The 72089-nt window shown below is 41.2% G+C and overlaps 1 protein-coding gene across 2 annotated transcripts; it reads right to left on the bottom strand.

Moving 5' to 3' along the window:
* Nucleotides 1–12807: 12807 nt before the first annotated feature.
* On the bottom strand, nt 12808–43526 carry LOC147625894 (uncharacterized). Of its 2 annotated transcripts, none has more exons than XM_086817438.1 (9): nt 43328–43526; nt 42857–42925; nt 42037–42162; nt 41875–41951; nt 18840–18915; nt 14128–14319; nt 13912–14040; nt 13445–13683; nt 12808–13195 (listed from the first exon to the last, which is right to left on the bottom strand). In XM_086817438.1, the coding sequence occupies exons 1-8, from the start codon at nt 43403–43405 to the stop codon at nt 13507–13509; spliced, it is 924 nt and encodes a 307-aa protein (XP_086673564.1). In that variant the 5' UTR covers nt 43406–43526; the 3' UTR covers nt 12808–13195; nt 13445–13506. The 2 variants fall into 2 exon arrangements, with proteins under 2 accessions (XP_086673564.1, XP_086673566.1); XM_086817440.1 differs by having other exon boundaries at nt 12808–13192.
* Between the last annotated feature and the right edge of the window lie 28563 nt (nt 43527–72089).

Raw genomic sequence — 72089 nt, 5'->3', positions numbered from 1 at the left:
GATTACAAAGAATTAAGTCAGTTAATAATAAAAATAGATCTCAAATCTGGGTACTACCAGATCAAAATCAAGGAACAAGATATCCCAAAGACAGCTTTCAATACTCGCTATGGGCATTATAAATTCACAGTCATGCCATTTGGATTAACTAATGCCCTAGAAGCGACATTTAATCGCCTCATGCAGGACATTCTCAGAGAATACTTGGATGAATTTATCCTTGTCTTCTTTGATGACATCTTGGTATACTCTAAAAATATAGCAAATCATGAAGATCATGTACGTAAGGTCTTGGAGATCTTAAGAAAGCACCAACTCTTTACAAAGAAGAGCAAGTGCACATTCTCTGCTGATGACCATGTAGAATACTTGGGATTCATAGTATCTAAAGACAGGATTCATAGTATCTAAAGACGGGATTTCTCCTGACCCCACTAAAATCCAAGCAATTGTGGAGTGGTCAGAGCCAAAAACAGTGAAAAAAGTTAGAGGATTCTTGGGACTAACCGGATGGTATAGAATCTTTATACCCAAGTACCAAGTATGCCAAATAGCATCCCCTTTGACTAACCTTCTCAAGAAGAGCACCCTATTTCAGTGGACTGCTATGTGTCAGAGTGCTTTTGACAAGCTAAAGATAGCCTTAGTAACCAACCCTGTCCTAAAATTACCAGATTTTTCCTTACTCTTAGAGGTAGTGTGGATAGATGCTAGTGGTTTTGCCCTAGGAGGTGCTCTTATATGCAGGAACGTCATGCATTAGCCTATGAATCTAGAAAGCTCAGAACACATGAGAGAAATTATGATGTCCATGACTTGGAGTTACTCTCAGTAGTTTATGCTCTGAATGTGGAGACATTATCTCTTGGGATAGAGATTCACCTTGATGAGTGACAGATCGTCAAAGTCTGAAGTGGATCTTCACCCAAAGGGATCTCAACATGTGTCAAACAAGATGGATGCAGACCCTGCAGGAATTTGACTTTGAGATAAAGTACCGAACAAGGAAAGAGAATGTGGTAGCTGATGCACTCAGTAGGAAAGCCTCCTTCCTTGTAATTACATTGGTGTCAAATCCATTGATCAGTGAAGCAAGAGAGAAAATCATGCAGGACAAATTCTTTTTCCACTGCTACCCTAGAGGTGCAGGAAAGCAAGACTCCTCAAGAAATGAGTCGAGTTTTGGGAACAAAATGGACAAAGAATGCATGTATTACAACAATCGGCTATGCATTCCTAATGATGAGGAAACAAAGGGAAAAATTTTGGAGGGAAGCCCATGATAGCCCGATAGCTGGACATCCAGGGTTCACAAAGACCTACATGTCTGTAAAGTTTTAAAAGCTTCTTCTAGCCAGGACTCAAAAGGGATGTACTCAATCATGTACGTCAGTGCATTTAACATGTCAAAAGGTAGAAAGGGTTAAAATGCCAGGTAAGCTGCATCCCTTAGACATTCCACAGATGAAGTGAAAATGTATCAGTATAGATTTTGTTACTGGATTACCGTCAATGCAATCAGGTTACATTTCCATTTTTGTGGTAGTTGAAAGATTAACCAAGGTTGCCCATCTGATTCCAGTAAAAGAAACCTACTCTGTAGTGGATGTTGCCAGAGCTTCCTCAAGGAGATTTTCAGACTACATGGCTTACCCAGAAGAATAGTGAGCGACAGAGATTCTAAGTTCACATCAAGGTTCTGGACTGCATTCTTCAAAGAAGCAGTAAGAACTTCCTTAGATCTCAGTACAGCTTATCATCCAGAGATAGATGGTCAGACTAAAAGAGTAAACCAAGTAATTGAAGATATTTCTCCGACTCAAGGCCAGATGGTTTTTTCCTTACGGTTGAAAGTCACCGTTAATTTTTTAGTTAATTAGAGGAAAAATCCTTAGGAATCAAAGTTAGGATTAAACGGAGTAATTTATGGTTAGACCACGACCATGAGTATAATGGGCTAGTAAGATACTTGCCCATCTCTTGAATCTGAATCAAGAAAAACCTCATGACCAATTCCAAATCTTCGATACGAAGAATAGACTACCGGCTAAATTAGAGAAGTTTTCCTTAGACCGAATTCATCGAGAAATGAGTTGGAACTTCATTGAATTTGATGGGTAGATTATCCTGGTACGAGATAGGGTTTTGAGGAATCAAACTCAACAAAAAATTCTCTCTTGCATATAAACTCTATTTTTTAAAAGGAATATTTTATGCCAGAATGCTGGAGGAATTATTTGGCTTATGATTTAACTAAGGAGAGATTCGTTGCAACAGCTGGCAGGGGAGTCATCAAAGGGCGTCGCTCTTTGCGTGGCAAAGCGTGTCGAGGTCTTGACCAGCCTCGATATGGTTAAAATGGTGCGCTTCCGATACGATGGGCGAGGACCGACGAAGCGGTCCCTGAGTGAAGTGCTAGAACACCTAAGTAGGATCCTAGAGGGTTCTGACTAGGCACGGGCTCGCGGTTGCTAGGATACCCATGCGTATGTCGAGGAAGATATGGATGGACTGGAAAGGAATTATCTATGTGAAGTAGAATTCAAGATTGGATCTCGTTGGTTGACTAGCTGATCTTCAACGGAGAGTCCGGATGATATTTTTGTAAAACAATGGACTAGATATTTTTGGAGGATTATGATCAGTAATACTATGGTTTCATTAAAAGATTGCTTTAAAGATAGCTGAATCTGTGAAAAAGGCAATTGCATATTGGGTGTGTAAGTGGTTTGACTACCTTGAAGTGGTGTGTAAGTGGTGTGACTACCTTGAATTTTGCTTGAAGCACCGGCTAGGGGGCCTGGGAACTCTTTTCCTTAGTATCCGGGACAAAACATAACCAAATTTTTATATAAAGGGATCCCACCAATACAGTGGTTGGGCGATTGGCTAACCCATGGGCCGGTTGGGGTTAGGCTGGATGGGTGGATTCGTGCAATACAATCAGATACGTCAAGTTACGCTAGTTATAATAAGTCCCTAGAAGATTATTGTTCTATGGGGGAAAGAATCAGCGGCACGGCTACTGTTGGCTGTGCCTCGCTTAAGGGGGGGAAAAGCAGTGATTTCTATGAACCAAGTGCAAGTCTCTTCCTTGATCTGGCCATGCGACCTACGGGTTCGGTCGGATCAGATTGGATAGTTAAGGCTTTGACCCGTTAGATGATTTTCCTGGTGGAATCGCCCGTGCCTTCCGGGTGAGGGAAGTTTTTTCGGGCTCGGTTTCGGAGGAACCGCCGGGCTAGTCTCTTGTCCAGATATTTGTGGGCGCGGCCCCGAGTGGGAATCCCTGCCGCCCTGCGCGAGAGGCTGTTGCTTCCAAAGAAGAAGTCTTGGAGAATTTGGAGGAGGCAGACATATTGCCACCACAAAAGAGATCTTGGTAGGTATGAAGTCAGAGAAGAAGAAGGGCACCATAATGAAGAAGACCCCACTCAAGCCTATCCCTCGAGAAACCAAGTCCAGCCAAGCAGATATAGGGGAAGAACAAATGGATTTTCCTCCCTCCCCAATTGTGGTCCCTGAACTAGAGTATGGTACAAAAATTGAGTTTGTTACTCTCATCGGAGTCACAATCCACACCATTTATTTTCAAGCCATATCACAATTTGTGTTGGAATAAGAACCACTCTTGTTTCATGTCGAACATGTGCACAAGTCGATAGATGTGCCAAAGAAGATACAAGAGGAGCCAGCAAAGCCCAAAGAATAAGTAGAGGAATAAGTAGCTATAAGACTCATTTGTGGAATTACAAGGAAGAAAGGAAGAGGAGAAGAACGTTGAAGTTGAAGTACCACAAGAGGGAATCCCACAAGCAGAAACCACAATACTAGTACCTATTCACTTGCAAAAAGAGGTCACAGCTTTGACCCCAATCGTAGTAGACAAAGTTGGTCCTTCCAGAAAGCATGATAGAATTGAGGGTGAAGAGGAAACAAGACTGAGCAAAATACAAAGAAGGTTCCAGCTAAAGGATCCCACCTTGCAAATGCCTGCCCTAGGGAGCTTCACAAGTTTATAGATGTTATCTCCACACATCAAACAAATTTGAGCCTGCTAAGCTACGTGTCTGCCTTAGAGCATTGTTTAGGGGAAAGATACAAGGATGTAGACTCATACAAAGGTAAGATTTAGGAAGATGAAGATAGTGAGAAACTAGTCTCAGAATGTCACATACTAACTAGTTACATTCTCATTTGCAACTAGACGGTGCAAAGGCAAAGGTTAGCAGCATATCAGGAAGATATCCATAAGTCTAAAGAGGGATTTCTTGAGGAAGTCATAAGGAGAAGGACAGTAGAACAAGATCTACAAGTAGGATTAATTGCTTGCGGAAGTCACAAGGAGAAGCGTAGTAGAATATCATCTATAAGTACAACAACAAGTATATTAGACCACTTTAGAGGAGATCAATTTAGCTATATCGATAGTACGAAGGTAGACTTTGATAAAAAGGTTGGAGAGTTTATGGCTCATGAAGAGGAATCTCAAAGGCTAGAGCACATCAAAGAGCCATAGGGTGAGAAGAAAGAATGAGAACAAAGACTACAATGAGAGCTGGCAAGAGAATAAAATATATAGGACAAGCTATACGACAGGTACAAAGAGCCTCTAAGGCAAGTAAGAAATTAGCAAAGGAAAGGATCACAAAATTACACAAGGATGAAGAGGTAAAGAAACAAAGAAATGAATATCTTTTGAGAAGGATCATGAGGAACTGAACAAGCAACATGCATAGGTAATAAGAGCATTCAATGTAGGGATCAAAGCAAGCAAAGAGGAGCTAGGAATTCCCATCAGTAGCCACCAACAAAAAGTGGTGTCGAGCCTCACATCCTCTATCCAGAATCAAAGATAGAACTACAAACAAACGATGAGGTTCTCAAGCAGCCAACACTAGTGTAGCCATATAAGAACAGGTCAAAGTAGCGTAGGAAGCTACTACAAAATGTGGTGAGCTTTTGCACGCATGAGCCACAAGGGAAGTGGCTATCACAACAATATTAACACATAAATATCAAACAATAGCCCAGTTGGAGCAGCAACTAAGCTAGTAGCTTAAGCTACAAGCCGAAGAGCCAATGCACAACAGAAGCACCTCGTGGAGCACGCTTCATAGTTGGCTTCGCTACTATCGGTGGTTCCTCAAGCCCGTCCTTAGACTTTCATATTTTTCTTCGCTACACTAACCCTCTCTTTCTTACAATATGATATAAGCATTAGTGAGGATTTAACTTGGGGGACCTTGCCTTAATTTAACAAAATTATGATAGGGATTCTAGCCCTACCATAATAATGGCCATTTTTCATAATGATATATGTCTTACCTACTATACGGCCATGTATACCTATGCATTACACCCTATCATACTCAACTTTAGGTCACGGTGTAGAGTACTGATGATGAACTCTAAAAATTTTGGATGATAGCGAAGAAATTATGGAGCTCTTCATGCCTCCTAACCCTCCCTCCACCGATTCTTATTTTGAGACTCTCACTAACTCCTTTGTTTGGTTCTAAACCCATGGGCGGATAGAGTCCTATGATACCTACAACTACTTAAGCCTTCATGAGAGCACCCTATACCTACAACTACTTAAGCCTTCATGAGAGCACCCTATACCACCCTTATGGTATCTTAAAGCTTTATCATAAAATCTATAAGCATCTGGAGTAAATTTTGATATATGTGGTATATGGTTTCTCACTTGAACATATTAAATTTCTGTGGCACATGATTTCTCACTTGAACATATTGAAGATCCTACAATTATAACTCATGAAGAGAAATTAAATCTTAACACCTTCATAAATACCACTAAACCCCCTCCACCCCCAACTCTTGATGATGAACCTATACATATCCCCTTAATAAACCTCTCAACTCTAAGCTTCTCCCATCTCATGAGCGAGCTCTGCAGCCCACTAACAATGAAGACCCCACTAACTTAGAATCCTCTTCTCTACATCATGATTTTCCCAATGATACAGTAGTCCCCCGAGGAACCAACCCTGAAGCTGACAACAGCAAGCTACACAAAGGTAAGCCAACCACTTATTCAAATGTCTACTAATTATTCTAATGAATCTGTCACCATAGCATAGACCTAATCGGAGGGGGCTATCCAATGCTCAAACCAAAGTTATTTTTAATCTAACAACGCGGCTCTTTCCAAAAGCCTACAGTATCACTCCCCCACAGCTTGCCATGTGTTGTATCTGATTAGAGCACCCATGCCAAAATGGGAAGAATTGATGCCAATGGCAAGGAAGGGAACTCTCTATAGAAAAACGGGGCGGTGTCCACAAGGCTAGCGAATTTGTAGATGTAGGATCTGTTGAGATCCACCTCGTCACAATGATTACATACAGTTATCAAAGATGGAAAAGGGAGCACCCTGTTGAAACAAGAGGTGGATATTCCAAGATAGACACATATTAGATAAAGACAAGAATTGAAAATTTTGGAATCCATCTAGAATAGTAGAAGAAACCATATACATGTGGTCTATAATGACGCCAGTAGGTGGACCCACTTTACATGCCAATCAAGAGGCGATTCACCTCAGTTGCATTTACAACAGAATAAAGGAAGGACTCCCATGCATGTTTAACTTTCCAGTCTTTGAGCCACAAGGTCTGACAACATAGAAAGTCAGAGAAAAGGAATCCTATTATAGATCAGAGCATGGAGAACGATCCCTCACCCAACTATATTAGTTGTGTTTTCGCATCTTGAAACTCATTATAGTCTTATTGGATCAGAAACAAGTAGCGATAAAGAACTTTAATAAAGAGATGATGTGCTTTGATATGAACAAGGTTCCCAAGGAGCAAGTCATTCTATATTATTATCATACATGTAATTTTTTAGAACGTGATAGACACATCCTTCTAGACACCTCCTCCCTATTACAGACACACTCTATGTAAGCTACAATCACAAAGAAATCACTCTTGGCAATAGGGTCTTTTGGCCTTAACAAACGGAACATACATCAAAGGTAAGGAAGATGGTTATCCCATTTTGGGCTTAACAATGCACTCCTCATTATAAATAGGAGTAATCATATAAGTGTTATGTAACGGCACTCTAAAAGTTTTATATATATATACATATACATATATATATATATACATATACATATACATATACATATATATACATATACATATACATATACATATATACATATACCTATACATATACACATACATATACATATATATATATACATATATATATATATATATATATATAACAAGAAAATATGGCAAATGACTAAGCGTAATAGATTAGGATTAAGTTTCAACGCCCAAGTATAAGGAGCAATTGTATACAAGCCCTTTTCTCATAATGAAAAGACATAAGGTACAATTGTATACAAGCACTTTTCTCATATAATGAAAAGACACAATCCCCCTTATGCTAAATAAGTCTTACTCGTCTACTTGCTCTTATCTTATGGAGAAAAAGAGAGAGTTGAGAGTAGAGTGTATGAATCTTGGTGCATGTGTCTCTTATTCATTGTGTGAGAGTGAGTGAGAGTGAGAGTGAGAGAGTTAAGTCCTTACACAGGGAGGTGAAGCATCTTCTTGTTGGTGGTGACAATAAGAAGGAGAACATGGAAGCTTGGAGTGAGCAACTGGTAGTGCTTGGAGGCTAAGAATCCCGAGTCACAAGCAAGGTAAGTACCCCATGCTTATTTCATGAATTACTAGAATGGTAGAGTTCTTGTAAGGCTGAGAATACGCCATAATAAATGGATCACTTTCAATTAAATGACTTCAAGAGTTTGCCCACAATTGTTGTCTCTAGTATATGTGCCTAAGAAAAGCCATAACTTACTATATTAATTTTTGCTTGACAATCTTCTTGTAAGATTTCAAACTTATTTAAAGGTTCTCTAATTTAATAAAATAACCACCACCAAGCATGTCAAGAGTAGAAAGACTCCAAATCATTCACAAATACATTATGTCCTTTTATTGCCCCACAAACATAGAATATTACTCATGCATTAAATTTTAGTGCTTTTGTTTTAAGAGATTGACACAATAAATCTCAATAATTGAGAAATTACTATCTAAATGTCTCCACAATCTTTGATTAAAGGAACATTCTATCCAGCACGGGATTTGAAACTAATGAAGGTCCAAGCCTTCTCAATTAGCAGGTAAAGAAAAAAATTAACTTTGACTCCATTGGCATCTGAACGCAGAGTGACTCCGAAAATCAGCCCACGTGAGTAGTTTGGTTACACAAACATACATTGGCATCTATGAGCACTCCAAAAAATCAACCGTGTGAGGAGTTTGATTCCACAAACTTACCATCACCACAACATTGACAAACAAGTAATCAATTAGAGCCATGATTAAAAAATCCAAACTACCAATGGCCTTTGTTTTAAGCAATAGGGAATTATTAGAATCCCTCATTCTTACAAGTCACTTAACATGGTATTCTAGATAATTTTTCATGTTCGCAAACTATCAATTCTTTGTGAACAATATCAAAGCATAGAATTTCACCATTCATGAACACACAACCTTGGTTATTGATCTCTATAGGATTGCTTAAGGTGTCCACCAAATTACAAATGATTACACACATCCATGATGTTCTAATGCTAATGTCATTAGGATTAATCTCTTTCTTGCAACTCTAGCATGTTAAGATGTTGTTCTAATCCATTTCTACACACCCTAATCTTCTCTAGACACAACTCTCAAGTTGGTATTAGAGCCATCCATCATCCCTTGAGTAACTATACACCCTAGGATAGTTTAGATTAGTAAGATAATTAGTTAGAAACCTATTTTCTTAATTAGTTAGAAACCTATTTTTCCCTCTTTTCCCAAGATTCAAAATCATCAAGAATCAAGAATTTTTGGTTCATATACTGGAAGAAGGGACAACTTGTATATACTCCAACTCAAGAAGCTATACAATATCAAAGGAGGTCAAATCAAATGGGTCTAGCCCAGCAAGTGGTGGCGATTTCAAGCCAAGAGGGGATAAAACTCTCATTTTTCTCATCATACTCTCAAGCATTTGGTTCATAGATTCATCATATATGCTATACAGGTTGTATACATATCAATTTATTGATTATAAACAAATCTAATATTGGAGCTTTAATTGTTAGGTCATTCTTTGCTCTGTTAGCAAAATATTATATCTATTAATAAGATAATTAACACTAATTATATTTAGTTTTCTAGACCATTAGGCTTCTACTTTACCATTGGGGTGCTGCTAAATACTTGTGTATCATCAAAATCAAATTTTCCCTTGGTTTAGCACTCCAATTTACTCTCCCAAATCAGGGTATTTCTGGCTTTTAAAATTGGAAAGTATTAATCATATGAAAAGAACATCTCCACCTTTATAAGGGGACATTGGGTGACCCCACCACAAAGACTTTGCCATCCCATAAGGAAACCATGGCAAATGCACACATAGTTAATAAACTTAATGGTGATAGTTTCTAATGGCAAGTAAAACTTAAGTTTGTTCTCATGAAAGATGGGCTTTGGTAAGTAGTTAGTGGAAGGGAGCCCAGATTAGAAGGGAAAGAAAAAAGGTTTTGACTAAGAAGAGATAGGAGAGCTCTAACCATCATTGCATTGCGACTAGGAGATAGTTTCATCCATCACATAGTTTTATCTATCACATTGTATTAGAAGATAACTCTGAAGGAGCATGGGAATGAACTAGAGAAGCTATTTGGTGCCAAATAAAAGAACTTTAAAATTGGTCTTAAAAAAGTAAATTTTTTTATTGGACATTCAGGAGAGTGAGTCACTTCAAGCACATCTAAATAAATGAAAAAGTTCTATGCAACAACACATGTGTTGGGTCTCCACTGGAGGGTGACATAGCAATCCTTCTCAAGAGCATGATCTTAGAAGCATTCAGCCCATTGGTGGCTACCTTGAAGAATCTACCTGAACCAACCTTCACCAGTATTGAAGTAACCTTGATCAAAGAAGAAAGAACACTCAAAGTCAAAGTAGGTGGATACTCATAACACACTGAGAAAAAAGCATTCATCACCAATGGACTAATAGCCAAAGTGAAGTGCAACTTTTGTGGCAAGCTAGGCCACATAGAGAGAGATTGTTGGAAGACTCCAAACAACACTCAAGCAAACATCATCACCAAAGAAGAGCCAAATGAAGGGGCCTCCCAAGCAAGAGACCAATCGTAGGAAGAAAGACTCTTCTAGCTAATGGAAGAGGACATCCCTCTCACCTTGTGTATAAACCCACTCATTATATTCCTACCCTTGTGTAAAAATAGAAGCTCTAAGCCAACGTTGTAGCCTATAAGGCACCTGTGATAGACCACTCTAACAAGTGACTAAGAGTGTAGATCCAATGTATGTATGGTGGTAGTAGTTCATCACCACTTCAAGGAAGTATTGAAATAGCAAGTGATGTTGGGTAAATATTACAATCAAGTAACCCTTAAACATTCCTATGAGTTGCATAAGTCATAGACTATGGTTCAAAGGTTCAAGGGGAGCCCAAATATGAAGGAATATTAGAATGGTTAGCCCATGTGGAGGCCAAAAGTAGGTAAAGAAGGTGGGAAAGAAGCCAAGTGGGTACTAACTTCAAGGAAGATGATGCTCAAATCTAGGAAAGATTAGGGAGAACTTAATCAATCCTATGGACATGATTAATGGCTAATGGATATATACGCAAGCCTATAAAAAGGTACTTTGTCTAATGGATTAAACACAAGCTTTAATGATAAACCTCTTGCCTTCTTGTCATTGGCATTAACATTATGATCAATCTCTTTCTTGCATCTCTAGCATGTTAAGATGTTGATTCTAATCCATTTCTACACACCCTAATCTCCTCGACACAAACTCAAGTACATCAACACAACCTCTAGAACTCACATGCAGAGATGTGTCCCAATGCGCGTTCCCCTTAAAGGTAGAGACATGTAGCTTTGCATTAATCAAAAAATGTCCATCTAAACATGCCATTCCAGATTATGAAGTCATGCATAGAGTCCATCCTCAAGAAGGATTTACCATATGAAGTGATATGGCATGTGTCCTTGGATGTCCTATCTATTAATGGGTCTAACTCAATTATGATGATTGGTTGCATCAAAGCCATACATGAACCTATTGGTTGCATGTATAAGCACCAGTCACCTAAAAGAATCTCTTGCTAGGAGAACTCAACTATGTTTTAAAAAGGGGGGGCACAGTTATACCATCCTACAATAACCCCTTAACATAGATGGATGTCTCTGACGGGAAGTAGCAAACCGCACTATGTATCAATCGATTATCTAACAAGCTGAGGGGAACCCACATGAACCTGGCCTCCGTGTCCCTCCTGACCATTGAAGGATGCTAAGTAGGTAGGGTTTGAATAATACTAAACCCTTGAAACACACACACACACAACACCTCCCCCCCCACCCCTCCCCCCTCCTCTTTGCCCTTCCCTTCCCCACCTAGATTATGGTTACTCCACTTTACGATGACTCCCAAAATGTAATGGAACACCTTCGGTAGCCCTCTCTTTGGACTTTGATGTGTCTCCCCCTATGTAAGCGAACAAGATTTGACAACATAATGTCATTGCTATTTCAAGTGACTATGCTTTGCAACTGTGATTTGATAGACCCAACACCCCAATGCAAGCATTGTAGTCTGCAATGATCACCCATCCGTCTCTATACAACACCCACTTGCCTTGCTCTCGAGCTTCATTGACCTTAATCCTGCCATTTCTTTGCTACTGGAATGAGAATCGTTTTCTTCCTAATAAGGAACTCCAAACAAGTCGTCACCCTATGTTTAAGTGCTCTACTTTGTCTCTTCTCTTCACCCATATGTTTAAGTGCTCTACTTTGTCTCTTCTCTTCACCCAAAGCACCTACCATAATCAAATTTTTGCAAGTGTTTCTGCCTCGTGACAACCTTCAGCCAATCAGAGACCTCACCTTTGGTGTTAACCTCCTGAATATTTTGCATTTCCTAATGGAGAGCTGTACTCCTATCCCAGAGCTTCTCCAATTCCTGCACCCTCCTCCGCATCTTTGTCTTAGATATTAGTAGCTTAAAGGCTTGAATAGTGTGTTAGCCGTTTCAATCCCTTGTTTCTGCAACTTCCCATCCTCTTCTCACAAGGCTACGATCTGCCTCTACTTTGTCAACACGTATGAATAACGCATCTTGCAAATCACATGAGAAGCCATTGCTTTCAGCTTTTTGATCTCGTGGCATGGTGGCACAAAGAGAGCAAGAAAAACTCAACCTGTTGAGATGGCACTGCATTGTTCATATGAAAAAATCAAAGAAAAAGATAAAAAACTCTAAAAATACAAAAACCCCTACTCACAAAAAACATAGATACACAAAAAGCAGAAAGAGAGACTGTGTTGACTGCCCACATATTCTGACCCTCTCAAATTCTCTTGCAGCATATCTACACACAGTAAACAAGATAGGCTCATAAGAGTACTTTTTGGTGGTAGAGACGAACAGGGAAGGGAGTATAGTACAAGTGCACAAATGAATGAAGGAAAATTTCAAATTGCTTACTTGTTATGCTACAGTGGCAAAGTTGTTGGAGCTAGCATAACACTAGACTGCAACAAATAAAAAAGATGAAAATTTTCATATATTACTATATCTTGTATATGAACATAGTTGTTGGAGAGCTAAGTGCAAGCTCTTTAAAAGGGAGGATGCCCCCTCTAATCCTTTACCTCTTTTTACACAAGAATAAATCAAAACTTTGAAGGTAAAAATGCATGGCTACATAAAAAAGGTACTGTTTTTTAAATTCTATGAAACGCTTGTATTACACAATTCATCCATGGGTACAAATGATAACAGGCACTCTCCACATCCGTTGTCAACCATGTTGCCATTTATCCATACATTAGAACTACAAAAAACTACTCGTACCATAATGCACTGTGCAAAACTAGCAGTTGCTCTAAAGATGATTGCAGGACAGCATTATCCTAACTACAAATGTTACAAATTTGTGGCCATTCCTATTACTACTATCAACCGACACTGGAGAATGCTCAATTTCTTATAATCCAATGGAAGAATTAAAAGCCTCAAAAGAAGACCCAGCAATGGCCTTCAATGCCTGTTGAAACCAGCTGAAAATCATCTATCGCAATATCCAGTGACCTACTGTGAAATGAAACATTAAAGATCAGTAGGTGTACAAGTTGAGCAGCCAACCACAGCATTTATGGCATTTCAGGCAAGCAAGCCTGCAAGTTTTAATGAGTACAAACTAGCGCCTAACACCTTGCAAAATACAGATAATTCTCCCTGCTTTGATGTACTAATACCTTTCGACTTCCCGACCTTCACTTGTACAAGCACCCCTTAAGTGCACATAAAAGTACATTGCCTTGTCCTGAAGGCCCAACATACCTTCAAGCAAGAAGCATTATATGCTGCAGTCTTGTCATCTGTAGATGCTGTGTTCTTGATTTCTAAGGTAGTATTGCCTCCCCTTCACCATCTTCATTGCCCACTTTCAGGTGCAGATGCTTCTCCCGTTTCTGAAATTCAGTGATACCTTTTCCACTGCCAGTGACGCCCACCTTGCCTTTCGGATCATCTGGAGACTTGAATATACTCTCATGCTTGCCGCCAGTAAAATACCCGACCTGTAGTCACCACAGTAAGGCTGGATCATTTCCAATCAAGCACTCACGCAAAATTGCCAAGTGCTAACAGAGAGTTCCATCATCCTGTTTCATTTGTGTGTGGGGATGGGCGGGTCGAGGGGGTGTGGGGGGCATAAACACACGTGCACACATGCACACGCGCGCGCACACACACCACATCCATGTATGCATGTATGTATGAATGGAAAGATATATTTCTTTGCTCACCTTTCTAGACTTGCCCTTGGAGGATTGGAACTGTTGCCACGCATTCTGCCGCTTATTTTGCGCAAACTCCATCTTCTCCAACCTCATCCGTGACTTGAATGCATGGATTTTCTTCCTCTTTGCAGCTTTCTGAAGGAGCCCATAAAATGACAGCACAGCATTAATCAAACGACCTTAACTTAAAAAGGCTTATGAAAAAATTGTTTGCTTCCATACCACATCTTCCGGATCATCTGGCTTTATCTGCAATTTAAGCGGTAAACCTTTTGGCACAATGTCCCCATCGGCACTCTCAGCAATTTTACGCTTCAGTGCCAATCGAGTGGCCTCAGCTTCCTTCTCAGCATTGAAAAAAGCATTCACCTCTTCATGGCCTAGATCCCTCTCTCTCACATTGTCAACATGTATCTGCTTGATCCCAACGGAAAAAAAAAAAAGCATTGAGCTTCCTTCTCAGCATTGAAAAAAGGATTCACCTCTTCATGGCCCAGATCCCCCTCTCTCACATTGTCAACATCTATCTCTTCACTGTCTTGCTTGGTAACACACACAGCTTAAACAATCAATGGGAAATCTCACAACGACTCCTCTTAAAGAGGAAGACGAGGTTATTAGCTATATGCATGTGCTCAACCAGCTACCCTCTCTGTGAGTGTGCTCACCTGTGTGCTTCACCTGCATGGTTGTATGCATAAAGATAAATCTCTATTTAGGTGGACATATCCTACCATATCGACATGCACACTTTTTATCATAGTCGCATGCAATGGAAACAGCAATGGAAACGAGAACCTGGAAACGGCTAGGAAATGGCACGTCTTTAACATTATTGTGAATACAAATGATAAAGAAATAGAGAAGAAACTTGAGATAGATCATGATCTAATAGAGATAACAAGGAAAATTGGGGAAAATCAAATCTTACAAGGGGAAAGTTGTAGGAAAATTCTCAGGTGAGATAAAGAAACCAGGAAACGGAAACAGCTCCTCCCCAGATACAGAGTTTCCGCAACTTTTGGCTAGAAACGGCCGTTTCTTGTGACTACGCTTATTATAAGCAGATGGCAATTAATTTCCACTTCAATAGTTGCACAACCACTTGAATGCTCTTCAGGCAGTTTGCAATCAGAAAATTCCCCACCTTGGTAAGACCAAAGTCCTTATCTTGAAGGAGAAACTGTGGAATTAGTTGACTCTACTTACTTGGGTGTAGTTTCCTTTAGCCCAAGCTTTTATCACATGCATCCGTTGCACTAGGGTGGTTGCACATGGCCATACTTGTACAAAGTGTGCACAGTTACAACATCTTTTGGTATTTTGTGAGCCCTAGTCCATGAATGAATTACCAGTACCCACCACATTAGGTATTAGAATAAACAATCAGTGCATTGTCCCGCACACTGATGTAACCCAATTGGATTGTTATTTTTTCAAGTGTCCCAGCAGCTTATCATCCCACTCGGGCAGAGAAACTGTTGGACATGTCATCTCCAGCTCTCTTTTACTCCATTTATCCCCTTCTTATCCAAATATTTATCTAATATTTTTAGGGATTTCTCCCATATTTTTCCACTATTTGTAAAGCTTATTTTAGGCATTTTTATCGGTCGTGGACATTTGTCCTCCAGTGCTACTGGCTGACTGCTCTATATGAGATGTATATAAGCATGGCCATTGTGCCTTCATATTTCATTCAACATTCATTTAATACATTCAATATTTCAGTCTTAGCTCAAGCGTTGGATCTCTCTGTGGTTATCTACCCTCTCTTGTGTCCAGGTGTAAGAGATTAGTAGTCAAGTCAGTCAACATTCTACTCCGACAAACTTTTGTTTGGGTAACTTTTCTTCATACTTGCATTGCATTCGATTATCTCGCAAGCAAGCCCTTGGAACAACACTGTACAGATTTAAATACTCCGATAATATACTTCAGTATTGAGGGGGGGAGGGGTCAGCCTGTTCAAGGGCACGGTGATGGTGTATTGTGCAGTGCTTGTCTCTTTTGCAGATTATCTTGTGCAATGATGTATCATTCAATTGTTATGTGCAATGTGGCTTTTACATAGTAAGTGTGACGTGTGTATTGTTCATGAGACGGTGCCCAAGGACATTCACAAGTGTAGTTTCAGATGAAAGTTTGGAACTTCTCAATTTTAGACTGTATGTCTAGACTAGTTGACCATTTGATACTCCAAGGTGGACGCAGTTCCACGGGGTTATTTTGATTCTAGGACTTTGGAGTCATATGGATTTTCTACTTGTTCGATGGGGTGTAACACATGGACATGTTAGAGGTGGAATATGTTAGAACCATTGTCCTTTAGGATCTCTAGTAATGGGATTGCGTGGACTTTTGGTAACCTTTAGTGCATCCCAATTTGGTGGGGTGAAATTGGCTGATAGCCGTATGATGTGTCCAGGCGTTCGAGGACATGCGACATACACAGAAGTTGACAGGGAGTTTTATGCTTGCCCTAAGACGTGAGTATCTACTAGTTATGTGTGAAAATACAATATCTATTCATTCTTAGACGAAATATTGTAGTGGAAGTACGTGGCACTAGGACTTGTTTGTGCATTATGTTAGAAGTCATCTCCTGTCTCTTTACTGAGAACCAGGGCCTCTGTTGTGGGTGTGCCCACCCGTATTAGGTGTTTTCTCATTTTTCCCCACTCTCCGTATTTTTCTCCCATTTTTTCCTTTTTTTTCTTGGCTTGGGAGGCTGCCCTGTGATGGCAGGACGATCCAATTGCTGGCCGACTGCATCAGTATGCTTGTGTTCACATTTTGGAGCTGGCCGACTGGTCTGGATAGGTCGTGGACCTTTTTATGCAGGCCGACTGCTGTGTGCAGGTCGTGGGATCTTTTGGTGTCCTGTCGGCTGTCCCTGATGCAGGCGGACTGCATGCTTGGGGCCATATAAAATGGCCCCATAGCCTCTTGCCATTGGTATCTTGTATTCGGGATCTTCTTTGCGTATATAGAGTAGAGTTATACGCCTCTATCTCTCTCTCTCTCTCTTGCTATTTTTCTGCATTGCGTTTGCTCGTGTGTTCCCAGATTTGGTCATCATCTCTACTGCTTGCGTATTCTGACGTGGTATCAGAGCCATAGGCTCTTGATAGTTCTTGGGATTTGTGTGAGCAAGAGGGGGACTGTTGTGTTGCTAATTGGTGGACTGTACGGGACTGTTCGGGAAGAGGAGAAGCAAGAGAACGGCGGGCTGATTTGCTAGACAGCCACTTACAGGTGTAAGTTCTTCTTTGTTCCCACCCACCCACCCTTTTTTCAGAGGACATCCCCGCAATGGCAAATTTGTTAGAGATGGCCGAGAGGCATGTGAAGATCCCTACACTCCCCACATTCCCGATGGACCGTTGGTTGGACGGGATTGGGATTCATCTCTTGGATTGAGGATCTAAAAGAGACTAGCCTAGGTAAGAGCAGTAGACTTGAGTAGTAGATGCTATGGACGGATGTTCGAATCCAAGGATTTGCTTACATAGGCTTGTCTCCTTATGCATTTACGAGGACGTGAATTATAGAATAGGAGGAGAAAAGTTATGTTACACGCCTAGAATTAGGGCTAGGGACGTGTGCGAACCGAGGATTAGGGTTAGGGTTAAACCAAGATTGGGGTTAAGGACTTAGCTAGGGCATGGAGACCTGGAGGATTCACAAGTAGACTAAGGGTACTAGCAAGATGAGGTCTAGATTGGCTAAAAGCTATAATTAATAGTCTAGGCCTAATAATGGCTAAAAGCTTATAAATACAGCAAGAAAGCTAATAAATAAAGCAAGGGCCAATAATAGTAGGAATATTACTTATAAGTGACCCAGACCTTTGGGTCACTTATTAAACACAAGAGGTCAAGTAGTCACACGATGGCCTGGCACTACCAAGGAAGTGTGCAAGATCTCGTGCCCATGGAGCTCCAAGGTGGGTGGTTCGACCTAGTGGTATGGGATGCTAGGTTGGGGTCATCGATACCAAGCAAGCTTGCAGCAATTAGACCTCAGGTTCAAGGGTGGTTCAAGGCACTAAACCTATCGTTCGGTGGTGAGTCACTAGCCACAATCTATCACCGTCATGCGATGCATATGATGTCGGGTCTATGAAACCTCATTAGGGTTTCGGTTCTAAGTCTGTGGAGACCTTACACTCTCCCTCTCTCCACATGCATTCACCATGGCTATCCTCCATCCATCATAGTCATGGCTTGATCCTTCATCCCTCTCTTTTCACATTGCTCCATCCTAGCACCATGAATCATAACAGACTCCAGAGAAACAGTTTCCCCAATTTTTACGAGGAAATGGCTGTTTCCTGTTACTATGCCTGAACAAGCTTCACAAACTTTGAAAGCTGATTGTGAGAAGGAGAGTGTGGATGCTAGTACACCCGCATGATGAAGCAAATAAGAGAGCCACATTGTTGCATTATCTCAATGAAAGTATCTAGCAGAATGTAGCACTTAAGTTAGCCCAAAACTTGAATGTTCCAGATAGACACCCTGTGACAGATGCAACTGTAACTGCAAGGTGTCAACAAGCAGAGACACTGTTTTGGGCCTGAGAATAACGCCTCAAAGAAAGAAGCCAAGCACACACTAGATGTTTGAAGGATGGCAAGCTTTAGGGCACAGACAATGAGAGCCAACTCCAACAAGACAATAAGTGCTATAAAAAGTAAAATCAAGGAAGAGGAAGGGTACAAACCCCATGTTCACAGCCAAGTTACAGCCCCGAAGATAGTGGTTAAACGGGGGTTGAAGCTTCACTGCATGGGACATGTTTGAATCAAGGTCAAGTCTAATCCTTAATCATATTCGATGGTAGTTTCAACCACATTCTAGTCTCACGTGTTTGCTGAGTGCTCAAAGACTGAAAAGAAATGTAAGATTAGACTACAGAAGCACACTCACCTCCTCTTTGTTGCCCCATCCCTCATAAGCCACCAGATAACCAAGAGCAGTGATATCTTCAATAGTAGCATTATACCTAATAGAAAAATGGTCAGTACGATCATCTCAATTCTTCACACATCCAATTTGAAAATACATCAAGCTGAGAATTTGAAACCACATATCAAAGCACACGTTTGCAGAGGTCAAAAGAAAACTCACCTTTGTCCCTACCTTCATACACACACCAAAAAGAGGCAGCCGCAATGCACCAAAGTCCAAGGGTTTATTTTCCACAAGTTGCACCAAAAGTGATGTTATTATTACAAAGTATATTATACATCGATATTATAAACAATCTTAATATATCACAAAAATGCATGCATGATATTTCGTCTTTTGATGTGTAGAGGTTCCAATGTATTATCACCATGCATTGAGTCATCTTAACATCAAGCTCAAGACCTGTCGTGTGCATCACTTCACCACATGCATGTGGACATTTCTAGTGAAATAGGTCAAACTAAAGTCAACATGCCCATATTGTAATAACTTAAATCAGCACCAACGAGAATCATGGTAGGGTGTCACCAACGTGGACATTTCCCTGGACGTAGAGATGATCACTTGAACCCAAGTATCGTGTGGCAAGGTGTCGAATCCCCACGGATCCCCTCGTGATCGATCTTGGTTCGAACTCGAATCCTGCAAACAAACGAACAAACAAACAAGCAAGGGGGTGCAGGCCTGACTCACCTCCCAACCATGACAGCCGTGGGCAAGCCCACAGTCTTGGCTGTCCCCACCGAGCCACGAGCTGAGCTAACTAGGTTGACGTACCGACCAATCTCCTCCTCGCGACGTCCCATACCGCCACGAAGCTGCCCTCGCGGGCCTCGAGACTGCTGTCGGCCTCGGCTGCACAAAGCAGGTGCACGTCTGCACACTAGATCCAGGCTCCAAGACCATAGAGCTCTCACAAACTCGCGAGACTCTCTATCATACAATAACTAACCTTGGCCACCCTTTTATAGGCTCTTGGCCGGTCATCGGGCGTCCACACTTGGCCGCCCGCCCATCCATACTTGGGTGCCCGCCCGTTAGTATTCCCCTAACTCAGCTCGTCAATCAGCCTGCCTAGTTCCAAGCTTCCCTTAGCCTCGAAACTAGTCTTGCATGCGTATAGCACACGGTAGATACACACTGTGCACATGACATACTTCCCTTCCTCTAAGAGCTCACTCCTGAGCTCACTAAAAAGCCAGGGTACACGATCCTTCCACTTGATCTTGTATTCCGTGATAAGCGTATTACGCAATCTTCGTTCACGAAATCCAAGAATCTTTTCAGGTTCGTGCGGAACAAATGTCATGTCCTGGACATCTATGATTTCTTGAGGAGTAACTAACTGATCTGCTCCACCCAGTACTTCCTTAAGTCTACTGACATGAAATACAGGATGAACTTTCACATGAGAAGGCAAATCCAATTCATATGCACCTGAACCAATCCGTCGTGTAACACGAAATGGTCCACAGTATCTAGGGGATAATTTCGGAGATCTACCTGTCCGTAAAGTCTCGAAATCTTTCGGAACTCGCAAATACACCATCGTTCCTTCAAAGAACTCTCTGGGTGAACGATGTCTATTAGAATAAAACCTGTCCCGCTCTTGAGCACTTCTAATAGATTCCTTCGCAACTTGTAACATTTCCTACATATCTTGCAAAAAATTACGTGCTGCATCATGCTGAAGTCCTGAGAATCCTACTGTAACAGGTGATCTAGGTTGAAAATCATACATAAGCATGAAAGGACTAAAACCTGTACTCGTATGCTTAGTACTGTTATATGCAAATTCTAACATAGGAAGATAATCCTCCCATGAACTCTGTCTTTTGGATACATATGCTCGAAGCATACCCTCCAAAATCTGATTCACTCTTTCAATCTGGCCATCAGATTGAGGATGATCAGAGGAACTCAAATTCAAAGTTGTTTCCAACTTCTCAAAAACAAGTTTCCAAAAATCACTCGTAAACTTAGAGTCCCTATCACTGACTATGTCCTACAGTAACCCGTACAGTCTAAACAATTGCTCGCTAAACTGCCGAGCTAATTTCGTAGCTGTAATAGTCTTCCGGGTCGGTAAAAATCTAGCCATTTTTGTCAAGCGATCTACGACAACCCAAATAGAATCGTGGCCTTGATGTGTTCTTGGCAATCCGGTAATAAAATCCATGGAAATACTTTCCCATTTATTACCTGGGATTTGCAAAGGATGCAACAACCCAGCCTGTCTAAAGCGTTCAGCTTTATTTGCCTGACAAATTTGACACTTGAGAACATAATCTTCTACATACCCTTTCATCTTTGGCCAATAAAAAGTGTGTTTCACTAATGATAGTGTCCTGTGTACCCCAGGGTGTCCAGCAGAAGAGGCGTCGTGACACTCCTTAAGAATCTTGGACCTAATGTCCGGGATCTGTGGTACACAAATTTTGCCATTACGGAATAGTAAACCATTCCGAATCATCCACTGGCCTCCTGCAACCTGAATAGTAGACTGCTCAGTCATCGAGTCTTGGTCAATCAATGAGCTCCCGTCCTGGATCTTCTGCCAAAATGGACCAAAATAACTATCAGTCCTGCAAAGACCTCTCAATGACTGAAATAAGTCAGTAGAAATCTCGGTAAACAACAAAGTATTCACCTCTCTAATCCGACTAAGCGCATCTGCAATACTATTCATGGACCCTTTCCGATAACGGATCTCAAAATCAAAATCTTGCATTAACTCTGTCCAACGAGCTTTCCTTCCTCTCAAATCATCCGCATCACACACATACTTGATTGACTGATGATCAGTCAATACCACAAACTTGGAGCCATATAAATAATGTCTCCAAACCTTGAGAGCATGAATCACAGCATAAAGCTCCTTCTCAAGGGTTGGCCAACGAGATTGAGTGTCGTTTAGCTTTTTACTTTCAAAAGCAACCGGTCTACCATCTTGAAATAAAGCAGCCCCGATAGCATAGTCACTGGCATCAGTTTCAAGAACAAGGCCGACTAGGATCAGGTAATGCTAAGATAGGTGCTTCCTTGACTTTATCTTTCAAAAGTCTGAAGGCCATATCCAAATCGTTATTCCAAGTGATAGGCTGATTTGACTTACGTCCACGACCTTTCAATAAGTCGGTCATTGGTAGTGTGAGCTGAGAGTACTCCCGTACAGATTTCCGAAGAAAAACAACAAAACCGAGAAAAGAACGAAGTTGTTTCACTGTTCGTGGTATAGGCCAGTCCAAAACCTTCTGAACTCGGTCATAGTCAATGCTCAATCCATCTCTAGTAATCTTGTGTCCCAAGTAAATGATGTCGGTCATAAAGAACTCACATTTACTTAATTTAGCATATAGTCGATTCTGTCTTAAAATAGATAAGACAATCATGAGGTGTCTGACATGATCCTCAAGAGTACGGCTATATATCAAAATATCATCCAGGAACACCACCATAAATTTTCCCAAATGTTCACGAAAAAGATCGTTCATCATTTGCTGGAAAGTGGCTGGAGCATTGGTTAACCCAAAAGGTAATACGAGAAACTCGTAATGGCCATACCTAGTCTGAAAGGCAATTCTTTCGACATGCCTTTCATGAATATGTATCTGGTGATAGCCAGTACGTAAATCTATCTTCGTGAAATATTTCGCTCCTGCTAACCGGTCAATCAGGTCATCTGATCTAGGGAGAGGATAACGGTTCTTAATGGTCAGCTTGTTCAATCTCTTGTAATCTATACACATTCTCCAAGTATTGTCCTTCTTTCTCCTAAGCAACACAGGTGCACCCCAAGGTGATTTACTTGGACGGATCTGACTCATCCTCAAATAATCTTCGAGTTGTTTAGCCAACTCATCTTCCTCAGCTTGGCTCATCCTGTAAGGTGGAATACTGACAGGATGAGCACCAGGGATCAAGTCAATACGATGATCTACTGCCCATTCAGGTGGTAAACCCGATGGCAATTCCTTAGGAAATACATCTTGAAATGAATCAAGTATCTTCTGTAATTCTTTGCTTGCAAGCACACTTAATTCATTTACATCCAACGAAGGGATGAGAAAAGAAGAAAGTGGAATCAATACACAATGGAAAGCGGTATACAAAGAAGAATCCATTATATTTCCAAAATCAATTGTATTTACAAGAGATCCCTAAGAGGGATGAATACAATCACCTAAAATACTATACTTGGTGTCCCTATGCTGAAAAGAAAAAATATGACTAGACCAATCTATCTGGACTTCAAGAGTCTTAAACCACTCAATCCCTAATAACAAGTCTACATTTTCCAGATGCATAACATAGCATTCCAGAGTATCTTTGTAGTCCTGAATCTGGATTGGAAGCATCTCCACCTTGCGATCCCAAACTTGCCTTCCCGCAGGTAGACGTACCTCATAGGTATGGTCGCTGAGTGTCGTATCAAGACTCAATTTCTGCACAAGTTTGTAGTTAACAAAATTATGCGAACTGCCAGGGTCTAAAAGAATGTGAATTTTATGGCCATTCACTTCTCCATAAACTCGGAGAAGATCATGCAAGCCAAATACCTTAGAATTGAACAGACAATCAGAACAAGTACTAGGGCGAGAAAGTACAGTAATTGACGTACCTGTCAAAGACAACTGGTTAGCTGCCTTTGGCTTTGGTCCTGCGTTTGACTTGGTATCCTTTTGCTTCGGACACTCATTACGCATGTGTCCTTTTTCTTCGCGGATAAAACAACATCCTTCCTTCTTGAGCTTTAAAGCCCTAAGGAGTCGTTTCTTCTTCGCTGGTGTCGAACTTGAATTCTTCGAAGGTTGGTCCGAAGACTTGCCTTCAGTCGTGTTAGCCATAGGTGCGGAGAACTTTCTTTTATGCTTGTTTCCCTGCTCGGTAACGGGTTTTGACTTGGAAGAGACCATTGTATCATCATAGATACGAGCTGAATGGATGGCCTCGTCCAATGTTTTACATTTGTTATTTTTAACCTGTAATCGGTACGAGTTGGGTAAACCAGCTACGAAAAACCCCAAAAGAGTAGTGGGATCCATCTTTGTAGCTTTCATCTGCAAGTCACGAAACTTCTGGAGGTAGACCTCATAAGTGAGGTGCTGCAAGGTCATGGTCAAAGCTGAAAACCAGGCAACAATATCGTAATCATCCTCTTTCTTGAGGAATTCTTTCTTGAAGATATCTTCAAATTGTGCCCAAGTCGTTGGCTTAGGGTTGAGTTCCTTCCACCAAAGCAAAGCTTTGCCGGACAAGAAACCTGCTGCTAATTGGATCTTCTTTCCATCATCATATGGATGAAACTGAAAGTGAACTTGCCACTTATGTAGCCAAGTGTCCACGATCTCCTTGGTTCGCTGCTTTGCTCGTCCCCGCACTGTTCCGGAGTAATATTGGGGCCTAAAGCTGAAGCCAAGGTATCCATACCCGAGAAAGTAGAGAGGGTAGTGGTCAATAGAGCGATGGAGTTCTGCAAAGCTTGCATCTGGGCTGCGATTTGTGCCTGACGTTCCGTTAAAGAAGCTTCGAGAGCTACTTTGCACTCTTGGAAATCTGATTTTGACACAAAATCGTCAAAAAGATCGGCATCGGTACCTTCCGTAGCCGGCAAGCCTTCGCGTTCCACGAGGGGCTCCAACTCTGATTCTTGGGTCGACATCGTGAAGAGGGTACGTGGAGAGAAAATTCGATCTTTGCACAACAAAAGTGCGAGCGAACTTGAGAGCTTGAGAGCTTGAAAACTTGAGAACATGAGAGATGTGTGGCAAGAAGCCCACTTGAGGGGGTTTATAAAGGTTTCCCAAAAAAACTGAAAGCCCCCAAAAGCTATGCTTGGCTTTTGCTTTGCTTTTGTGTTTTTTTTTTTGAATAAATATATATATATATATATATATATATTCTAGGTTCTTAAAAAAAATAAAACACCTTTGAAACTTTGGAGGGGGGGTCTTTTAAAACTTTAAAAAAAAATTAAACTCCAAAAAAAACACGAAAGCTAAAAAAAAACGTAAGCTTTCCTAGTTTTTTTTTTTCTTTCCCCCTGGATTTTCCCATCGGTGAGCCGCCGGCGCATGCTTTTCCTCCGGCGGATGCTGTCGACACCTATGGTGCTGCCGTCGCCTGTGTGTAGCCTGCGCTTCTTTGCGCCAACCTGCACGTGGGCCTGTAGCAACGTAGCCCTGGGCGCCTGCCGTGCGTGGACTGGGCTGGGCGCCTGCCACTTGGCCTAGGCGGCGCCTGGGCTGGCTGCGCTAGCCTGGCCACAAGGCCACGTGGCCTGGGTGCCCGCCATGCCTAGCCTAGGCGCCAGCCTAGCCTGGTTGCTTGGCCGCCTAGCCTTAGGCGCCTCCAGCCGCCGGTAGCCACCGCCTGCAAAATTCGCCAGCGCACAACCTGCCAGCCGCCAGTGCATCGTTCACAGAAACGCTCTCTCTCTCTTGTTCAACGAAAAAAAACAAACGTGCTTTTTTATGATTTCTCTTCCTGCAGTTTATGCGACCGCACAACAAAACAGGCCTCTTCTTTGCAAAGCAATCAACCCTACTTAGACTACCATTCCCCCCATCAACATGGGTGTCTTTGATGAAGAAAAAATACATACTATTTCTGAAATCTGCAGCATGCACAGAAAAAACAGCAAGTTTTTTAACACATCCTGTTCTTCGACCTCTTCTTCTCTACCTACCGACTTGCTTGTTCACGAGGTATGCTCTGATACCACTGTCAAATCCCCACGGATCCCCTCGTGATCGATCTTGGTTCGAACTCGTGCAAACAAACGAACAAACAAACAAGCAAGGGGGTGCAGGCCTGACTCACCTCCCAACCATGACAGCCGTGGGCAAGCCCACAGTCTTGGCTGTCCCCACCGAGCCACGAGCTGAGCTAACTAGGTTGACGTACCGACCAATCTCCTCCTCACGACGTCCCATACCGCCACGAAGCTGCCCTCGCGGGCCTCGAGACTGCTGTCGGCCTCGGCTGCACAAAGCAGGTGCACGTCTGCACTAGATCCAGGCTCCAAGACCATAGAGCTCTCACAAACTCGCGAGACTCTCTATCATACAATAACTAACCTTGGCCACCCTTTTATAGGCTCTTGGCTGATCATCGGGCGTCCACACTTGGCCCGTTAGTATTTCCCTAACTCAGCTCGTCAATCAGCCTGCCTAGTTCCAAGCTTCCCCAAGCCTCGAAACTAGTCTTGCATGCGTATAGCACACGGTAGACACTGTGCACATGACACAAGGGGTGACCCATCACCATCCGGGGGGGCACTGAGATAAATGCTCAAAACGGTGCTCTCACAAAACCGTATCCTCCTATGGCCCGCAAGGTTGACACGCCTAACAACCGCTCCACCCTAGAGACCTAGCGACAGTTCCACCTCGGGCCGGCAGCCTGCCACTCAGCAATCCCTTGATCCTTGAGAGCCAGGGCCTGGTGTACTAGATCCTGAGGATGGTATTTTCTCCCTCCGCCCTCACGAGGAGCTGTGGATGGATTTGGGGGAGGGGTTGCTAGTGGCGCTTGCCTGGACTGACATCGGGGGCACATTCTAGCCCGCAAGCCGGAAACTAAAAAGGAAAGGGAGGGAGTGTCAAAACCCCCAGGGTCACCTCGTAGGGCAAACCTGCAACAAGACTCCAAACCTGCCAAAACAAAGCCATAAACCGTGAAGGGGGTGCAGGCCTCACTCACCACCCAACCATGGCAACCGTGGGCAAAGTCCACAACACGTGGCTATCCCCATCGAGCCACGAGCTGAGCTAACTAGCTAGACGTACCAACCAGTCTCTACCCACCACGGAGCTACCCTCGCAGGCCTCGAGATTGCTACCGGCCTAGGCTGCATGCAGCAGGTGTACGCCTACACTAGATCCCAGCTCCTAACCACAGAGCTCTCGCTTAGCCTCGTGAGACTTTGACTGATTGACTGACCCTGGCCACCCTTTTATAGGCTCTTGGCCGGTCCCCGAGCATCCACACATGGCTACCCGCCCGTTAGTCCATCCCCAGCCCACCATCGCAACTAAACCAATCCAACGTTTAGCCTGAAACGGTTCGCAGTATCTAGGGAATAATTTCGGAGATCGGCCCGTCTGTAAAGTCCCGAAATCTTTCGGGACCTGCAAGTACACCATCGTTCCTTTAGACAATTCTCTCGATGAACAATGGCTGTTAGAATAAAATCTATCTCAGTCTTAAGCACTTGTAATAGATTCCTTCACAACTTGTAACATTTCTTGCATGTCTTGCAAAAAAGTATGCTCTGCATCATGATGAAGTCCTGTAAAACCCATGGTAACAGGTGATCTATATATATATACCTAGATGAATCCAAGAACATGCCCAAATTCACCTTATAAGAAACTGAAATTTATAACCTCATAGTAGTCATCCACAAGACAATAAACCATCAACTCCATCATGCGTAGTATGGACTAGATACTATGACATCCCCACTAACGACATTAGTGTCCAATAATGGGTGCAGAACTTGGTATCAATATATTCTCCCACACACACATCCCCCATGCACACACACACCCCCCATGCACACACACACAGCATTCATTCATACAAAGGTCTCTGTACTGAGTTTCTGTCACAGCTCTGGAGATACAGGGCAGACTCAGCCATAATGAAGCCTAGCACCAAGGGGATCATAACAAATAGAAAGAATTATTACAACAAAAAGGTAGTTGATAGGGCATATGTACCACTAAAGATAGAAAGAATTAATAAATTTGCATGTCCGCTAATACAACATAAAGATATACCTAGATGAACATGCCCAAATTCACCTTATAAGAAAGTGCAATTTATAACCTCATGGTAGTCATCCACAAGACAATAAACCATCAACTCCATCATGCATAGTATGGACTAGATACTATGACATCCCCACTAACGTCATTAGTGCCCAATAGTGGGTGTAGAACTTGGTATCAATATATGCTCCCACACACACACCCCATGCACACACACAGCATACATTCATACAAAGGTATGTGTACTGAGTTTCTGTCACAGCTCTGGAGATACATGGCAGACTCAGCCATAACGGAGCCTAGCACCAAGGGAATCATAACAAATAGAAAGAATTATTACAACAAAAAGGTAGTTGATAGGACATATGCACCACTAAAGATAGAAAGAAATTAAGAATTAACACAATATCAACTGGCTACAACTTGGACGAAAACTTCACAATGTGAAATTTGCATGTCCACTAATACAACATAAAGATATACCTAGATGAATCTAGGAACATGCCCAAATTAACCTTATAAGAAAGTGAAATTTATAACCTCGTGGTAGTCATCCACAAGAAAATAAACCATCAACTCCATCATGCATAGTATGGACTAGATACTATGACATCCCCACTAACGTGATCAGTGCCCAATAGTGGGTGTAGAACTTGGTATCAATATATGCTCCCACACAAACACACCCCATGCACACACAACATACATTCATACAAAGGTCTGTGTACTGAGTTTTTTGTCAGAGCTCTGGAGATACAGGGCAAACTCAACCATAATGAAGCCTAGCACCATGGGGATCATAACAAATAGAAAGAATTATTACAACAAAAAGGTAGTTGATAGGGCATATGCACCACTATAGATAGAAAGAAATTAAGAATTAACACAATATCAACTGGCTGCAACTTGGACGAAAACTTCACAATGTGAAATTTGCATGTCCGCTAATATAGCATAAAGATACAGCAATCTGACCACCCACTATGCGTGTGGGAGACTTCTGGAGGCTGAAAACCAACCATCCTTCTAGGAATAGGAGTCACACTGAAAGGGGTGGTCCGCCGGAGTCTAGAAACCAAGCACACAAGCGAGAAATTTTTCTTTTCTTTCTTTTTTTTCTGGTTTTTTGGCTGAATCTTCACACTTGAAGAAGGCTCTAATACCAATGTAATATGCAAAAGCTCGGTGGAAGAATCGAGAACTTCAATGCTCAAAATTCAGCAATCGTTTGAGACGAACTTGGGTATTTATACCCTTTTAACTCCCTCCACGACTTGGTCTTTTTGCAATTAAATGCTATTAAATGACCCTGGTTGGCCATTTGCGCATGCATGGCTACTGGGCAGCCTCCTGGCCCTGGCCGACTGAGTGTTAGGCAGCACCCAGGCCTGGCCGCTTGGTTGGGTTGGCCCAAAGGCCTGTCGGCTGCTTGGCCTAGTCTTCTTGAGCTGGCCGACAGCCTGCCTAGCCCTGCTAGGGCTGGTGAGGAAGGCCTGGGGCCTTCCTGGCCCCTTGGGGTGGCACAGAGCCTGCCCCATGCCCACTGCAAGAGCCTAAGGCTCTCTTCTGAGGTAGCCCTATGGGTTGGACCCCATCCTACATATGCTTCTATAGACGCCTAGTGTCCGGTCATAAACCCAACACGCAGATCATCTGACATCATTTCAGAGGGAGACTCACAGTACGGACTGGCACTGCTTCATGTGCAGGACAATGCACACCTGACCTTGGACGCGTAGAGTGGAACCTGGGCTGGCTTGTCTTGGACTAGGCTCACATGGGACTAGTTTCCACTCTAGGTCCTGCACCTTGTTCAGATACGTCTACGTGGCATCGAAGTGTGGGATGCACGTGACCAAAAGCTTTCTCACTTGTTTCATAATCTCCTCTTGTTGTGCTCCGCATAGTTGCATTCCGTACTTGTACTCATCCGATGAGTACCTTCAGTACTTTCTGTACCACTCCGTACGTACCATACCTCGTACGGATAAGGTCTTCGTACCAAATATGAGGTTCAATATACAACACTTATTTGGCCCGTTTTTTAACTATTTTAGTCAGTGGTCATTGCTCAATAGTTAATAGATTAGTTTTCATTTCAGTATCACCATTGTCTTTCATGCTATTTTTGTATGGATGCTAGATATTTCTTATTTACATACATACATACTAAAAAACGTGAACTTTACGTACTCGTACCGTATATGTACCATACCGCACCGTACCTAAAGTACTCAACCACTATGGTGCTCCGCTTACCCTGTATGCAAGTCTATTTGGTAGGGAGCTACCCAGCACCAAATCAATGCGATGATCCTCGGGTCTCTCGGGAGGTAGCTCTCCTAGTAATGCATCTACAAAACAACCCTTGTATGCATTAAAAAATTCTAGCCTTTCACTTGTGAGAGTATCTACGCATACATCATTACATTCAACCTTTTCACGAACAAAGATTGAGTACGCAGAAACACTCTTTCTCATTGCTTTATTAATTTGAACATGAGATCCAATTGGGATGGAGTCTCCCTCTTGGCCAGCATCAATAACATGCATGCGGTCTCTATGCATAAAAGTAATCTTGTTGGTCTTGTACTCCTCGTGTGGCTCAATGCGGTGATGCCACGGCTTTCCTAGCAATACATCACATCCCTGCAATGGTGCAACCAAGAAATTCTCATGATCAAGATACCCTTGGATGTGTATGTGCAACTTTCCAATGATAGGGGTCATTTGCACTTGTTTGCCCACAAAAGGAGCCTCTGCCTCAGTATGGGGTCCCATGTGTAACTATTTGGCCCTTCTAGTTCTATTTCACATGATGGAACCCTTGCCTGGACATTGGACAGGTGGAAGAAGGCATGGGAGCAGAGGCATGGGAGCAGGGCCATAAGGTTTGCTCCCTGCAGGAGGCCTACAAATCAGAAGACAAAATACACATTTTTAGATCACTTAACTAATTCCAACAATGGAAATTATTAACAACATTGAAACTGTAAATGACCAAGAACACTTGACACCAACACTGGGGCCGGAAAGGGCCAGCTCCACCCCTCAATACATTTGTATTTTTTGGAATATTTATATGTACAAGTGTCACGGGCCAATAGGCAAGATTTCTCCTCACATGGAGTGAATACAACTCAAACAATTGGGTACTTGTCGATGAAGTCTGGACAGTCGAAGAAGTCCCCAGTCTCACAGGCACACTTCCACCTTCACTGGGTGCACACCTCCTTTCACTGGTCTTCCAGGACCGTGCACCAACAGGCACGCCCGTACTAGCACAAGCAAAGGGATACACCGCGGAGGGAACATTGCCTGGTTCTCCCAGATAAGCTTTGCTCCCGGACTCCCTAGTGTTTCTAACCTTCACTGGCTCTCAAAATTCTGAGGGCGTGGTTAGCACTACCACTCAGGGAAAAACAAACTAAACTAGGAAAGTTTCCTGAGTATGGTTAGCATAAACATGCTTTGTTTGTGCTCTGCACAAAACTTAAAGAAATCTTTGAACTTAATTTATAAAATTTTAGTTTTACACAAATAAGAAATACAAGGCACCTGGTATAGCTTGTAGCAGGAGTCAATGGAGATGCATTCCTTTTACCATGCAGTCAGGTCCACTTGGTACAGCCATGAGTGCAGTAGGTACAACACGGGCAGCAGCATGTACAATCCACGAGATACAGTAGGTTCAAGTTTGGTACAACAAGTACAGGTCCTGGTACAGCAAGTACAGCAGCAACAAATCGGGTACAACAGGTACAATCTTCTGGTTCAACATGTGCAGTCACTGGTTATAATAGGTGCAGCCATCGGGTGGAATAGGTGCAACCAACAGGTATAGTAGGCACGTACAACACACGAAGAAGAAGTGCAGGTGGGTACAGCACACGAAGAAGTGGTGTAGACGGGTACAGGCGTGTAGGTTTGCCGATGAAGGCAATGGGAGGAGAAGAGTCGGTTGCCAAAAAAAAAAAAGTAGATTTCTCCTTCTTCCCTACCACGCACGTGGGGGGTGATTTTACTTTCCATGCAAACCTTGATTAAAAGGTTATATAAGTTATAACACCTTAATAATTATTAAAAATGCTTATGGACACCCTTGAAAATAAATGTCCAGTCTTTTTTTTAAAATGTGTTTGAATACATTTACTTATAAACATTAAAGTTAACTAATGTTTATGAATTTTACACTTTAGAAGGGTCAAAATGGTAATACTTACCACCTGTTCACACGTCACACCAATGTGTCAGCAAGCAGCACTCCCACGGTACACTGGGGGTGTCCCCATCGTGTGTACTGGCACGGCAAAACAAGCAAACACACGCAAACAAATCATGCGAAAACAAGTTTATGTATGCAGTCATAAATGCATGTTTACATGTAATGGACGAAATCTCCCTTTCATGAAACTTGTACAAAAAGTTCCTGTCGGGCACAAAACTGGCGCGACAGAAAGATGAATGTATGTCCTGGTCTCCCTATGGAGTGACAATCCCATAGGTAAGACGCCATTCTGGCCATACACAGGTGGCACCAACAGGCTCCTGTCCATACAGCACGAAGCATGTCACACCAGTGTTGCCAGGCGTTTCTGAAACGGCAGGTATGATAAGGGTTTCATACGTTTTGAAACATTTCATAAAAGGTAAGAAACGGGTACAAAAAGGTTTCATACAAAATAGAAAAAGCATTTATATTTTTAACTTGAAATATACAAAAGAAAAAACTGTTTACATAACTTATAAGAGACCACATTGAATTCATTTCAATAAAAACAAAATACATGTAAGATATGATGATATCACAAATCACGTGGGTGATGACTAAATAGAAATCACTAAACAGAAATCAAAAGGATCACCACGTGGGTGATGAGTCATGACTCAAAATCCAAGATCAAAATAAATAACATGTCTAAAGTTCAAACTAAATAACATGTCCAAATAAAATGATGCTGGCAGCTGCCATCCTCATCCTCATCCTCATCCTCATCTGCATCTTCTACCTCTGCAGCCTCACTTTCAGCCTCACTGCCGGTAGCCGAGTCCTCAAATGCCTCATCCTCTAGAGGTGCAGGTGCACCACTAGTACTAGCCTCTCGAGAAGATCGTGTAGTGTGAGTCGGAGCCATGATCTCATCATAGAGCATAGAATAGATGTCTCTCTCCTCCTGAGGAATGTCGGGAATCTCCTTGCACTTCACGGTATCAATCTTATCTGGATTCACTTGGCGAGGCTCAATGGGATGACCCTTTTGCTCTAGCAATCAGAGATTGCAATGACAAAAGACAAGCCTCTCCAATTGTGCTATGGAGAGTCTGTTTCTCTTTTTCGTGTGAAAAAGAGCCCATGTACTCCAGCTTCTCTCACAAGGCCCTGAATTGCAATCCTGGGTGAGAACTCTCAATGCAATCCGTCTCTACATTGTACAAAAAAGAATGTTAAGTTAGAGTCAAAAAGAGAGTAGCATTTGAATGTAGATTTTAAAAGAATAGGAGACAAAGATGCAAGATTCAAGAATCAAGAACCTTACCAAGTTGGGTGTCCCAATATCGTATTTCTCCCACCAAGACAATGGCTCCAACTGTGTCTCCCTGAGCAATGCAGTAGCTCGCCCAAACATATGGCTACCGTTGCGGTAAATGAGAAGCTCATCCTCGACCTTTCTCATAAGCTGTATATCACCTCCCAGTCCCACCAACTTGGTAATGTACTCGGTCCATCCTGACTCTAGCTCCTCATTGAGGTATTGCTCCTCATTCCTCGAAAGGGGAAGCAAAATGTGAGCAACAGCATGGATTGGCCCATGAAACCAATCCCAACGCCGATTCCAGATCTCCTTAATATCTTGAACTCTACATGTGACATACATAAGAGATCAAGATTTATAAAATAACTTATAGGAAGACTCAAGAGAAAGACTCAAAGACTAAAGTTAAAGCCCAAGGGTGAGCACTTGTCAGGCGACAAGGTAGTGCAATCATTGAGAGCTTCACTAATTCTGTCTATGAACTCATAAAGCAACCCAATGGTACTCCCCTCCATGTCTGTGAGCCGAAGGACACTATACATGGGCTGAAGTGCCTTCACAAGTCCCTCTACATCCTGCCACCAAGTATCTCTCATGACCATACGAGAGAATGCTATAGACTTGGGCTCATCCTTGTCCTCCCATGCTGTCCATTCACGACACACAACAGTGCGCAATAAGCCATGTCACACTCTCACTAGTCTCTCCACCACAATAAACATATATGCAAACCGAGTTTTGGAGGGCTTTAGAAGCTCAAGATCACTATTGGCCCTGTACATGCTCAAAAGCTTTGGCCCCTTTGTGACAAAGTTCACCATGCTAGATGCAACTGAAAATACATGGCTCACCCAATCAAGCTTCCCCACATCCTCAATCATCAAGTCAAGGCTGTGTGCTGTACAAGGTGTCCACACAATCTTGGGAAACTCCTCCTCTAATATCCTGCCCATGGATACACAATTGGACCCATTGTCCGTGATCACCTGCACAATTTTATCGGGGCCAATTTCATTGATTGCCTAGCGCATGTGGGACATAATGAACTCCCCTGTAACAACTGTCCCTGGCACCGATGCATCTATGGCACGAATGAACATTGTGCCTTTGCAAGAGGACACAAGAATGTTGTACACATTTCTCTTCCGCACATCTGTCCATCCATCACAAAGCAAAGTACAACCATACTTTTCCCAAGTGGCCTTGAGAGGCTCCATCTTCATCTCCACAGCCAGTTGCTCCTTGCGAAGCTCAGTAGTGCGCTATGTTTCATAGGAGGGGCCATCCCACTCACACCCAATGCGGGAGATAGCTCTCATTGCTTTCTTCCATCAAGGAGTCCTGACAATTTGAAAGGATAATCCACATTGAATAAACAACTTCATCAACTCCCTCGTTGCCGCTTTCATGGCAGCCTTTTGCATCCCTGCCTCCACATGTCCTTTCTTGAGCACTGGAAGACTAGTTCTTTTGGCTCGAGGTGCCAAGCTAGAACTACCTGCAACATCACCACTGGTATCTTCCTCTCTGATAGTGCGAGTCCTCTTGGAGACACTTTGACGTGCTTCAGGCTCTCCCAGATTGGGGATGTCCTCGAGGGGGATACCTAGCTGCATGGCCTTCCAAGCCTTTAGGCTATCATAGATTTCTTGTGGCACATGCTTACATGGCCCGATGCCAAAACCCTTGGTTTGTGACAAATGTGCCTTCAGCTTGGTGACACTGCCATGGTGCTTATCAGCACAAAAGTTGCATTTCCACTTTCCGGAGCCCAAGCCTTCATATCTAGACTTGAAGGAGACATTGCTCCAAAGAGAATCACCTGTTCGAGGCATCCTACAAGGCGGGGATAAATGCAGATTGTTGGCCCTGCAAGTGCGACACATAACATAAAGTAATCTCATTTTATGATTCCTGAATTAAATTGTCATCTTGGCCAACAATAGAGCAAGGGGAAGAGAAGGTAGGTAGCCTTAGGCCTCAATAGAGCAAGGGGAGGAAGATATGCCATAAATATTGATGGAAGAGAACAAAACGTGCTACTTTGTCAGTTGTGTAGAGAAAACCAATATAAAGCAAAACATGACATTACCCCTTTAGAAGACCTCCACAAGGCCCAAGGACACCAAGGAGCAAGCGGGCTGACACGGGCGTTGATTCGATGGCAAGCTGGCGCACAAAACGATGAAAAAGTACAGGCGGCCGCCACTGGGAAACACGCACAGAAAACATACGAAACGATGTGATGTGATGGGCTGTATGGTATTAAAATATTCAGGATGAATAAAAAACGCGTTCCGAACAGGACGAAATGTTTCGTACGTTTCAAACATGTATGAAATGTGTTTCTATGCAACATTGGGTCACACACGGGTGGCACAAAACTGGTTCCCGTCCATGTGACGTAGTATTGGTCACACACGGGTGGCACGAATCTGGCTCCCATCCATGTGACACCGCCCTTTCACATGCGACACCGGCCTGGCCCCATGTGAACATGGCACAAATCTGGCCTCTCTATGGAGTAACAATCCCAGAAGAGTGGCTCTTGACATGGAGATGGACCAAATGGTGATATCCCCCTGGGCTTTTAAACAGTTGTTCTCAACTGAAAAGCCTCAAGACATGCCTGCAAAAGCTGAGGGTAGTCAGCAAAATAATCCTTCTCTACTCACTTTCCATCAATTGGCAAATAATTTTTAAATTTCACAAGGTATCTCCTGGAAAGCTTCCCATGTTGTAACTTTGTCTCCTTGTGAAATACAATTTGCTCTGGCTGGAGGATTTCCTCTAGCTCATCAACTTATGGCGGATCTTCTGTGACAGGCTCCTTTGGATTTGGCCCCATATACTTCCGCAAAAGACTCACATGAAAAGCATTATGAATCTTCCAATGGCTGGGTAAAGCAAGCCTGTAGGACACTTCATTGATCTTGTCAACCACTTTGAAGGGTCCATAATATCGAGTAGAAAGCTTTGGATATGCTCCCTCTCGTCTTGGCCTCTTCTGAAGCCTAGCTTTCTCAAATTTCAGCAATACCCAATCACCTTCCTTGACTTGCATGTCCCTTCTATGCTTGTTAGCAGCCCTCTTATGCTTGTCTTGTGACCTTGCAATGGCTGTCCGCACCTGAGCAAAGGCTACATCCAAGTCACGCACATACTCATCGACTGCAAAAATTTCATAAACTCTATATTAGCAAAGGACCAGTGTTGGATATTCTAGACCTTTTTGTGGTTGAACATGATGAGCTTGCATTGGAGCAGTCTTGAACCAAGAAGGCCGTGATGTGGCCTATGAGTGTGAAAGACAACAAGGAAGGAGATGCATTATCTTGGAGACTCCTAAGCCATGCGGTTTCTATGGGTTACCGTATGGACTTCACTTTGATGAATGATCTTTATGCTACCAAAGAGGATTTCAAACATGTGTTGGAACAAATTGCAAAATAGAGATTTGGTGACTTCTTATGTTTTCAAGAAGGGTTTTTTTATGATGCAAATCCATTTATAGGATTTGAGGCCAAAAGTGAATAAAGAAAAGCCATGCTCCACCTTACATAGGGCAAAGAAGCATACTGACTACAACTCAAGCTTTGGAAAGCTAGTTTATCAGATGATCAAGTTTTGATCGACAAAATCTAGTAGCATTATTGCACCCATTGCTATGGATTTTATTTTTGGATTGCCAAAGTGAGGGAAGGGAAATGATAGTATATGGACCTTTTCAGGTTACCAAAAAGATCAACCATGTATATTATTGGTTGGACCTTTCAGATCATTCGAGGATACATAATGTCTTCCATGACAGTTTATTGGAACCATTTACATGGTTACCCCTAGAGGAGCCTGTATTGAAGGATCCACCATAGGTGAAAGAGCCAGAACAGAAAGAGTTTTATTGTGTGAGAAAAAGAGAAAAGACAGTGGTTAGAAAGTTTCTCTTGGAATTCGAGAATTATTCGCTATTGGATGTGAAATGGATGCCAGAGAGGTACTTCAAGAACTATCTAGATATACTTCGAGCTTATGAGGAAGTGGTTGGACCGGATGTATTTGAAGTAAAGATATAGATGTCTTGCGATAAGGACAGATTCAAGAGGGAGGGATTGTACCTCTAGCCCTCTTCATTATATACATATTGGACTGGAATTGATCATTATTCTGCTTATATAATGGTGATTTCGACATGCTCTAGTTTGGGTGGCAACGATACCAGATGACCCATTGACGACAACGATGCCAGAACGAGATTTGTATATGGGAGGCAACGATGCAAGATATCTTGGACTTAATAGTTGGGCGGTCATTGTGACTAGATGGCCCATATGACTATAGTGGATTTCACAGTCGGGCGGTCATTGCGACTAGATGGCCAAGATGACTGTATTGGATTTCACAGTCGGGTGGTCATTGCGACCAGATGGCCTAGTTGACTGTATTGGATTTCACAGTTGGGCCATCAATGTGACCAGATGACTCAGATGACTATTGATGAACTCTCGGGCGGTCCTAATGACCAGATGGCCTTGAGGATAGTCTGAGCGGTTTCCCTCTGGAGCCAGATAGCTCGATTTCGATGAAACCAGACAAGACAATCCATGAATAGGAGGATCATTACTTGTGCACTTCATATTGATGTATGTTTGAATTTCTTTGACTTTGTGTGTTGTTTTTGATATGTGGACAATGCGTGGATTTATGGCATGTGATAGTCCATTGGGCCCCAAACTACATGGCCAATACTTGGAATACCCAGTAGACACGAATGATGCATACTTGTTTGTTGAGTAGCTTCTCTCTAGTTTTTGTAGGAGGTAAGTACGCATTTATTTATCTAACACATGTGATAGGCCATGAAGACGTACCATCAAGAACAAAGACATTAGTCAAAGATAAGGCATAGAGATGTTACCGGTTGAGCAGATAACACCACAGTTATGGGGAAAGATCAGATGCACAAGCTCACCGGACAGGGCTAGTACTGGGGACATATGGATGTATTGGAAGTACTTGGAACTTATGGAACACTTGTATTCCGCAGTTGACGACAACTGCAATATAAGGGGGAGGGAATGTAACTATTTGGCTCTTCTAGCTCTATTTCACATGATGGAACCCTTGCCCTGACACCAGATAGATGGAAGAAGGCATGGGGACATGGACCATAAGGTTTGCTCAAGAAAAAGCACCAGTCTTGTTCAAAAAGCAAGAAAAAGCAAAAAGTCAAATTGAGTTGACTGTGAGCCAGAGAGATCATTGGCAAGAGGAGACTGAGTCAGATCAAAAAGCTAAAAGCCACTTTTCTAGCTAGAAAAGCAAAACAAGAACTTTGGACTCAAGTTGAGTAATATTTTATTACTAAAAAGCAAAAAGGAAAAGCAAAGAGTAAAAGGCAAAAACAAAAGCATGGATAAGATTTTGGCAAAAAGAAGGGCCCTCCTCAAGGCTTGAACCTTTCTTGTAGCACCATGTACGAGTGTTGGGGTAAAGGCATGATGCCCACCCTTATAGTGTGTACAAGCCCATAAGTTATAGTACACAGTACACTAAGTACTTTTAATGTACTAAGTGCACTATGTGTACTAGAGCAAATATACATGTGTGATAGGGGAGTCACACACTCACACTTGATGAGTTGACTTATCCCCACATATGTCTCTCTCTCTCTCTCTCTCCCTTCTTCTCTGTGTATGTCTCCCACATGAAACCCTAATTCTCTCCCTTCAACTGGTATCAGAGCCACGGTTGTGTCCATGTGTGTGCGGGTGTGCGGAGTCGTCTTCATCGCGAAGAAGAAGCTCGGCTATGGAGCCTTGAGCTTGGCACGAGCAGAGGAGAGCTTGCTGTCGTGTTGGGCGCTGCAAGACAGTAAGAGGTGGTGGCAACAAACAAGGCTGGCCACAAGGCGTAACAAAACGAGTGCAGAGGCTCAACCTGTTTCGGCAGTACAGGTGCGCAGGCGTGTCATCGCTGGGCAGTACAGGTGCGTCATCGCTGGGCAGTACAGGTGCGCAGGCGTGTCAGCGCTGGGGAGTACAGGTGCGCAGGCGTGTCATCGCTGGGTGTGTCATCGCTGGGCAGTACAGGTGCGCAGGCGTGTCATCGCTGGGCAGTATAGGTGCGCTGGGCAGTACAGGTGCGCATGTGTGTCATCGCTGGGCAGTACATGCGTTTGCAAGCTTGGCCAGCTGTAAGCGACGTTGGTAGGTATGCTGCCAGGTCGACTGTGGTCAGTAGCAAACACAGTTGTGTGTAGGTCTGACTACAGGCAGTGAGCAAGGAGGTTGCTGGCCAAGACACCTACAGTAGCCCTCTCAATACCTGCACAGAAGCAGCAACAACAGCTCCTTCACGAATCAGCAAATTTGACGCCCCCCCCTTTTTCTGCAACAGAAATCAGCTGATTTCAAAGGTATTTGCTTCAATTTTTTTTTGGGATTTGCAATTGAGCAGGTACAATTATCAATTGAGCAGGTACAAGTGCCAAATTGCTCAAATTTTGAGCAAAATTGGCAAAATTGGGTGACATTGGTCACATTCAGGATCAATTTGCAGGAAATTGGATGTCAAAATTTGGGGCTTTTGATGTAATTGTGCCATTGGGCATTCATACATGCTGTATGATGTGAGCAATCTCCCATTTGGGGCAAAATTGCAGGAAATTGGAGTGCAGATCAAAGGGCTTTTGTGCCGATTGGATTGATTTGCATGCAGGCACTGGCATTTGATGCTTTGGGCAATGTGTTGATGCCTGTCAAGCACTCAATGTGCCTATAAATCAAAGGGCTTTTATGTATTGGATGTATATGTGGCCAGGGGAAAGCATTGTGAAGACTCTGGATGCCTTCATGTGCGTTAATGTACCATGTATGATCAGAAATTGATCTTGAATCAAGGGGCTTTTCAAGATTTTATGCTTGTTGAGCTTGGAAAAAGCAGCAGGGAAGACCTTTATGCCTTGAACCCTCAGAAATCCACTTGCAGTCAAGGGGATTTTGCTCAATTTCTGTCCGGGACTGTTGTATGCAGTGGTGGGGACTGTCAAGGTCTGATTTTCACTCATTTGGACAGCCAGGAGAGCATTTATTGCTACTGTACTTGTTGGTACAGATTTGGTACTTTGTACAAGTTTTGGCATGGCTGTACACTGATTTGAGTGAGGAAAAGGCTCTTTTTCAGCTGTTGTACTAGCTGATAGGGGACGCTCATCTCGGTCTTTTAAACCAAGAGCGTTGGTTTATTTAAAAGTTCCTAAAGACTCTAAGACTTTGTCAATAAGAAAATGCTCAAATTTATCTCCTAGATATTGTGGTCCATTTCGAGTTATACACATTGGATTGGCACGGTTGCGTATGAGCCTCCACATGTTAAGAGTTTATCCAGTCTTTCATGTCAGTAGATTGAAAGAGAAACTGGGAGGTGAGGATAACACAGTTTTTCCTCAAGAACTCGTTAAAGTCGAAGATTTATCCTATGTTCCACATGAACCTGAAAAGGTACTTGAATTCAGGGAAAGGAAACTTTATAGTTGACTAATCCCTGAGGTTAAAATTAGGTGGAAAGATAGGGAAATAGAGGATTCGACTTGAGAGTCGGTTGAGAATGTTCAGCGCAGATTTCTTTCTTTTCATTACAAGAGTGCAATGTTTTGAGAGAGGAAAAGTATGTTATATGCACATTATGTGTGCATATACTAGGAGGCTAACCCACATTAGGCTTGTGAGCATGGGAGCATAGGAACAAACTCTAGTGGAGCATGGATTAGGACTAACCTTAAGGGTTGAGGTTAAGGGTCACACATGGGAAATGGAGAGTGCAATGTTTTGAGAGAGGAAAAGTATGTTATATGCACAGTATGTGTGCATATACTAGGAGGCTAACCCACATTAGGCTTGTGAGCATGGGAGCATAGGAACAAGCTCTAGTGGAGCATGGATTAGGACTAACCTTAAGGGTTGAGGTTAGGGTCAGGCATCCAAGGGTCACACATGGGAAATGGAGAGTCAAGAGTCACTTGAGAGCCCTCCTATATAATAGGGGCATGGGACACACTCAAGGGATGTTATCTTGAGGTTGGACTAGGTTATGTTATGTTCTCTTGTGTCGAGGATTGTAACTACTCATCTACCATTTCACACTACAGCTACATGCTGCTGGATTGGAGTCATACCTCTTGGTGATATGGGACATCGAGGTAAAGGTATGAGGTACTTCATTGTAATTCATATGTGCATCCCTTGGGCTCGGGGGTGGTTGGGTGAATGAGATTATGCTTGATTTATGCATGTTTATGCATAACAATTATCTAGAGAGATCTTAAGGTTTTAACAGTAAGTGGGTCTTGTTCTTTGGAAGCTTTTTTTTCCTGTCATGTTTTGTTGGCATGCGGTTACCCACAAATCACATGCAGTACTTTTGATCACATAGACCCTTTGCGTCTTTTGTAAAGGTATAAGGAAACTTTCCTTCTTTCTATATGTGTGCATGTGGTGAATCACATGGCAGTGAAAGAAAGATGATAAAAGTAAAGCTGAAATGGAAAAAGTGAAAACATTCAAACCATTCCTTTGCATCAATAGCCGAATCATTGATTTTAGGAACTTTTCAAATTATATATTCAGTTGAAGTGAGTTGATCCTTTCACCCATGCTTTAAAAAAAGTAGAAGCTTTGAAGTTACCATTCACCATCTCCACTCCATACAGCTTGAACCTTGGTACCAATTGCAAGCCTATCGGAGAAGTCTTCAAGAGCCGTCTGTTTAAACACAGGTTTTGTCAATTTGCCTCATCTTCAGATTAAGAAGCAACCATTACATGAAGAAATCAACAAGGATGCTTACTTCTTGAGCATGAGAGTGCGTATCCAAACCATTGCGTTGGTAACTGTGTGAGTCCAGCCCGGACTTCGAACTTGTCGTCTCAGCATGTTCTGCTGATGGTAGCAGATCTTGTGTGAGCTCGATCACCTTCACCCACACCAGAATCAGCCAAAATTTTAATATCATGCTGCCTTCTAGCTATAAAAAATCCATAGCACATGATAGCACACAACACCAACATAATAGTTTTACATTTATGGAAATGGGTTGTGATGCCCTCCATGCTTAACCAACGTCTGAAACCATGGGTGGCAACGCCATCCCATGCCAATGTCCAAAACCATGGTGCTTGTGGGAGTGACTGACCCCAAGGAAAACTCAGGACCTCATAAGCCGGGTCATGGCATGCATGTTGGCACTAAAGTGGTTGGAGATGGCAACCCACCTCACCTTGCAATGTAACTCCGATAAAAGTCCTGTCACGGATGCAGCGGTATCGTGCTGCCCTGCTTGAACAACATCGGTGACTCCTTAGGACACTGAACTCGGCTACATTTTGAAGTATGTAAGTGATGTGAAGTAATGTGAGGTGAGGAGCCTTTTTTTATGTGCACCTTTAAGTTAAAGCAAAGACAAAGTATTACAATGTACCTTTGCTCACACACTATCTTTCACAGGGGTTCTTTTGGACTCTATTCTCCTTTCCCATGGCAAAAGCCTAATTCACCTTTTTTCACCAATTATAATTTTGTCATCATTTAATAATTCCTCCTCTGTGCTCCACCCTAATCAACCTGCCCCCGTCCCCCAGGATTTTTTGAATTTTTTTAATGATTCTTACCTCTAGCAAACCCCTCCGCACTTCCTCATATTCAGCGTTGCTGGGCTCGGCAGCTAGAAGCCCTTCCACCTGAAAATATTGATATATAAGAAAACCCTCATTAGCTAAACCAATGCTAATCTAGGACATAGCTTGAAACCCTTTTCTGAAAGAAAGAAAAAAGTCTAACAACAGAGAGGAAATAGCAATGATGCATTGAAGAAGTTACACGGATTAAAGCCAAGCGATGACAAGCTAAAAGGAAAAAGGTGATTCTTAACAGCAAAACCTTTACGATTAGAGCTAAATGGTAAACAAAAAATGAATCTCAGAAAAAACCCTGGTAACAAAAAAGAGTTCGAACCCTGAGAAAACAGCAATCCCTCCCCTCCCCTCCCCTCCCCTCCCCCCCTTACGCACGCAGGAAAAAAAAGCCCCCTGATATGGCGATGGAGAATTTGAAATCCTGACAGGAAGTGCGCTTGCTCTTACATGTTGGAGCTGTTCCCTGTAATTGGCGAGACTGGCTTTGAGTTCTTCAATGGAAATCTCTTCCTCTATCTCCGCCATGAGAATTTTGTTCTGTTGTCGTCTGGGGTGTCGATTTACCTCGTGTGATGTCTGCTAAGTTAGCCTTCCAAGTTCCTAGTACCGACCCAAGAAAATTTTATTATTCGTTTTGGATGGCCCCTAAGCTCTATAGAATCAAAAACTTTCAATATACAATTGAGAGTAGAGAGTGTTAGTTACCATATACTAATTTTCTAATCCTCCGTTGTTCACTTGTTGAAGAAGGATGTCAACTAGTAGATTGGAGTAAAATACAAGAGACATCCCATACAGTGTCCGATGGGAATGAACCTTTGTAAGTAGGTCCATGGGGCTACTATCCCTCCACTTGCAAAGTTTCACCTCCATCGTGTGTTGCCACCCGTTCTTTTTTGCATAGTGCACAAGAGGTCTTCTACACAAAAAAAAAGAGTGGGTTTGGGTAGGACATCACACCCATACACCATCCGATGGGGGTGAAGCTTTGCGAGTAGGTCCATGGGGCTGCTACACATCCACTCACAAAGTTTTATCCCCCATCGGGCACTCGACGAGCATGATGGTGTATTGCCACCCGTTCTTTTTTGCATAGTGCACAAGGGTTCCCCTACACAAAATGAGGGGTAATCTACATAGATGAAGGATTTCATTAGAGCATCAACGAATTCCAAGCTAATTGAGTAGCTGGGCATGAGGCACAGCATTTGCCATTTCATTACTAAGCAAAATCATTGAGGATGTAGAGTTGAGTATGCAGATGCTATGGGATCAGGCACAGAGAGGTGGCAGTAGGGAGAGCAGGTTTGTAGGAAGGAGTACAGGCAAAAGTGTGGGGTGACTAGCAAAATCTTAGAGCAGAGAATTCGAGAGCTTAGGCATGCATGGCATTGTAGAAGGTGCATAGTTGTATGCCCTTAAAGGTCATGACATGGGAAAAGGCATGTAGAATAACTTAAGTAAGGAGTAAGTTAACTTAGCGAGGAAAGGGTATAATCTATTATCTATGTGCCATATGTTGGGTGGCTAAATCGGGTTAGTTACACATATGGGTAGTTGACTCCAATGGCGACGCATGGTAGGGCTAACGTCAAGCAAGCTTAGGCTTCGGGTTTGGTAGCATGTTACCTTTTAAGGAAACCACATGAGTGAGCAAGATGTGGAGATATGGGGTGACGAGCACGATGTTCAATGTGATCCACACCCAAACATTGTCGACCTTTAGCCTATGGCTTGTATAAAACAAAATAAATATATACCTTAGAGATACCTTGGTACATATAACCCTTAATTACCTGAATGGGAGACCTTGACGACCTTTAGCACAAATAAATGTCGACTTTTAGCCTAAAACAAAATAAATATATACCTTAGAGACACCTTAGTACATATAACCCTTAATTATGTAGATTGGAGACCTTTGAAGTTACATTCTGTTATATTTTAAAAACCCATTTTGAAACACGCCAAGTAGGAAGCCACCTACTACTGTGTGTCTGCCCAAGACTGTCAACTCACATTTAATAGAGTGGGAAGCACATCCATAGCACTGGAATGCCACACACAAACTAATGTAACCATGGACAAATAAGGGAAACAAATAGGGATTTAGCTAACACTTGCCACACCTACCCATAGGCTCTAATCCATATATCCAATGGTAAGCCACCCACCACTGAGCTAGACATCGGCACAACCCTTGTAAGATTGTGCCTATACCATGCATACCCAAACCTGCTTTCTCACTAACACTACACTAGTTGGGCCCTTGGGATGATGCCCCAATCCCAAGGTACCCGACATTAAAATTCACTACAAAGGACCTGTAATCCCAACTATATAGCCAACCTCAATGACTAGTTCACAACACTACTATAAGAACTATTTGGCCAGCCTCTAGCACTAGCCTTGTTATGTCCACATAACTTGGGACGTACCATTCTCCTCCTCCTAACGAGATCAAGAATGGAAGACAAACTCTGGATACTGGCGTCAAAGTGAAGCAATGTTCTCCCAAGAATTATCTTCACTAACATAATCCTTCCATTTAATCAACCACTCAAAAACTATCATGTCTCTAAGGGTCTATTCCCCACAATCATCAACAACCATGTCCGACTCATGGGTAACATAAATAAATAGGTCCTAGAGTCTCGCAAGCTCTTAATCAAATACACGATTCCTAACAATACATCAAACCCTAACACATGTCATCTAATTCAAAAAATATTTGCCTACTATGCATTTAACCTTAGCCATCATGCATACATCGTGTTGAAGATGTAACTTATACACAGCCTCATTGATCTTTTTCAAAATCAAATAAAGTCCCAAATATCTCGAAGATAACTTATAGAATTTCTAAAGCCCTCATTGCGTGGGAATATTTTGGAATTCTCAAGTGAAACCATTGGCCTTTCTTGCATGACTCTAGTGGGTGATCCATTATGGTTAGCATATAATTCTGCTCTATATTGCGCACACCTACACTTTATGCTCTCTTCTCACAAATTGTCTCATCTCTTGTTGTTGTTTCAAAAAATCAAGCACAACACCTATGTAGACTTTCTCTAAGTCAATCCTCCACACACGGCTCTAGGCTGATAGCCATACATTAGCATAAAAGGGCTCATCTTAATACCAATAGCACTATTTTAAGTAGACTCTACTAATGAAAGATAATTCTTAGCACTATTATAAGTAAACTTTACTAAGGAAAGATCATCTTCCCAATCACACTGCCTCATAGAGACATATGAATGCATCATGTCCTCTATGGTGTGATTCACACGTTCAATTTGCCCATCAAATTCAGTATAGTTAAATAAACTCATGCTTAGCTTAGTGTCTAATTTCTTGAACACCTCACACTAGAAATGTCCATTGAACTTTGGATCTTGATCACTGATAATATCAATCAGCAAGCCATAAAGGCTAAACAACTTCTCAATAAATAAATGAGCAAGTTACATGACTAACAATTTCTCTTTTGTATAAATAATTATCTCCATTGTAGTATGTCATTCATCAATGACAACCCAAATGGCATTATTCCCCCTCAAAATCCATAGTAATCCAACCATGAAATCCAAAGAAATACTATGTCGTTTCTTTTCAAGTATTGCAAATGGCATCAATTCCTTTTGGAAAAACAAACCATTCTGAGTAGAATACTCCCTCATGGTCATAGAAATAGGGGTTTTCCCATCCTAGAGAATATTCTAGATCATATCTCTCATGGGAATACAAGCCCTTGAGAGAGAATATTCTAGATCCTATCTCTCATGGGAACACAAGCCCTTGAGAGAGTCAAATAGGTCAAACCAAATCTCAACAAATGAAACTTGGATTCACATAGCCGATTCTACTCAAGGCATCTACAACCTTGTTGTTTGGTATAGATACTTTATGATAAACGGATCTCAATATCAAACTCTTGCATAAGCTCAGACCAACAAGCATTTCCCCCCCTCAACTCTAGAAAATCGTAAAATTATTTTGTAGATGAGTTATCCACAAATAGCACAAAAGTACAGCCATATAGATAATGTCTTCACTTTTTAAGAGCATGAATAATAGCAAGAATTTGTTTTTCATGTGTAGGGGGCACTTTATCTGAGGGTCAATTAGCTTTTTATTCTAAAAAGAATATGGCTTGCCATCGTAGAACATTGCATCTTTGATGGTAAAATCACCGGTATCCATTTCAACCACATATGATTTACTTGGATCCATAATCTGGTGCTTCAACTCATTGAAACATCTATACATATCCTCAATTCCCTCAACATGCTTTTACTTATTGGACTTGTCTTTCTCCACATCTTTGGAAAGATTAAAAAGAAGTGATGTAATCTTTGCATAATTCCAAATTAATGTATCTTGAAGAGGTTAACAAATCCTAAAAAGGGCTTAACTTTGGTGATGGTCTTTAGGATTGACCATTCACAAACCTTCCTAATATTTTTATAATCAATGTGGATACCATTAATGGTAACATTCCCAAGGTACCTCACCTCTCATTTTGAAGAAATCACTTGCTTTCTTTCACAACCAAGATTTCTTTTTTGAGAATTTCCAACGCAATCATGTAGAGCATGTTCCTCAGTCAAGGGTCATACTGTACATGAGTATGTGATGTAAAAAGACAATAAAAAAATCTCCTAGATATGGGAAAAATAAATCATTCACCATCTACTAGAAAGTTAATAGTGCTATATCATAAAAGGTCAAAAAGGGTATCCATGAGCCCTATGCTGCGTAATATAGCCTAAGGCCCCCAAAAGTACACGTGTGAATGACCACCCTAAGCCCAAGTGCCTAAGCCCCTTCCCCCATGTGCATGTGCATACCAAATCTACTTCATTACAACTCTAGTAGATGCTGCCTGTGTAGCGTCTTCTCCATATTTAGGAAAACACTTAGCATAGAAAGAACTCTTAGAATCTACAAATGCTTCAAATTTTTTCTTAAGAGAAGACACATAGATACTATCATTGTAGTGTACTTCATTCTTAAGAACATCACATCATTGTTGTGAGAAGCATCGTGACCTTGTAAAAACATTTCAATCCCCCTTGTTTTGTGCTCCTTAGGGCATTAAACAATGGGAAAATGTGTTTCACAATGGCTCTCACAAGATCTAGGTGTTATTACTTCTTATCTCCATATAACAGCTCTACAGTAAAAGGAGGATGATCCCGAGAGTACCCACCAATAGCTTGACATGTGGGGCGGTCTATTGCTTGCTCTCTGAGTAACCGAAGTCTACAGATCTTCTTGAACTTGTTGGATAAGATTTTGAAGGTCGTTCAAATCAATAAAGACCATTTTTGGTTGCGGCTATGGGTCGCACCCCCACACCCATAGTAGCCTGAGAGACTTCAGGGATAGAACCATTTGTGTCTTGTCCTAAAATAGTAGGTCTATGATCAAATTGGTTAGCAAGTGTAGCTTCCATTTTTTTTCTTCATAAAATTGAATAAATTTAACATTAGTTTTGCTCTTAATTTTTCATTTTCAACCCAAATGTTTCAAATAAATTAAAGCCTTAAACCCCCTTCTAATTAATGTTCAAAAGCCCACTAGTTTGGGAGGGGAATACAATCCATTACATAAGGATTAGCTAGGCTAGAAGAACCATGGCTCTATAGACGTATAAGGTCCATTTGGTTGGTTCTGTAAGATGAACAGCGACATGACAAAGTACCAATTTCTCTACATGGGTGCATACTGAACAACAAACATGTTTGCATCTAGAAACTGATGAGCCACCCCTGTAGGTTGCTCTCCTGTGTTGTCTATTCTACTGAGGAAGTCTACTGCATTTTGATTGTTGCTCGGGAATGTGCACGATGGTAAACTAAAACTCTTGCAATAGAAGCATCCACCTTGCTAACTTCTTATCAGATCTGGCTTATTCACGATACAGTAGCTTGATGATCTACATGAAACACAAAGTGATTTCCCACAATAGATAATGATGTTAAATTTGCAGCAATGTGATGAGCTATGGTGGATCAAATGCTAGAATCAACATCATTAGAAAAGAGATTAGATGATAATTAAGACGTGATTAGTGAGCAATTAACTGATAGCTTAATGTAGGCATGGATAATAAAAAACCAGCAAATTCTCATTATGCAAATGCCTCAATTTATAGAGTTTACACCCAAGCATCCAAGCATCCAAGCATCCAAGCATCTAATCCCACTGATCTCTCCTTGATTCACTCCACCTCATTACACAAATGCCTCAATTTATAGAGTTTACATCCAAGCATCTAATCCCACTGATCTCTCCTTGATTCACTCCACCTCTTTTGCTTGATTCTCTCCACCTCTTCCCATAATATCTCTACACCTCCTAAATCTTCTCATGCTACCCTTTATTCTCTCCTAGTAGATACTTCTCACATTTTCACAGCTTCTCACTCATTTACAGATTCTCTTTTACAGCCTCTTGCTAAGGGCTTGTTTCCGCACACACCTTATTCACTTGTATATTTCAACACCTCCCCTCAAGTGAATACTCCTAGCACACTTGGACCCTATACCAAGTTTCCCTCTTACTTGGTAGTCTGCGACCAGTGCCTGTAACAAGTCCCTAAACGCATAGTCCTTAACACACACTCTCTCTATGTGTCCAAGGCTACTATAAGTGCCCGTGACCTTGACTAAAGTGCTCACACATACATCTACCACATGGCCTACATCATCGATGGCTTAAAGGTGGTTTTACTTTGTTGGGACAGGCTACATTGGGTTGTGGGGTTTCTTTCTCTCTCTCAGAAAAGATGATCTAACTCCACTTCCTTTTAGGAGCCTCCATGAAGTTTTCCGATGTCGTTCCTTCTCCACTGGGTTCGCTGTAGCAGTCTCTTGCCATGTGTCCTGGCTTTCCACAGTTATGGGCAAGTGAAGGTCCTTCCTCCTACTCTGCCTCTTCCTCGTCCTCGTCCTCGAGAGAAGAATGCTTTTTCTTCTCCAGCTCTTGAGTCCAGCCATTTCTTCTCTTTGACCCTGGTCTCTTGCTCTAGGAGAGCTCCTTCTATCTCGTGCAGATTCAATTCAAGTACATTCTTTAATGTTGCTACAATGTTTTCATATTCATCTTTGTCCACACTCTTTAGAAGCACTGCTAGTGCCTCATTATCTTCTACCTTTTTGCCAATGGTTGGCTGACAGTTGTTGCTTAATGCTTTTATATTTGTTCAAGTGTGTGATTAAAGGTTCACTTTCCTTCATATCCAGTTTGTAGAATCGCATTAACAGATTTATCTTTGAATTTTTTGCTTGAGTGCCAAATAATTTATTCTCATCCCATGCATCTTTTGCCCATTGTATCCATGTGATGTGATGTGATGAATGATTTCATCATTTAAACTGAGTGCGATAAGTCCTAATGCTTTGTCATTCCTACTCTTCCACTCATTTTCCCCACTCACCTCTGGGCATTCATCTCTTCCCTCAACTAGCCCCCACAGATTTTTCCTCATGAGTACATACATGGTTTTTGTTTGCCATGTATAAAATTGCTCCCCATTGAATTTGGCTATCTCTTGTGCCGTGCTCATGAGATGATGTGAAGGGGTTCTTACCTCTTGATCCAATTTCAAGATTCAAGGGCAGTGTCTACCCTTTTACAACTCAATCTAGTGTTTAGGTAATGATTACAACAGATTTATCAGCATAAATTCACCAAAAATTACATTAAACCACGGGTAACAAATCTATACTGAATGGTTGGAGTATCAAACCATCTCCAAATTGCAATCTAAAGTTATAGGGATCTATATAGCAGATACCCAATGGTTAATTTAAACCCTCAATTGCACAAAAATACAATGATTAGTGCTGATTAATCATTGATTAGCAAAATAATCCTCTATTTTGTGTGCAAAAAACAGAGTATGCGAGGAGTCCAGATCTGGGGCCTTAGAGTTCAAATGAGATCAACCCCCTTTAAAGGCCATCAATAGCAATTAGAGGATTAAGCCAAGAAACACAAGATTTGACCAAACATTGAATGCTTAATCTCTGTTTTACCAAAGTCACCTGCAGATTTGATGGAGAGCTTGGATCTCACTATAGACTTGATGAAATCAAAAACTATCTTCACGAGCTTGTAGAGCACCCTTGAAAACCCCTAGGGCCAAGAGGAATTAGAGCCATTGCATCTGGTGTAGACAAGATCTCAGATTTGCTTCAGAAAAAAGGTGCCTGAAAAAACGCAGAAATCTGCAGCGTGCGCTGGTGGTTTGCTGATGTGATTGGATGGGCTGAAGCACAAGGAGTATGGTTGTGTTTAGCTAGAAGGTTTTGGGCCAATTTTAAGTGTGAAGGGACAGAGAGCTCCTCCACCAAAACTGGGGATACAGAAGCTATTTGAAAAAAGAGGTAAAAACTTGATTATCTACTAATCTTGATTAACTATGTGATTAGCAAGATAATGGGCTTATAAATTTGATGGATTCTAAGCTAGGCTCTGATACCATGTTAAATTTGCAGCAATGTGATGAGCTATGGTGGATTAAATGCTAGAATCAACATCATTAAAAAAGAGATTAGATGATAATTAAGATGTGATTAGTGAGCAATTAATTGATAGCTTAATGTAGGCATGGATAATCAAAAACCAGCAAATTCTCATTAGGCCAATGCCTCAATTTATAGAGTTTACATCCAAGCATCTAATCCCACTGATCTCTCCTTGATTCACTCCACCTCTTTTGCTTGATTCTCTCCACCTCTTCCCAGAATATCTCCACACCTCCTAAATCTTCTCATGCTACCCTTTATTCTCTCCCCAGTAGATACTTCTCACCTTTTCACAGCTTCTCACTCATTTACAGATTCTCTTTTATAGCCTCTTGCTAAGGGCTTGTTCCCGCACACACCATATTCACTTGTATATTTCAACAAATGATAGAATTTATTGACTGAGTAAATCAGTCCTAGGGCTTCCCTTTCAGTGGTGTTATAGTTTTTCTTGGCATTTGACAACATCCGACTAGCATAATAAATGGGCCTCTACCACCCTTCTTATATCTACTACATTAGCACACTTCCAATTTCTGTGCCAATGCATCCATGAATACATGGAACGTCTTGTCCCATTCAATGGGTTGGATTATTAGTGCACTGGTGAGCATTTGCTTCAAACTTTGGAGGGCTCTTTTGTGCTCTTTTGTCCAAAGGAATTCTGCCCCTTCTTTATGAGGTTGTACAATGTTGTGCCACATTAACAAGGTAATTAAGGAGCTTCCATCCAGTATCGCTCCTTGGATTTGCTTCCCTTTTAACATTACTGTTGTCTAGGTTACATCATTGTCTATTATTGTGATTTTTGTTGTTTTGACTGACTTACAGTCAGCTTCTGACTCACTACTACTGGAGAATCAGACAAGTTGTTGTGCTCTTCCTTGGGTTCTAATAGATTTCTCAACAATTTCCTCTTGTAGTTGGGCACTAAGGACAAGAGTTGATCAAGGGATATGTCTAGTTTTAACCCTTTCCTATGGCCTGTTGTTTTGTTGAGGAACTCGTTTTGTTTCTTGCTATTGTCTTCTTTTTGCAACGCCTCAGGAGTCAACTTCACTGTTGCTTCTCGTTACTAATTAAGCTCTTTCTGTGGACTTGTCCATACCCACTCCATTCTGCTGCACTTGGGCAAGCTGTATCTGCTTCTTGAGCACACTGTCTTCTGCTGATTGTTGCTATATCTAGGCTCCTCTTCATCCTTTGGTTTGTTAGCTTTTTCCTATACCTTGTGAGGCTTACCTTCTCGCAGCTCCCCTTGGTCGGCCATCACGACCATTATGTGGGGATTATCATCCTGCGGGCGGACAATTCTTTGTCTGATTCCTTGTGAGGCTTATCTTGTCGTAGCTTTTGTTGTTTTTCCTCCTCTAGGCTTCCCTTTGTTCCCCTTGGATTCTATCCGATGTAAATGGTTTTCTTCCCATTTATTTTATGTGCTTCTTGCACTTTCTCACGGAGTCTCTGACTTGTTTTTGTTTTTCTGGTTCCATATTGGTTTCCTTCAGACTAATTGGTTCATCTGGACATAGCGCCAGCCTCTCTTTTCTCTTTTGGGATCTAGTGATGACAACCATAGTTGGCTATACTCCTAGTTATTTGATATCGGTGACATTTGATATCGGTGACATTTATGGACTTTGCTCTGGTGAAACTGCCCCTCCGACCTTTTCCTACAGCTCTTGTTGGTGCTTCTGAAATAATTGATAATCATTCTGCCGATGGGCTAGGCTTCCGACAGTAATAACATTGGAACCCGCCTGACTGCCTAGCACCTCCTCTTCATTGGCCTTGCCCTTGTCCATAGTAAGGTCACTAAGGTGTTGGTGGGGTGGCTATGGGTGATGCTATTGTGGCTGCATTGACAGTTGTGCCTACCCTATTTTTGATACGGTATTGACACAATATGATGTCAGGTGTGTGAATGTTTGGCAGATGGCATAGGTTGGCTACATCTTGCATTTTTAGATGTCCTTCATTTTTGAAAATTAGGCAAAAGACATCGGTTTGGTAGTCAGAGGAGTTTGAGAACTTACCAAAGTTCATAGAGCGAGCTTTTCCAAAACCTTCTTGGCCAGGACATCCACCTCATCCTTTTTGCCTTTGCGTTTACTCTTCGTGCCCAACAGGTGTCCTCCTCAGCTTTTGACTCTGACTCTAAGTCTTCTGACTCCCACTCGCTTTCGGATTCACTGTCTGAAGAGTCGGATTTACTGCCTCAAGAGTCATACTGCTTGCTTTTATTTTTCTTGACTTCTTTTCCAAGCCCATGTTGCATTCTGCTCATTTAACTGCTTCCATGAGCCTGTTAAACCCTTCAGTTTCAATGTTGGTGGCTGCCACCATGGATTTTTAGTTTCTTGTTGTTGAGACCATGCAGGAACTAGTTTGCAATAACTGCTTTAGATGGTATGTCAGCCAGATAAAGTCGTGCACGTAGAGTGTGAAACTTGGCTACATAATCTTCTACTGCCATCATCTTTTGTTTCAAACTTTGTAGCTTGTCCTACAGGTAAAAGTTAGTTTTGACAGTTCTGAATCTTTTGAGGAATGTTTCTTTTAGTGCATGGAAGGTGTGGAAGTGGTCCAGGTCATACTGGGATACCCATTCAATTGGTATATCCCTAAATGTGGCTTGGAACTAGTCCTGCTTCCTTTCATTAGGAACATTGGCGGTGAGTGCGATTTACCTTCCACAAAACCTCAAATTTCGTGACATGGGTTCAGGGTCTTCAACATTATTACCCTTGTAGGTTGGGTATTTGTTGTTTTTGCCTTGGTGAGGCATTTGATGCCGATGAATTGTGGAGAGATGTGGAGCATTTGCCAAGCCAAGTGGGGTGTGCTGCTATGCATCTGATTTCGCATGGAGTAGGTAATAAGTTGTCTTGCTATTTCTTCCGAAAGAAGCAATAGCAAGACAACTATTGCTATTGCTATTGCAAGAAGTTCCTCTCCCCTTTTGGAGTGTTGAGCTAGAATGTTGCCTTCATGAGAGAAACGATGAGAGTGAAAGCAGCAGGATTGCCAAAGTGTCGATGGTCAGTCCAAGGGGCAAGACAATACCACTGGTTAGAAGTAACTATGTCAATGCTTAAGCCCAATGGGGTTTAGAACTCACAAGCTGTCAACCTGGACACATAATGCACACAAGACCACAAAAAGCTCGCTCGCTCACTCAGACAGTACACAATAAATGATTCTCAAGTGCTCTGTAATACTATTAAACTTTGTGGGGCATGTCGGGGGTAGGGAGCATGAACCATCCCTAATGGTGATTGTCAATTCAGTGAATGGATCAAGAAAATCCAAAGGCCCCACTTTCTAGGTTCCTTGTAGTGGTAATGAAGTGAATGTGGCTCCATCAGCCATGGTTTCAGCGTGTCTACTCGAATGAATAATCCCCAATGGTGAGTGTCAATTTAGCGAATGGATCAAAAATGCACTCTTGCAACCCTATTTCTTATATTTGGTATCACAGCGTATGCTCCTCGCTCCTATTTTGTTACTGCCTACCTTTCTCCCCGAGTTGCCTCTCTTCTTGAATCAGATCATGGAGTCCTTTTGGGAGAAGAATGAGGACCTTGAAGTGTGTAGTACTTTGTATTGGAGTTTTAAGTACTTTGTACTGAAGTTTTATGGTTAGATTTTCATTTCGAGCACGTTTTGGGGGTTGTTCGCATGGTTTTTGATTTTTTGTAGACATTTTTGGGGACTAGATTTACACAGTTCTTCATTACATTCTAGAGTAGTATTGTTAGATCTACTATAGATGGGTGTGTAGATACACGTGAAAGCACCATCAGACACTCACCACACTGGACCTTATCTCCTACGAGCTACACTTTAACAACATCGATCTCTACATCTTAAGAGTAAAATTTACTCTGCATTTCTTTCATACACCATATAGGTCTCCATTGTTAGTGGCAGCTACCTTGTTAGTGGCCTTATTGGCAGCTACCTTGTTTGAATCAAAGTATCACTTAGTACTTGGAGGTTGCATGATTACTTGCTTAACATTATTTACGATTCTAGCACTATGCCCAATTTAATTTTATCATGCTTTGACTAAAAAGCTTATGTGAGAAATCAAAGAAATAAGGAGACTTTAGGAGACATTTAACACCTTGTTAAAGCTTCTTATTTTGGCTCTCTAATGGATAGAGTGCTCCCCATGGAGGGTAGAGCTAGTATGTGAGAAAGAAGAAGAGATGAGAGAAGAGACAATGTACTCAAGAACTCATCAATGAACCACTAGCCAACTTGATTAGAAATGAACTACAATGCCTCATATATATAGGCACAAGATGAACGGATCTCTAGAAAAGTTCTTCCACCCTTTTCTCCACCCAAAAATGTGTAAATAGGAAAAAATGGAAATGAATGCTATAAATCCCAAAAATGCCTAGAGGCTAAAGAGTGTGCCACTAACGTGACACCATCTGGAGATGACACCTATCCAACACCTCCTCTTCAGGTCTAGATGGGAGGACCAATGCCAACGTGCTGAAGAAGATAATCCAAGGTAGGTCGAGGAAGAGGCTTAATAAACAAATCAGCAACATTATCTTTGGTAGGACAATACTCAAGCTGAATGCAACCTTCAGAAATCCAATCACGAACAAAATGAAAATGAACATCAATGTGTTTGGATCGTCCTCGAATAACTGGATTTTTGGCTAAAGCAATAGCACTTTGTGAATCTGAGTAGATGAGTGTCGGAGTAGATGAACATCCAAGGTGATTCAGAATTTGCTGAAGCCAAAGTGCTTCAGAAGTGGCATCAAGATATGACTTGTACTCTGCTTCTATCGATGAAGAAGAAGTAATTCGTTGCTTTTGACATTTCCAAGAAACAAGTCCTTTACCAAGCATAAAACAATAGCCTGACATGGAACGCCTAGTATCAATACACCCTGCCCAATCAGAATCTGAGTAACCAATAAGTGTATCTCCACCTGCATAAGAAATGCCATACTCAAGAGTTCCATGAAGATATCGAAGAACCCTCAAAGCTGCCTGCCAATGAGATCGACGAGGCTGTGAAGAGAATTGGCTGAGAATACTCATAGCATAGGAGAGATCTGGCCGAGTGTTAACCAAATAAAGTAGAGAACCAATAAGTTGGCGATACTTTTTTATGTGAAGGTCGTGGAACTAACTACCATGTGTTATTAGATTCAATAGAAGAAATCTCTGCTTGCATTGCTTCACACCAATGTGGTAAGGAAAGAGCTTCCTTAACCATTTCAGGCTCAAACACATCACCAATATAAGACATCAAGGCAATATCTACTGAAGGGCGTGTACGTAAGACACGTGTAGTAGATTGTTGAGCATCTGAAAGTGATATACCTGAATCCTGAAGTAGAGAGCGAACCCATTTTGGAGGACCAGAAGTCCGTGTAGAATCCAATGAAGTAGTAGGTGTCGCAATCGAAATGGATGGAGGGGATGAAGTAGGAACTGATGGTGTAGATGAGGATGAGACTATAGGGAATGAGAGAGGCTCAAGCTCAAGAGATGGAAATGGATCTGAGAGAGATGTAGAAGGTGGTAACTCATCAAGACCAAAAACATGCTCATCAAAGATGGCATCACGTGAAAGAACAATATCCTCACGAGAAGGATCCCAAAAATGGAACCCTTTGGAGCGAGAAGCATATCCTGTGAATATCATAGGTTTGGACTTAGCATCAAGAGTCCTCCTCTTAGAAGAAGGCACATGCACATGAGCAACACAACCAAAGACATGAAAATGAGAAATAGTAGGCTTGTGGCCTGTGAAAGCCTCCTCTGGAGTCATGCCATCCACTGCTTTCATAAGAGAGTGATTGAGAAGATAAATTGAAGTAGCTATAGCCTCACCCCAAAAGGAGGAAGGTAGCTTCGCATGATGTAAGAGGGAGCAGGCCATTTCCTTCACCGTTCTATCATTTCTTTCAACCACACCATTCTGCTGAGGAGTGTAGGGTATGGTGTTTTGTCGTTGTATGCCTTTTGAAGCTAGAAAATCCTCAAATGCTGTAAACTCACCTCCATTGTCAGTCTTGAGAAAAGATACATTTTGACTTGCTTGATTCTCCATTTGGGCAAGCCAAGCCTTGAAATGAGAAAGAGCATCAGACTTCTTAGGTAAGAAATAAACCCATGATTTGCGAAAGAAGTCATCCACACAAGAAGCATATAATACTTGAATCCACCAAGCGATTGTACTTCCATAGCTCCTGCAAGATCAACATGAATAAGCTCAAGTATGCGTGTGGCCCTATGAGTAGCCTCCTCTGGAAGCTCGATGTTGCTTTGCTTGAGCACAAGAAGAACAAATGTGATGGCGAGGTTTCTGAAGCTTTGGTAGACCTGTAACCATGTCATGTGAGACAAGATGTTGCAAAGTAGCAAGAGAAACATGGCCAAAGCGAAAATGCCAGAGATCACTATCTTCATTAGAAACAAGTGCTTTAGGAGAAGCAAATAATTGATGAAGATGAGACCCATGTGGTAGCAACTGTGCTGTAAAAGAGCTTATATGATAAAGCCCAGCATTTTGATAACCATGTGCCACATGTGCCACACAAGAAAGTGACTGTCTATCAATGATTTCAATCACTTCATCATCAAAGTAAACCCCAAGACCTTTAGAAGTAGCCTTAGAGATAGAAAATAATTTGGTAGACATTTTAGGCACATGTAAAACATCATGTAAGATAGCATCTCCAAAAGAAACATCACCAATACCAATCAAGGGAGAGACGAAGCATCACCAATGTGTACTGATGAAGAGATAGACTTATGGTTTTCCAATAAGGATTCGTCATGTGAGAGGTAGCACCACTGTCGACAATCCACTCATCCACAGTATGTGTATCAAGATCTTTGATTACCACAAGTGATGTGTCACATGAAGAAGTAGAAGACATAGCAACATATGCAACCTTGGCTGTACCGTCTTCCTTCTTGTCTTTGTCTTTGTCTTGAGAAGATGTTGATGTAGAAGAACCCTTAGATTTGGATTCAAGTTCAGCTTTTACCTTCTTGGATGCCGCCTTCTTAGCAAAACAACGATCCTTCGTATGGCCACTACGACCATGAAAAGTGCACTCCTTGGAAGAATCCTTTGATTTGTCCTTGTCGCCTTTGGTTGAAGAATCTTTAGCATTGGAATTAGAGCCTTTGCGTTGATCATTCCCCTTGCCTTTGCCTTTGCCCTTGCCTTGGCTTACAAAAGCGGAGTCCTTTTTGTTTTGCTTGTTGCGAGTAAGGCACTTATCACATGAAGAAGACCCATAGTCTCTTCAAAGGAAGGGAAAGGACCTCGAAGAAAGATATTATCTTTGAATGATTCAAAAGAAGAAGGAAATTACCAAGTAGCTTGTGGACCGGATTGCTTACCAATGTACTAAACTCTTTAAGTTGCCGCTTGATTCGATTGAATTCTCCAAGCTTCTCCACTATGTTGTCGGATTCGGAGATAGAAAGCTTATCCAAATCTTCTTCCAACTTAGCCATCTTAACCGTTGAAAGTCTTCCATATTGCATTTGTATAGCGTGCCATAATTGTTGAGCATACTCCTTGTAAAAAGAAATTGAGACACAACCGATGTAGACATGCCATGCACAAGTAAAGCTTTGGCCCGTGCATCCATTTAGGTTTGATATTGAGAAGGCACCATATGAGGAGAAGTGATTATAGACCACACCCCGGTGCTTTCTAAAAGAAGTTGCATAAACAAGGACCAAGTATGGTAGTTGTTTGGGGTAAGCTTTTGTGAATCGGAAAGACTTGGAAGGCTCAAAGATTGAGTGAATGGGTTAAAGGGATGATATGATTGAGTGGGGAGAGGAGTAGTAGTGGAAGTAGTAGAAGGAGGAATCATAGATGAAGTTGTCATAAAAGGCATAGATGATGTAGGGGGATATACCATAGAGAGCATAGAAGTATGTGGATAGGAAGGCATAAGGGACAAAGAAGAAAGAGAGAAAGGATCCGTAGAAGGTAATGGATATGACGGAAAAGAGAAAGTAGAAGCACCTACCGAAGAAGAAATTGCACCAACTTCCGTTGTAGTAGTTGCCGGTCCAACCGTCGTAGGAGATGTAGGATCCATAGTATCTTCAAGTTTGCCTTTGTCTTTTGGAGTAGAGGACTTTCGAGATCCTATAGGGAGAGGAGGGTGGGAAAACACAAGGGAAGAAGTGTCGTACCTCCAAAAACGTAGCCAATAGATGGGCTGTCCACCAAGGAAGTATCTCCAAAATATACACAAAGATAGTGCGAAAACGCAGCCACAAAATGCAGCCGATATATGAACCAATAGACTCCGTAGAAACCACCAAAAGAGGGCTGAGAATGTAGCCTTAGGTAGAAGGAGTATGGAGGAGTTGATTGTCCACAAAAACGCAAACACAAGGTGTGTAGCAAAGTGGAATTTTCAGCTGGTAGAAAGGTGTAGAAAAGAGGATGAATATGTACCTCAAAACACCATGAAGAGGGTTGAAGTTGATGATGAAAACCGCAGCCAAGAAATGGCTACAAATCTCTCCACAAGAAGCCTCAAAAAATGCTACCACATGTAGGGAAAACTAGTTGGCAATGTTTTCACCGCAAGTAGAGTTGTAGGACTTGGATTGAAGTGCTTTAAAAAACACACTTGTAGAGGATGGTAAGGGGCTGGTTTGAAGCCTTTTGCATCATCAAATGAGTGCAAGGATGATGAGTAAGGGCTTCTGCAAAAAACACAAGCAAAAATTCTGCATGCAGGTAGTCTGCAAAGAATAACTCAAAAACGGTGAGGAATTTGTGAAAACTTTCTTCTGCTAAGTTGTAGACCACGATGATTCCAGTAGGTTTCGCAGGCACAATCCTTAAAAACACATTTGTTTAGCAAAAAATCAAAAAATCAAAAAATGCCATTGAAAGCAGGGTTGTTGAAGAGGACTAGAGGTAGAGAGGAAGAAGGATAAGGAGGCTCTATGTGCGCCAACACCTTGCTCTGATACCATGTGAGAAAGAAGAGATGAGAGAAGAGACAATGTACTTAAGAACTCATCAATGAACCACTAGCCAACTTGATTAGAAATGAACTACAATGCCTCATATATATGGGCATAAGATGAACGGATCTCTAGAAAAGTTCTTCCACCCTTTTCTCCACCCAAAAATGTGTAAATAGGAAAAAATGGAAATGAATGCTATAAATCCCAAAAATGCCTAGAGGCTAAAGAGTGTGCCACTAGCGTGACACCATCTGGAAATGACACATATCCAACATAGTATACATAGTTTGCAGGTACCTACCTAGATAGTCCAAATCTCCAACCTAACCAACCCACAAAAGCCATCTCATACTCGCTTATTACCTCGACACTAACTTGGTACTTCCACACAATGGTTATGTACAAACTCAAATGTAGGATCTAATCTCTTACACAGGGACCTTTCATGTAGAATGTTGGAAATAGGGCTGTAGAAATGTATACACACATAGTGGAGAAGCGCAAGGGAGAACATCTGCTACCATCTTTACTGAGAGAGTCAGAGCACTATGCAATTGTGAGGAATCCAATTTTTCATGCTCACACAAAGCAAATTGAGATGCATTATCATTATATCAAGGAGAGATGCTTTGCAGGGAAAATCAGTTTGGCTTATATGCCAACATAGGATAACATCCTGGTAGATCTATTTACAAAGGCTCTCTCACAAGAGAAGTTTGAAGCTTTTCACAAAGCTTTGAACTTACTTTCCTTTGGGGATTAGTTTGGGCTCCCTCTCATCATCCAAAGACCATGGCACATCTCTATACTTTTAGTGCCAGCTTACCCCTCATCCGTCACACCATTACGGGCGCCCATCCAAGTTGTAGCTTTGGACACTATTGCTTCATATCTTGAATGTATGACCCTTTGGTGTATCTACCGTGACTCCTTGATGTAAGAAAATGGTGGTAGCTCTTGTTAATCCTAGAATTGGATTAACATCCCCACCTTCCTGATGGCAATCACATCCTCATCGTGATCGCGTTGAAGACCTTTGTGTGGAGAGAATGATCAAGCCTTTTGATGGCTTTGATATTGAGTGATGTTCAATGGTCTTTGTTCCTTTGGAAGAAATAAGAAAAGCTAGTTAATGAATGAAGAGGTTAGTGGTGTATTGGGAATTCCTAACAGGGTGGGGGGTGGGATTTTTTTGCGAATGATTGCATTTTTATATTTGTGTGCCAATTTATTTTTGGCAATCATCGATAAGGTTACATGTGATTTTTGTTAGTGGGGACACTAAGAGATGTTAATAATGGGAGAATCACTCCCAAGGGGGTTGTAGTCATATTCGGTAGTGATGTGTGTGAACACTGTGTGAACACAGTAGGATCAACCATGGCATGTTTTCCCTCTTTAGAAGGTTTTTTTCTTGTGCTAGTATATACCCATCTTGGGTTATACTTATTATCTTTGTATAACACACATTCATTATCTATCTATCATCTCATTGTCAATACCCAAATCAACAGTAAGGTGTCTGAGATAAACACACTCAACTATAGTTGTAAATGTTGCCATGTACTCAACTTCACAGCTAGAAGTGGCTACAATGGGTTGCTTCTTTGCTGAGCCATGATATACATGAATCACCATGGAAAAAGCAAAACACACTCGTGGACACTTGTATGTCACAAAATCCAACCCAGTCTGAGTTTGTAGATGCATGCAGCTATGATTTACCCCCCTTGGGATAAAACAACCCAAAGTGCTTGGTGCCCTTTAGGTAATATAATACTTGTTTGATAGGTTGCCAAAGATTTGCACCTAGGGCTATGCATAAATTTGCTCAATACTGAGACCCCATACTGAATGTCAAGCCTAGTGTTACATAAGAAGATAAGGCATCCAACAGCTTCTTGATATAGGAGGCCAGCATCAAAAGGGTCACCTGCATCTTCAAGACTGAGTCGCAAACTAGGTTACATAGGCATAACAATAGGTTTGCAGTCTCCAAGATTAAACCTCTTTAACAATGCCTCTATGTATTGTGTCTATATCATAACAACGCCATCATTACGCTGCCAAAAATCAATGCCTAAATAATAGTGCAATAGGGCAAGATTTAACAGTTTAAAGAACTTTGTAAATCAACTACTGAAATATGATCATCATTAGGGCCTGTGAGTAGTATGTCATCAACATATGGCGGCACGATGACTAAAACTTCATCTTTAGTCCTCTTTAATGTAGAGGGTACCATCAGTAGCACTATTAAAAAACCTTATGCAACAAAGTATGCATGTATGTTCTCATACCATGCTCTGGGAGCCTCCTTAAGACCATATAAACCTTTAATCAATCTGCATACTTTTGATTCTTGACCTTCTGAATAAAACCATAAGGTTGAGATACATAGACCTCCTTATTCAAATCTCCATTCAAAAAAGTAGTTTCGATGTTCAATTGACATACATTTCAACCTTTATATACTACTAATGCAATAATACTCTGCATGGTAGTCATACGATGTGTGGGTGTTAAAGGTCTCACCATACTAAATGTCTTTCTCCTATGTATAATTCTTTGCAACAAGCCTTGCTTTGTATCGCTCGTCTCGCGACACTATTGTCAGCTTTACATTTAATCTTGTAAGCCAATTTTGTGCCAATGGCCTTCTTGTTAGTGAGGCAACTCAAACAACTCCCAAGTATCATTTTTTAGTAAAGCATCATATTCAGATTGCATATCACTTATCCATTGTTCCATTTTTTTGCTTCATTAAAGAAGACAGGTTCGCTGGCCAATTTGATGACACATAATGTTTACACCAACCATTTTGGCATGCTTTTTAACTCCTTAATTTCCCTTCTTTTCTCACAATTGTATCATCCACATTTGTCTCATTAATAGGCTGATTTGTGGGTTGAAATACATGCAAATTTTTAACCTGGGATAATTTTTAGTATTCCTTTGAGTGCCCAAATTCTCTACATCAATGTTCTACATTGAACAATGGAAGGAGAGTTTCAAATATGTCATGCAAACATGCATTTTGCTAATTTTTACATGAACATAAGGGTTGAATTGCATCTTCCACAAATATAACATCTCTACTCTCACAAGAATATGCTTGGTAGTAGGATAATAGAGACAATAACCTTTACTTTCCGAGCTATATTCCATAAAAATACATTTAATAGCCTTATCATCAAGCTTGCTACAAATTTGCTCAGGCACAAGTACGTAATCAAGAAAACCAAAAAGGCGTAAGTGAGCCACAGAGGGCTTTCTTCTATTCCAAGCTTCAAAAGGTGTAATTTTATGCAAAGCCTTTGTAGGACACTTGTTAAAAAAATATATTGTACACATGATTACTTCTAGCCAGAAACCATAAGGTAACTCCTAACTTTTGACCATACAACGTGCCATCTCCATGAGGGACCTACTTTTGCATTCAGCTACACCATAATTTTGCTAGGATGTATAGAGCACAATACATTGGCGCATGATCAGCAATGTATGCATGAAACTCCTTAGACATATACTCCCCTTCTCAATCAGTACGTAGGGTATCCATGATCAACAATGTATGCATGAAACTCCTTAGACATATACTCTCCCTCTTGTTGATCAGTATACGCAGGGTACCAATCTTACATGTAGAAACATTTTCAACCATAGCAACAAAGTTCTTAAAGCACACAAAAACCTCTTATTTCTATTTCAATGGATATATCGAGGTATGTCTAGAACAATCATCAATGAATGTGACGAAATAGAGGTAGTGTTGTGGGAGGTTGCCATGAACCCAAATTAGTGCTTGCAACAACCTAAAATAAAGAATTACTCAAGACACAATATTGGGTCCAATTTTTCTCTCACACAAGAGTGAGCTCACGCTTTCTCTTGGTGTACTTAATTATATTTCTCGAGATAGCTTTTAGGGTCAAAACAATGTGCTTTATAAATATGTTGACTTCTTCAAGAATAGCTTGTTTCAAAAGTAACTTGCTTTAAAAATAGATTTCTTGAGCGTACAAGCTAAACAACTTAAAAAACAGATGTGAGTCATTCATTTCTAATAAATATGAATGGCACCCAAAATGAATTAATGGAACTTGTTGTCATAAAATTGAATATTATTTATCAACATTCAAAATCGATCATCTCAAGATATTCTTGACTATCACCAGCTTACCTCTATTATCCAGTCCAATGACTTACACTTGCATCAACTAAGCCAATCAATTAATAAACTAATTTATTAAAAATATAAACAACCATATGACACTTCATATCATCAAGATGATGCAACCAATACTCCCACGCATGTACGGATTCACTCGTATATACATAAAGTAAGCTACAATCGCTGGGATTTAGAAAGGCATCCTAATCTAAACCCGTCTAGGAGAATTCATAAAAGTGAGAAACGTGGGAATATATATTCCATGGATTAACTCAAATCCATAATAATAAAAAACATGGGAATATATATTCCATGAATTAACTCCTCATAACATACCCCAGAGGTGACAAGCAATTGTCCTCAATTGGCACAAAACCATAAATAATCATTATGGGTTAGTATCTTTGTAAGATACTAGCCCATAAATAATCATTATGGGCTAGTATCTTTGTAAGATACAATCAAGGATGGATAGGTGGTGAGGGCATGATCAAGTAGCCATTGAGAATCTTAGATGGGGTTTCCTTTATACTTGACCAAATATCGTTGATAAACATTACCTTTTGTTGTTGTTGTTGTCTAATTGAATGTTTCTAATTCAATGGTGGTGACTAAAAAAAAGTTAATAATAAAAAATATATCCAACAAAAAAATAACAAAGTATTATAAATTAGTTTGTTTCTAGAGTGATATGCGAATAGAAAGTTAGAGGAAAAAGTTAATCATCTCCTATGGGTTATGGGTGACAAATAAAGGTGTGATTCTATAATCCTCTAAAGACATAGTTTTCTATCATGACAAAGATCTTTTCAAGAGGTAGGAGGGACTGAAGGAAATGTCTGGGATTGTTGGATATATTAGTGGGTCTAGAAGGGGAGGCCTCATCTTTTTTGGATCCCTCATCACTTGATAATCTATTGCTATAGCCATGTGAACAGTGACAATGGTTTACTTTGAGGAGAATGGTAGATGGCTAGCTTTATAAATTGTGCTCCATCAAAATGACCCATTAAGACTTCTTATATCTGTGTGGTCACCTAAGAGTGTTCAAGTTTCATGGTAGCCTTAGTACGATGGCATGCCTATTAGTGTTCAACAACCTTACACATAGGAGGTATCATATTTCACAACGATGCATTTGTACAATGTGGCTTGCCTTGCTTGGTGAACCTAGCAATCAAGTGAAAGGGATAAAGCATTCCTTTCCATATTGGATCTGTAGATACCCCCCCTCTTTCTAGTAGAGGAAGATGCATATGGGGGTTTTACTGGACCTCATTCATCAAAGTATCATATGTGGCATAGAGCTATGAGTGAGCCGTAAACAAGTCCACATCCAAGCTTCTACTAAATAGAGCACATCCTTCTCTTAATAAGGTTCATGTATTTAACATTTTCAATTGAGAATTTGAGGTAAGATGTATTGTTGTGTGTAGGGCAGCCCCTTGGGGGTGAGAGGGCACAACTTGACATATGGGACCAAAAATTATACATGATGAGATATAAATAGTTGAAGAAGATGTAGAGCTGTTTCCAAAATTCAACTAGAAAACATCAAAAAGAAAATGAGGTATTATATTCACTAGAGCTATTTGTGAGGTGAGGGAGGAGGTGATTCATCACAAATTGGTAAGGTTATATAATCATCTTATATGTCCTATGGAGACCTAACAATGACATGAAAAAGGGATCCTCCATGCATGTGGGGTGTATCTAACTATGATTGTTTTTATGAGCTATAGGCAGTCAATTGTGAGCTATAGGTTATATAGTCAATTGTGAGCTAATCCATGCTGCTTGATTTAATAACTTCTAATATGTCCTTTGTGCAGAGAAGTTCCACTTTCAAAATGTGGAAAATTTCCTCGTGATTTTGTGATAGAGCTGATAAGGATTGTATCTAGCACTTCAAATAAGTCATTGAGAAGTGAAACTGCACTTAGCTTGGTCAAACATGTGATTTGTTGGCCTCTTCCCAAGTTATCAGCCACAAAATGATAATGTCATAGATGTACACATCTGATTTTGGAGATACTTTTGAAACAAACACGTACCTTCAAAGCCTTAGTTGTTGTCTGTGTGGTTGGCTATGATAACGAGCGTACTTAATTAAGCCATGGCTACCTCCCATGAGAGAATAGTCTCTTCACTGCTAGTAGGCTCCCATCTTAACTTTGCTCTATAGATAGTGCCTGCACCACCTCTTCCAATACATCTTCCTCTCACTGGAACAATCTATAGTAGCATCCTTTGCTAAATATTGATAACAAAGGGTAAAAGGGCCCATTATGCTTTGAGGAGGCTTGGCCAAATGCTTGAGCTTGTTGAGCCAAATCACCCCTACAAAGAAAAGCATGGCACAAAATGCATAGGCTAGAATAAGTGACATTCGAATAGATGAGGAAGAAAAGGTTTTGCTAAATTACAATGGAAGCAAAAACATGAGTTATAGAAGGGTTTTTAGTCTCTCTCTAAGATTGAAATTTCTATTTCTTATTAGTATTGTGTAGATAAATTCTTATATAGCCTAATACTTACTCACCTTTGCTGTTGTGTTAAATTATAGGCATTTATAAAAATACAACAGAACAATGTACTTGGCATAATATTAAGGCTACGATCCGTAACATTAACAATGTCATTGCTATTTCAAAGGCATCAAAAAGCCATGAGATATGATAACTAGCATGCTTGCAATAGGCATTCTATTTTATGTGGTGTTAAAAAGGAGAACTTATTCACCTCACTTTAAATAGATGCAAGGGATTCCACAATACCCTTGATCTTCAATGCATATTCATTCACAGACATACTCTTTTTCTCCACAGTATGAAGTTCATTCTTCAACTGTATCTTTTGTGCCGCCTTGGTATTCGTTTCATAGAGTTTTACCAAGGTGTCCCACGCCTCCTTGGGGGACTTGGCATCCTGTATGTGCCCAATCACGGTGTTCTGTATACTGATAGAGAGCCAATACATAACTTTTCTGGCTCCTTGTTTCCAATCCTTGAACTCTTTCACATTTGCAGCACTCGGATTGATCTCCGGTATCTCCGATGCCTCTTCATGCTCACCTTCTATATAGTCCTAGTAACCCTTTCTCATCAGGAAATTTGTCAGCTTGAACCTCCAAGCATGGAAGTTATTCTTATTAAGCTTCTCAGCAAACAATCTGGTTTATGCCATCATTTGACATCTTGCCAGACACACAAATTTACCAGAAACAGCACTCTGGTTTGTCCTGCACAAACTGCTATATTTTTTGCAGCAGTACTATACTACACTCAAATGTCACAAAGTGACCTCAATGTGCATACATACACTTAATGGCAACTATTGACCTTCTTGCAGCAGCACACACAATGTCTACACAACCAATCTGTCTTTTCCTGCAGTTCTTAAAACAGAGTTCTGCAGAGAATCATGACTTACCCGCAGTGCTCAAAATCACCTGCTTTCTGAAAAAAGGAGGTCCTAACGTGTCCAATAGGACAGTATAGTTTTCCTATAGCTTTACTCCTGCGAAGAAAGCTCCCCAATCAGAGATCGTTTGCTGGTGCCTCCTGTAGAGCTCCAGACAAGGGTGTAGTCGCCAACACAAATAGGGAAGAGTAGATGAAGCTCTTACCCTCGTACCACTTCCTGTGCTTCTTTTGCTTGCAATTCAGCCCTTAGCATGAACCAAGCTCTGATACCATGAAAAGATGCAGGGAAGAAGAGAGCTTGAGCTCTTGCAAGTACACACACACTCACAAAACCCTAAAAGAGAACACACACTCATAAAACCCTAAAAGAGAACACACAAGGTGACAGGCTGAAAATCTTCTTCTTCTTCACACAACACTCAACACACCATATACAAAGATAAGAGTACACACCATATGAAATGGTACTCAACCAAATACATACTAGGGTTCTTTATAGTGTGAACCCAACTAAATGAGCTGGCGCTATAACTATCCCAGTCTCTAGAATGGCTATCACACAACCTGTCATCCCACTGGCCACATATCACCCATGATCTCACCAACCATGCCAGTGGTGTAAGTGTGGGGCCTATCTCCCCCCAGGCGGGTCATCAGCGTCCACCGCCTCACTAGATGAACTCAATATCTTAACAAAAAAACCCCCCAGAAACACCGGCGCGACCTATTTCTGGGGTTTTTTTTTCTCTCTTGGAAGATGATTGAGGCTGCTCCATAAAAAAGCTTTGGCCCAGGCTTGGGCATATTTTCAAACATAAGAAAAACCCTAGAAATATGCCGCGCTAGCGTGGCCTGCTTCTGGGGTTTTTTTAATGTTTGGAAATGTGCCCAAGCCTGGCATTGCTGGGCTAAAGCTTCTTCAAAGGGCCGCCTTAGTCATCTTTGAAAAAAAAAACCAGAAATAGGTCGCGTAGACCTGTTTTTGGGGTTTTTTTTAATGTTTGTTCAAGCATACGCTTCTTCAATGTACTAGAGCTCTAATGCATTTTGCTCTTGCATGCATAGAGATCTTACGTATGAGACCTCTAATTCATTATGCATAGCTATAATACATAAAATCCCTAATGCATTATACCTCTAATGCATGCGTGCATAAGGCCTTTAATGCATGTATGCAAGAGCATAGCACATAATGCAAAATGCAAAATGCATGCATGTATAAGATATCTAATGCATACAATATCTAATGTATTATGCTCTTATTAGTGCTCTTATGATTACTTTTCTACAACACATAGTAGCTATGCAACATAAGAGCATGCATATGTATAGATCTTATGTGTATGTATAGCTCTTATATATGCTCTATATGCAATGCCTTAGAGCATGTTATTATATCATATAAGTGCATAAGATCTAAAAATAGCATAGCATAGTATAGCCTATACACATAAGAGCTAGCTTTTGAATAGAATCTAATGCTAGGAAAATATGCCCAAGTCTGGCATTGTTGGGCTAAAGCTTCTTCAAGGGGCTGCCTCAGTCATCTTTGAAGAGAAAGAAAAACCCCCAGAAACAAGCCACACCGGCACGGCCTATTTTTGGGGGTTTTTAAAATGTTTTTTCAAGCATAAGCTTCTTCAATGTACTAGCTCTTATACATGTATAGATCTTATGTGTATGTATAGCTCCTCAATCGTCTTTGAAGAGAAAAAAAACCCCAGAAACAAGCCACACCAGTGCGGCTTATTTTTGGGTTTTTTTTAAATGTTCAAGCATAAGCTTCTTCAAGTAAATTTTATGCTAGGCATAAGCTTCTTCAAGGACATGTTATGCTTCTTCAAAATAAGAGTCATAAGTCCCTACTATTTTTTTTTTTGCTTATGCCACACCCTTACATGCTTGTGTGTGATTTTTGATGTTGATATTTATGCATATATGCTTACATATAGCTCTCCAATGTACTAGAGCTCTAATGGATTATGCTCTTGCATACATAGAGATCTTTTGTATGTATGAGAGCTCTAATTCATTATCCATAGCTATAATACATAAAAGCCCTAACGTATTATACCTCTAATGCATTATGCATAAGACCTTTAATGCATTATGCATAAGACCTTTAATGCATGCATGTATAATATATCTAATGCATAATCCAAGTTCATGGGGATTTTTGTTCTATTTTTATAGATTGTTCAAGTACATATTATGCCTATATAATGTCTCCAGACATATTATGAGTTTTTTTTTTGCTAAGTAGCTACTTTATGTGAGATCTTTTATTCACGATTGATGTTGTTGCAACCTGATTTTTAACATTCATACCCTCCTTTTTAGGCTATGGGGTAAGCTTTATGTGCTTTTCTACTCTCTTAGGGGCAGTGCATGTCATGGGAATTCACATTCTCATCATCCATATGTTATATGCAACAATGTTGGCATTTATCTCCTATATATTGTGCCAACTTGTTACATGTGCCCCATGCTTGGATGCAACTATTTTACCCAAACAAATCCAAAATAGAAAAATGTTTGTTGAAGATGAGTCAATCAGCTCCTTCTAGAAGAAGCTCCAGACCTCTAAGATGTAGCTTGGAAGCTATAAAAACATTAAAAAATTCCATAGTTCTAAACATGCCACGTCAGCGCGACTTATTTTTGTGGTTTTATTTTCTCTTTAAAGATGCGCAAGGCAACTTGGTTGAGGAAGAAAACTAGAAACAATTCCTTACCTAGGAATTGGTGGCTTCCAGAGGTGCATGTTGGTGTCCATCTTCTCTTCCTCCAACAAATCCTAGTTGAGTAGCCCGCTCCCCTCTCTTTCTATCTTTATCTCCCTACCCTTCTTTTTTCTATATACCTACCCTTTGGTTGATGACAATATCCATCTTTAACTAGTTATGTGCCCTTGTTTCTTTAGACTTGCCCTTTAGTTGATCTCAATATCCATAATTTTTCTTTGGACCTACCCTTTGGTTGATCTTAGTATTCATAATATTCCTTTAGCAACCAACATACCATTCCTTAAGAAAGAGTATGATCAAAACATCCATAATCTTTAGTTGGTCATGTGCCCTTGTTTCTTTAGACCTACCCTTTGGTTGATTACAATGTCCCTAATGTTTAGTTGGGTATGTGCCTTTCTTTCCTCAGAACTTGGTTGATAGTAATATTCATAATCATCCTTTAGCAAAAAACATACCCTTAAGTAATTTAAAATGCGAACTCTTTCTCTCATGTACCCTCCCTTCCATAGATTGTCATATGCACTCTTTCTACTAGGATAGACTTACCATTCTTTTAATAGGTTGATACATGTACTCTTTAATAGGTCAATTCATGTACTCTTTCTTCTTGGAAAATAACACCCTTCCTTTTAAAGGTTAGCATGATCATGCATATGATTGGTGGCTTGAACAAACCACATATACGAACTAAAAGACTTTAAAATCTAAAAGACGTCACCACTTCAATACATAAAGAAATTTATTAAAGCCAAAAAAAGATATATGTTTTTCAATACCCTCTCTCTATCTTTCTCTCAAACCACATATACAAACTAAGAGATTTTAAAATCTAGAAGACATCAACACATTAATACTTAAAGAAGTTAATTAAAGCCAAAAAGAGATAATACATATGATGATTGACGCTTTACAATTTTTTTAATTATCTTAGTTAATAAAATTGCAAGCTCAACAATCCTTTTACATTCAACATCACAAAGACCTAATCCTTCTCAAAAACCTCAACATGAATCTAACATATATAGGTGTACCTCTTCCATAATCTACTTGATTTGTGTTACAATAGAAGTAATAGATTCTCTTGTGTAGAAGTGCATTACTTAACTGGTGACCCAAGCCACCAATCATATTCTCCACTCTAGACATTTTTAAAGTTATAGGAAAATGACCATGCATCAGCTACTTCTTCTAAGGTTTTTTATGCATACGTTATTGATTTTTTTTTCTTGGGGTAGGATAGACATATCGTTAGAGCATTTTCTTTGGGCACAAAAAAACCTATCATATTTTGCCAAACCCCCATGGTTTGAGCCTTTATGC

The sequence above is a fragment of the Cibotium barometz genome, chromosome 23, assembly GCF_041138505.1.
Source record: "Cibotium barometz isolate CiBa-2024 chromosome 23, ASM4113850v1, whole genome shotgun sequence".
NCBI classification, from domain to species: domain Eukaryota; kingdom Viridiplantae; phylum Streptophyta; class Polypodiopsida; order Cyatheales; family Cibotiaceae; genus Cibotium; species Cibotium barometz.
Note: the sequence above shows the minus strand (reverse complement) of the source record. Positions and strands in the feature narration are given on the sequence as shown.

Excerpts from the sequence above, each read along its gene's own strand:
- LOC147625894 (XM_086817438.1), bottom strand. The coding sequence starts at position 43,405 with ATGGCGGAGATAGAGGAAGAGATTTCCATTGAAGAACTCAAAGCCAGT. Across the intron at positions 42,163-42,856 it reads TGCGGAGGGGTTTGCTAGAG|GTGATCGAGCTCACACAAGA; the intron begins GTAAGAATCATT and ends GTGTGGGTGAAG. Across the intron at positions 18,916-41,874 it reads TGGAGTGGAGATGGTGAATG|GTATAATGCTACTATTGAAG; the intron begins GTAACTTCAAAG and ends TTTTTCTATTAG.